We start from the raw sequence: 72,089 nt of genomic DNA, 5'->3' as shown, positions 1-72,089 counted from the left end.
AAACTTACTAGTTTATGTTCTACATATGTTGTTTCAAAGATTGTAAGTTCATGGTTGTAAAGCATACTTGTGATTCATGAAGTAAACTTCAAGTTTACTTTCTTAAAGATCAAACTTTGATTTGAATCTTTAAAGTATGCACAACCATGACTTATTAGCTTGTTTATTTAGTTTACTACTTCATTGCTTGCACTTTAATTTTATGATTTTGGTTGTTGTTGGTCAAGTACTATAAGTTAGTCTTGATCTCATTTCTCTTGAACTAAAAGTTAACTTTACTAGTTCAAGAACATGTAAATGAAACTTTTTAATTATAACTTTGTACACTTATGTTTGATCTAGACTTTTGGGTCTAAGATCTTCAAGATCTAACTAAGAACTATGTTCTACAACTCAAGATCTTGTTTACATAAGTCTACTTTCAAGTTCATAACTTAATATTACTTTTATAACTCATGTAGGTGCTAAATCTAAGACTTTGATGCAACTTTGGTTCATTAAACTTCATACAACTCTTAAGTGAGTTGTGATATACATCTTAGACTTACACTAGTGTCTTGATAAGTCAAACTTGCTTAATATTACTTTATAGTTCATGTATGTGACAAGCCTAAGACTTTGATGTAACTTTGGTTCATCAAACTACATACAACTCTTAAGTGAGTTGTGCTTCATGTCTTAGACTTACACAAGTGTTATGATGGTCAAAACTTGGTCAAGATGAGGTAAACACATCAATGAGTTGTACACTTGAAGCTATATGCATCAAGGATGAGAACCATGATGAACATCAAGCACCAAGACCACCGGAACCCACTATTTTTCTGTTTTCTGTCTTCTACCTACTGTTTTCTGGTTTCTGTAACAGAACAATACACCTGGGCTACTGTAACCTGATTTTCAGATTGCTCTGTTTGATTAGATAACTTTTCATATAGGACTCGTCTTAATCCGAGTTACGGTTTAGGATTTATGGCCCTCCGATCGTCACTATGTCCATTTAACGTTGTGCTGAAAATTCTGACCTACTCGCACTTAGTCCGTCGCCACGGTCAAACGAAGACGAGTTTGCTTTTGTAATTTTTACCAAAACTAAAGGACTCATATATGGAGCCATGGCCACTGGTCTCACCTTATTTCAGTAGGTATTGAGGCCTTGGTGACTGACCGAACTCAGCCTTTGTTTTAAACTACTTTCATAAACGAAACTTACTTTACGCCTTTTGTTTGATGATGAATGATGATGACCTTTAAGACCTTATTTACATACTTTTAAACCTTTTGGGACAATTTACTGACTTAGTATTATTTGACTTAGGTTGAGGACCCGTTTGGACGACCTTCATTACTTGCTTACTTTCCGAGTCATACTTTACCGCTACTTTATCATTGTGAGTTATAGCATTCCCTTTTTACTTTAACTTATTTTGGGAACTGAGAATACATGCGGATTTTATGTTTTACATACTAGGCACGAGTACTTAAACTTATATATGTGTGGGTTATATAACAGCAGAAACATTCCCTTTAGCTCGGTAACGTTTAGTCATTGGTTTTTGAACCGGTGAACGCGAATCTTAGCTATGGATCCATAGGGTTTGACATCCCCACTCGGGCTAGTCGCGCTAGCATTTAACGAGTGTTTAATACTTTGTAGACATACGCACTTGCCAAGTGTACTTTCAGGGGGTGATATTTTATTAAACGTTAAGTTAGTTACCGAGTGCCCACGGTTGAGCATATACTTAAACATACTGATTTGGATGACTGTTTTGAAACGCTCTTTGTAGCACTGAAATCTCGTGGCCTACCTTACATTACTGTTATACTTAAACTATAGCTCACCAACATTCGTGTTGACGTTTTTAAGCATGTTTTTCTCAGGTGCTTAAGGTTACTTGCTTCCGTTGTTGTACTAGTCTTGCTGTAGACACCCGCTGCTTTAGAGATGTCACTGCATGAACGTTTGTTTGCATTCAAACATTATTACTTTTGAAACAATGATTTGTAACGACCTATGGGGTCACGTACTATTATTCATGTTTGCTATTCGTAGGAGCATACTTTTGATGTAAAACATTCGACGTTGGTTATGACGTCACTTTTATTATGAATGCAAACTCTTTTTGAAATCGCATATAGTACTTAACCTTGTAATGATCCTGTTGTTGATGGTCCGTACATGATGATTTAGTACGGGGCATCACATTTGGTATCAGAGCCTTGATTGTAGGGAATTAGGTTGCATTAGTGAGTCTAAGACTGACCCGAGTAGGATTCACTAATAGGACTAATCTACAACTTGCTAGTTTACTTGTTTCCGTTGAACTTACTGCATGCTGCTGCTTACTTTTTACTGCTATATGCCGTATGCTACTACATGTTTCACTACTGCATGCCATTATTCGCCTTCGATTGCATGCTACTGTGTTATATTACTGCATGCCACTATCTGCCTTTAGCATGTTACCTAGGTATGATACTGTTACTTGCCATGCTACGTACTGCTGTAAACAAACTAGGCTGCTGTAGTTGTTATGCCTGATTACGCTCTTGCTACCTACCTACCATCCGCTATACCGACTTGGAGAACTTATCTTTCTCGGTTCAGATGTTTTCCTGAACTACTTTTCCACTCGTCTGACCCTAAGAACTAGTAGTGTTATCCACCTGTTACTACTGCTCCACCGTTCCAGAGATCGAAACATTACTTCACGCAATCTAGAAGATTGTTCAGTTGACACGTACCCTGTATGCTTTCATGACTGTCACTCATCTCTTTCATCCTTCACCACTACTCGATGACCTAACGACACTTCTATACTTAGGCATTGGAGAAGTCGGAAAGGCACCTCCTTTCACAAACTCATATTGTCTTCCACTGATGTTCAGCCATACCCAAAGACTTGCGAGTCACCTCGAGGCATATCGTATCACTACTTGCTACACGTACAACCCGACGCGAGACCCGGAATGACTATCTAGAAGGAACCTAACAACGTTACCTGAATCCGAACCTTTGAAGAAACTTCGGGACACTTAGGCATTAATACATGATCTACGGAACCCACGCACCCACATCGAGAAACCGTGAGATTAATTATGTAGATTTTATTTTGAGACAACACAGATAAAGCACCGTTAGATGAAATTGAGTAGGACTTGAAGCGATCACGTTACATTGACCATATGAAGTGATATTGGAATGAGCGTATGATTTAGTACAATATAATGATGCTAGGCCAGCGTGATTATATTGAAGTAAATCATGCAGAAGTTCCAATGTCACTACATGAGGAATATGGGGTGATCCAGGGAAAATTTTGGCAGGGATCATTTGAGCATACGCATTATAGTCTGTTAAAGGTAGGGAAGGGATAACCACGTAGCCCAGATACTGTACAAGAAGGGCTTTGATTGCAGAATTGATAAACCGAAAATTTGTTATAGAGATCGACACCCGGGACATTTAAGGAAAAAGTTCTCAGATAGGAAAAACTTTGTACTAACTTGCGATAGAGCAATCGTTATCTCAGTTATGGAAACCCGCATGGATCCTGATTTTGGTTAGGGTACGTTTCATCACAACGTTTTATTGTTTCGGAATTGTTTAATACTAGAACGAAAGAAACCTTATATCTAAGCACCTTAGCGTTATGAATAATAAGCCATTAACAACCATGAGGGTTAAGTATTCTATAGGACAAGCAAATGGTAAACTGAGGAGGATAGAGGAATAATTTAAGGTAGTACTTTAAGATTAACAGGTGGGTCATTTGGAGATGACCTCATATTAACTAAACTTGGGAGTCTTAATGTAGTAGTTGAAAAGGATTAGTTACCTACGTACAGGCATATGTAATTTGAGAAGATTGATAGAAATTTTCACAGTAGTATAGTAAGATTTGATTTGGGATGAACTTTAAGATTAACCTAATACTCATCGAGCTAGGAAGCTTTGATAAAATAGTTGGAACAAACTGACTTTCAAGGATGAAAGCGGAATTTATTTATAATGGGGAAAATTTATTCATATACCTCGCAAGAATGGTGAAACTATTATGGGAAGAGATGTAGCCCGAAAACTGAACCTTATTAGTTACATGACCACAACCCTAAATCCCACAATGGAAATGGGAAGAAATTCATCACTAAACTACCAAAGATGGTAAGGAGATTAGGACATCATCTGGGTTATTATTGACCATCTCACCAAGACTGCTCACTTTTTAGCCATGAGAGAAATCGATACAATGAACAAACTCGCACAACGATACTTAAAGGAAATTGTATTCCGTCACTTCAGCAATTCAAACTCTATATTAAAGATTACCCAAGAACCTCATTTGATACTCATTCTTATGCAACTCTAAACCCTCACTTATTCCGAGAGGTTCCTTATTCGATGATAATCATACTATCATCCTTCTTACTTCGACATTAGTCATAACAGTTCGAAATTTTCCCAAAATCAGTGGGTGGTTCATTCTCATCCTCATACTCTCCCATTCGTATCTCACTTATAGGCAACAGCTTCACACGTAAGCATTTTTGGTTAAAAGACTTATGCCCTACTAATAGTCGTCAATCACATATAAATTCAATGGTTTTTATTACCTCGAATATCACTCGAAATTTTCAAAAGTCTTTTACTCGATTCTCATCAATCTTTTCCAACTTGTAACTTTCGAAATATGAAAATTTTGTTTGCCAAAATTTTACACACATTATTTTTACTGTGCTATTCTCTCAAAGCTTTATAAAAAAAAATTTATTTTATTCGTCACTCGCGCAAATTTTAAAATCATATACGTTATATAAAATAAAGTAAATAATTTCTTATTTTTGACAAACACATATAGAATTTTACTTTCACTCTTACAAATCAAACCTTTTGTTCAAGATATATTTTACTTTGAATGGCATGGGTTTTACGTACCCTAGTTTACTAGAACTTCGTTTCTTTCCATACATTGTCACCTTAAACAATTTCTACAAAAATTTTCGTTGCTTGCTATATAAAATGCTTCGTTGCTCATTCGTACCCAAGTCATCGTAAAGACTTTACAACCGTCGAAATCGAGAGATTCATGTGTGTATGTGTTGAAGACACTTTTGCCACGTCATTCAGAGCCTTTGGGCATCCACTGACACTTAAAACATTTAAAAATTATTACGTTGCCCAAGAATCTTATTTGCCACGCCTGTTGGAACAATGCTCTTTCTTACATAACTCTAAGTCTTGACTTATTTCAAGGGATCCTCATTTAGTGGTATTAATACCATCATTATTCCGACTTTAATACTAGTCATAACCTATTTGGCACTTTGCAAATTCAAGAAAGCGATTAACTTCTCATCCTCGTGCTATATCCTTCGTACCCCACTTTTAGCAATGGCTTCGCACGTAAATATTTTTGGCCCAAAGACTTGTGTCCTGATAATTACCAAAACTGGATTTATGTCATTAGTTTTCATTACCCAGTAACTGGTCACCCGATGATTCAAAGTTTTTCCACTTAATCTTTTTCAACTCGTAACCTTTGAAATACGAAAAACTATGCTTGTCAAAAATTTTACACGTTGTTTAATTGTGCGGTCCTCACAAGATTTACAGACAATGAAAGTACTAAAAACTTTTCTGTCCCTTATACGAATTATAAAATCATATATGTATAAATTTATACTTATTTATTTTGATACCAAGTTATATCTTCAAATTATTTAAAGACCGCTCCTTTACCGAGTTATTCAACTTAAGTCAAATAGTTTTGTGCAAAATGGTACACGTTGTACCTACTTCTAAATTTACTAGGAACTTCGTTCCGTTTATGTTGTTACAACAAACGTTCAAAGGTTTTGTTTTTCAAAACTCCGTTAGTTGATTTTAATAAAGGCTTTCGTATTAGACTACACCATGTATGGATCACACTTTTTCTCACCCTCTGTTGGAGATGAAACTTACTATTAAGATCTTTGTTAAAAACTCTTGAGCCACTTTGGATGGCGGTTTTATAAAATTTGTTAGAAAATATTTGCACCCATAAAATGTTCTTTTTAAAGTTAGACATGATAAAAATGCGGGCCGATAAATCATCTTTCCAGAGTACACTCAGTGGTCACCCCATTGTAGGAAAAGCACTAGGTGAGTTTCAGCCCTCAAAATTTCACGGCTAAATGCAACACCCTCGTAAACCTCATCTCTACGAATCATTATGTTGAGACACAAGAATCATTTTGGAGATCCTTTTCACTCGGAGCAAACCATTCGTTAGGACCAGGAGTTCACGTATCTTCTCATCCGCACACCCCCCCCCCCTTTAGGTACACGGATAAATTCAGAACGAACCACTCGAAGAGTTCACTCTCGTTCAAAGACCACACCCTTCGTGCGACTTTCTTTCGAAAATGTAATATAAGATACTTTGAGAACCTATGAATCTTGTTATCCCTTGGGAGGGGACTGCTTAAAACATTTATTACACTGATGTGGATACTCTATATGTCCTTTTCTTCATTGGTTGCAACTGTATGTTGCTCTAGTTAACGTTAACCCTACTTCAACATGTAACTAAAAGGATGAAGTTACATTACGGAACTGTGTTTTCATTTCATCCAAGGGTAGGTTCACCTACAGTATGGTAAACTAGGCGATATTCCTCATTGTTCATTCAGACCGTTCTGAAGACACTATGAATAATTATGGCTTGCAAGTCCGATTGATCACTTTTAGCTAAAAATTTCAATTCACTTATTCAAATGAAACGTTCATAAATATCGGGTTCCTTATGCCTATGGCCTCCTTCCAAAATCAAGGGGATTTGTAAAATTTGTGGCTAACACTATCCAGACATCAAATCGCATGGTTGTGATCACCATGCTTTCCATCTTACCTGTCAGCTTTGTATTACGACCTAAGCGCTCGATGTTTTAGAGGAGCTTAGAAACATTCATGATGCATTTCACGCATCCAGCTTGCTGAAGGTGCCTGTAAGGCTAAACACACCATCTTTCCTTTTGTGGATATACATCCAGATGACATACTCACGTTAATCAGAAACGAAATCAATTTGTTGATCTCTTAGGACAAGAGACTTAATTAATGGCATATACCTATTCTTACTTTCATACGTCGAAGCACCTTTCAAGGTAAATAACTCACTTCTGAGCCACGAGTCTCACGGAACTTTGATACGCTCCTTCTTATTTAAATGCGGTACCATTGTTGATCACTCCTTAAAATTTCGGGACGAAATTTTCTTTAATAGGTGGGTAACGTAACGACCCTGGTTTTTCCATCCTTAATTAATAATGGTTTATTATTAATACTTGTGATTAAACGAATGCATGTTATTACATTTACATGTTGCCATGATTGCCCGTACTTGACTTTAATTGCCCGAAACGTCTTTGTGACACACGAAACTTACACGAATAATATTTTTAGATATTATTTACATTCATGATTAAGTTTTATTAATCATTTTAATTAACTATGGTTATTAGTTAATTACTTGGGCTTTTATTGGATTTACTTGTTAACTAATGGAACTTGGGCTTGACTAATGTTAATGGACTCTTGAACTTGAACTTATAAGCCCACCCTACATCTTAATGGACTAACTAGCCCATTCTTACATGTAAGTATCACATTAGAACTTAACTAGTTAGTTTAAGTTAGTAAGGAATCTAGTTCCACCATAATCCCCATGAAACCCCCCATTTATCCAACTTTTGTAAGCTTTACATGCTAGTGACTTGTGGATTTTTGCCTTCCCCTTTCCCCCATCCAAACCGTCAACTTTGAGTAGTATGGGAGGGTTCTTTTTTTTTCATTTTACTTGTTACTTCTACTCACATTTCTCTCATTCAAACACACACACAAAAACACTTCCAACTTTCTCTCTTTTCTTTTTAGTTCTTGTAAGTAACTTGAAGTTTTTCTTCCTTTCTTTTTCCTTGAAAAACCGTAGCAAGCTACACATGAATCATCATCATCTTTTGTTACTTGTTGTTGTTTACTTGATTATTGTTTAATTACTTACTAGTTGATAATGTTGTTATTATTCTTTACTAATTACAAGAATCAGACTCTTTAGTTTCATTCTTCATTTTATCTTGTAATTACAAGAACACACAAGAACTAAACTTACTAATTTATGTTCTACATATGTTGTTTCAAAGATTGTAAGTTCATGGTTGTAAAGCATACTTGTGATTCATGAAGTAAACTTCAAGTTTACTTTTTTAAAGATCAAACTTTGGTTTGAATCTTTAAAGTATGCACAACCATGACTTATTAGCTTGTTTATTTAGTTTACTACTTCATTACTTGCACTTTAATATTATGATTTTGGTTGTTGTTGGTCAAGTACTACAAGTTAGTCTTGATCTCATTTCTCTTGAACTAAAAGTTAACTTTACTAGTTCAAGAACATGTAAATGAAACTTTTTAATTATAACTTTGTACACTTATGTTTGATCTAGACTTTTGGTTCTAAGATCTTCAAGATCTAACTAAGAACTATGTTCTACAACTCAAGATCTTGTTTACATAAGTCTACGTTCAAGTTCATAACTTAATATTACTTTTATAACTCATGTAGGTGCTAAATCTAAGACTTTGATGCAACTTTGGTTCATCAAACTTCATACAACTCTTAAGTGAGTTGTGATATATATCTTAGACTTACACTAGTGTCTTGATAAGTCAAACTTGCTTAATATTACTTTATAGTTCATGTATGTGACAAGCCTAAGACTTTGATGTAACTTTGGTTCATCAAACTACATACAACTCTTAAGTGAGTTGTGCTTCATGTCTTAGACTTACACAAGTGTTATGATGGTCAAAACTTGGTCAAGATAAGGTAAACACATCAATGAGTTGTACACTTGAAGCTATATGCAGCAAGGATGAGAACCATGATGAACATCAAGCACCAAGACCACCGGAACCCACTATTTTTCTGTTTTCTGTCTTCTGCCTAATATTTTCTGGCTTCTGTAACAGACCAGTACACCTGGGCTACTGTAACCTTGATTTTCAGATATCTCTATTCGAGTAGATAACTTTTCATATAGGACTCATCTTAATCCGAGTTACGGTTTAGGATTTATGGCCCTCCGATCGTCACTATGTCCATTTAATGTTGTGCTGAAAATTCTGACCTACTCGCACTTAGTCCGTCGCCACGGTCAAACGAAGACGAGTTTGCTTCTGTAATTTTTACCACAACTAAAGGACTCATATACGGAGTCATGGACACTGGTCTCACCTTATTTCAGTAGGTATTGAGGCCGTGGTGACTGACCGAACTCAGCCTTTGTTTTAAACTACTTTCATAAACGAAACTTACTTTACGCCTTTTGTTTGATGATGAATGATGATGACCTTTAAGACCTTATTTACATAATTTTAAACCTTTTGGGACGATTTACTGACTTAGTATTATTTGACTTAGGTTGAGGACCCGTTTGGACGACCTTCATTACTTGCTTACTTTCCGAGTCATACTTTACCGCTACTTTATCATTGTGAGTTATAGCATTCCCTTTTACTTTAACTTATTTTGGGAACTGAGAATACATGCGGATTTTATGTTTTACATACTAGGCACAAGTACTTAAACTTATATATGTGTGGGTTATATAACGGCAGAAACATTCCCTTTAGCTCGGTAACGTTTAGTCATTGGTTTTTGAACCGGTGAACGCGAATCTTAGATATGGATCCATAGGGTTTGACATCCCCACTCGGGCTAGTCGCGCTAGCATTTAACGAGTGTTTAATACTTCGTAGACATACGCACTTGCCAAGTGTACTTTCAGGGGGTGATATTTTATTAAACGTTAAGTTAGTTACCGAGTGCCCACGGTTGAGCATATACTTAAACATACTGATTTGGATTACTGTTTTGAAACGCTCTTTGTAGCACTGAAATCTCGTGGCCTACCTTACATTAATGTTATACTTAAACTATAGCTCACCAACATTCGTGTTGACGTTTTTAAGCATGTTTTTCTCAGGTGCTTAAGGTTACTTGCTTCCGCTGTTGTACGAGTCTTGCTGTAGACACCCGCTGCTTTAGAGATGTCACTGCATGAACGTTTGTTTGCATTCAAACATTATTACTTTTGAAACAATGATTTGTAACGACCTATGGGGTCACGTACTATTATTCATGTTTGCTATTCGTAGGAGCATACTTTTGATGTAAAACATTCGACGTTGGTTATGACGTCACTTTTATTATGAATGCAAACTCTTTTTGAAATCGCATATAGTACTTAACCTTGTAATGATCCTGTTGTTGATGGTCCGTACATGATGATTTAGTACGGGGCATCACACCTGCAACCGTACGGATGCACCCTGCAACCGCACGGATGCACCCAAAATGTCCCGGATACACCCCGTAACCGTACGGATGCATCCTGCAACCGTACGGGAGCTTTTCATCTGTATCTGGTCGCTGTTTTCGTGATTTTTAACCCCAAATCTCGTTTTTGCACTATTTTGACACTACAAATCACTTAGGAAACATATATAACTCATATACAAACGTTTTCTAACATCAATTTGACATAAACAACACATTCAAATCACTTTTTGATTCAAAACTCACTTTTACCAAAACCTAAACAAAAACCCATTTTGCAAACTGATTTGGCTATGAAAATCTGATTATTTTACCTTGTTAGATTCGTGAAATCACAAGGAATGATTTCCCAACTTCAATATAACACAAAAACGAGAATTAAAGGTTAGGGTTTTTGAGATTTAGGAGCGTATGTGTGTGTGTATAGAAATTTCCAAAAATGGAAATAAAAGAAGCAGATGCATATAAGGCACAAAAGGGGTTTCTTCATGAGGAGGAAACCTCTTCCGTGATACACACGGGTATTTACCAGTTATCTGAAATACGAAACACCACATTAAGTGGTCCAAACGAGGTCCAAATTCAATAAACAAACCTGTTCTGTGACCTTTGCCACAAACTGGTCTCAACTATATAACTAAATAATCATAAACATATAATTATTAAAATAACATATGATAACACACAAGGGCAATTAGGACAATTACCACTAGGTCCAATGTGAGGTTGTTATACATACACACCTAACTTATAAGTATACCCTTACTTATACTTAGAATAATAATATAAGTTCAACTTCCTAGATTAATCAAGGGGTATACTTGTGAGTTTATGATACAAAAGTGTGTATGGATAAAAAATTGGTGTGTGAGAATCACATCCATTTTTATAAGATAAATTTCTTCCCTTTTTCTACTAGAATTAGAATTATAATTATAACGGAAAGAAAGTCAAGACTAATCTCCTAATTCGTGAAAGTATGTGTATGTTTGAAGGATTATTTGGACGGTGTAAATATGATATTAAATATAACACCATTGAAAGTCCAATATTGAAAGACGTTGAAGAAACTATACAAAGAGAAGAAGTTGAATTAGGGATATCAGATTCAAATACCGAATTAGATGAATGTGAATTTGAACACCTTGAAGTTGAAGTCGTAGATGAAGATGAAGTTTGGGACGAGGTTCCTTAGTATAACGTGTGATGGTCATGGCAAAGATCATTTTAGTTCACTAATACACAAGGTTGTAAAAGACGCGAGTCGGGGACGCATCGACCATGCCTAAAAAACAATGCGTCGGACGCAACGGTGACGCAACGAGCGTTGACTAACGTTGACTTTTTAAATAGTTTTATTAACTATATATTTATATATAATATTTATATATAATATTATATTATACTGTATACTAAATGGTGGAATTGAAATTCAATAGGGATCCGCCACATACCCCACTTTCACTCTGTGTAGCGTTTCCCTTTTTTTTTTTTCAACAAGCAGGTGGCCAACCACGCGTTGCGGCGGCCACTGCTCCGAAATGTAGATAAAGATTCTTGTAATGAAAATATTTTAACGTTAATAAACGTAACATAATTTAAGGCGTAATAATTTGTTTCAACATACCAAACATCTCTTATAGTTGTAAATTAAAACGTACAATAGTTTAATTTTTTTCTTTTGATTATAAACTAACTAATTATATATTTGATATTGTATGGGTGAAGAAATTAGAAAATATATATTAGTTGAAAAAACGTTGTAAAAACAACTCATATACTTTTATGGTTGATAAAGTTGATATAAAGTTACTTAATCGATTGTGTAATCAATAATCTATAAGAGAGCTATTTGGAAAAAATGTTCACTAAAAATGTAATATGATCATTTGTAGATTTTAGATTTTAGATGTTACAATATATGGAGAAATAAATAATTTTGATTCAATTTCAAAATAGAAAACATAAAAGGATGAAAAAGTTACTATTCATGAATAGTAACTAAAATTTGCTATTTTGTATATAGTAGTAAAGTAACTGTGTTTGGCATGAAGCTTGTTGGAGTTTATTGGAGCCTATTGGAGCTTGAGTTTATGATTTTAATAAGGTTCAAGTCATAAGTTTTGTTTGGTAGACATAAAAAAGTGGAGCTTATGAAAATCATAAGCTCTTAAAAAATAAGCTACTTCTAGTAGCTTATGGGTGTGTTTGGGTGACGAACTTGTTGGAGCTTATAGGAGCTCGAGCTTATGATTTTAATAAGCTCCAGGTCATAAGCTTCGTTTGGTAGAGAAAAAAAGTAGAGCTTATGAAAATCATAAGCTCTAAAAAAATAAGCTACTTTTAGTAGCTTATGAAAAAAAGTAGAGCTTATGAACTAGAAAATAAGCTCCAGCTAGTTTACTAAATACTTATAAAAAATAATAAGCTCCAGCTACCAGCTTAAAAAATAAGCTCCAACTTCAGCGCTCCAGCTCCAACTACATGCTTCAGCTCCAGCTACTTTCATCCAAACACACCCTATAAAAAAAAGTAGAGCTTATGAACTAAAAAATAAGCTACAGCTAGTTTACTAAACACTTATAAAAAATAATAAGCTACCATCTTCTCACTGGTTACATGAGCTCCAGCTCCACTATCAGTTTCATCCGAACACACCCTAATCTTCTCTAACCCTAATTTTCTATCCCCAATTTCCATTTCTTAGTTCTGGCTTCAATCCATCCAAAAAGCTTTTAGTTATCAGTGTCAATAATCTTCTCAAATTGTTTCTATATCTGTTCTTCTTTTCTGATTACAAAAACACTTTTTTGTTCCTGTACCTTTTCTTCCTTTTTGCTCCCATACCATAAATAAATTAGGGTTTTGTCTACCATTATTGATGTTATCCATTTCAACTGACAGAATTCTAGGATGATTGTTAGCAATAATTCGAGACGTGTTATCGATGTCGGCTCAAAAGATGGATGCGACGACGACGATGGAGGTTGCGTAGGGATGATGTTAGCGAAGAAAAGGGGAAACAGCCGGATATTAATCGATTGAAAAAAGCTGAGATTAACAAAGATTTGATTTATTCTCCGTAAACACGTATTGAATTCGCAGGTATAACTTTCTTTATCCGTACTCATTATTTTGCAATTTTTTTAAACGGAATGAAATATGTATATATAGATATATAAAGATATATATATATATATATTTTTTTTTTTTGAAAAGCAGAACATGTTATTAATATAACTCGAGCAGCAAGATGGTGACTGCACAATTGGCAGCCTACCATTACAGTATAATCGCAATACAAGCAGGGTGGTGACTGCACAATTCGCAGACTACCCCCACGGTTTACAGTCGCACAAGGTCTCGGAATCTAAATGGAATGATCTGGAATCGAAATTGTTGTTATGAAGGTTAAGTTTCATTTTTTTCCATTTGGTTCGATTAACCATTGGTAGATATCAATTTATTATATATATCGATGATGTTCCGACTCCCTTTCTTTCTATATTGTTGGTTGAGGGTTTGTGGTAACTTAAGATTAAAGCTTCCACTGCGTTTTCTTACTATTGTGAATGTTTTTATGGGTGGTTTTTCATTTTATTGTTACAATTTGAGTTCTTTCCTATATTTTTTTTTGTGTTGTTTGCAATTAATTCAATACAATATTAGGCGGATGGAATCATTGATTCAAGTCAGATGTTGATGAAAAAAAATGACCATAGCCTTGATGACAGTTAACGGTATTGTATGATTGCGGGGAAAAAGGCTTTTGAAGATGCTGCTGTTAATGCCCATGAACTCTCAAAAGTATGTATCCATTTTCTATTTTCAATTCTTTTGCTAATTGTATTAAGTATATAATTTTGTGATATATGATGACTGATTTAGTTTTAAGTTTGTTGGTTTTATAAACGTAGTAGAGTGTTTCTGAGTCAAACAAGGTCGTGAGATGTTACATTAGAAGGATTTGAACCTGTGCTAATTTACTAAACATCACACTGTTAATTATGAAGACATATTTAAAAAAGAAAGTAAAAAAAAAAAATAGCAAACAAACCAAAACAATGTTCTTAAGGTATGCAGCTCCAAAACTGTGCAGGAACATATTTGACTTCCTATAAGCTTTCTTCAGTGTTGTTTTCTATTAATGACATTTAATTGAATTTTGTTCATTAAATGGTTCCTAATGTGGTTACTTCTATATTATGCACAGCAACACTTTGTGGAATGACCAAGCCACATACTTTGATGTTGCAACATATGAAGAAATATAGACTCCTTACATTATTTTACGTACTTGCAAGTCTGTTTACGTGGACAATCAGATAAATAAAAGGCAAACGACTGATGATGCTCTTATCAATAAACACGCTTTTGCACCTTTATATGACTGTGATTCTGAGTTTGCCATAATGTCATGCCACGAGCTTGCTAACAAAGAAAGGTAAATGTTACATAGCTTATGTATCTTGATGACCTCAGTTGTGCGATTTATGATGCGAACGATGTTTGAAGTGTTGAAGGTATGTTTGTAAACTTGCATGTTCTTTTTGTTCTATTTCTTTAAAAACTCAACGTTTCTTTGAACATGAATTATTGCAGTAGAAGGATCAAAATTAGATCAGTTTCATTCAGTTTGATTATTTCTGGGATCATTTATGTTTCTTGCATTATAGGGAGTATATTGTATGTTTGATCAGTTGGAAAGATAGGACAATGCACATGTTTTCCGCATAGCTTCTGAATGTTGAAACCTCAGTTGTACAATCTTATGTTTGCTTATTATAAATGGATGGGTTCTTTATATAGCAGTAAATTTCCCGCTAAAATGTTTTCTGAAGTTCATTCTGCTCACAAACCCGCAGCGAAGCGAAGGCTACCAACCTAGTTATATAGATCAAATCTTTAAATATAAACTATATTTACAATAAACATGAACAATTAACAATTATTAATAATATTACAAAAAAATTAAAAAATTTGACTGACTTTGACTTTGACCGACTCTGACCGACTTTGACCGATTTTTTCCGAATTAGACCGACTTTTTCCGACTTTGACCGAATTTTTACCTTTGACCAACTTTTTAGCGACGACGCGTCGGTCATGCCTAAAAAACGACGCGTCGGCCGACTCGGCCGACTTTTGCAACACTGCTAATACATAGTCGGGTGATGGTCATGCCGAAGCTTGAAAAGTATTTGTATTTATATTTTTAGGTGTATAATTGTATTGTTTAAATAAAAGTTACAACTGTATTAAGTTGTAACGAGCATTTGTATTTTAAATTTTATAGTATTATTGTTTAAATAAAAGATATGCTTCTATCGAATAATTTGTATTAGTTAACTTTTATTTTTAGCTGCATTTTATCGAATAATTCGGTTACACACTTATGCCAATATCGAATCTGGAAAAATTCGAAAAAACCCAAACCGGTATAAAACCCGTCCAATACCAATAAAAGTCGATTCCGAACATTTAAAACGAAAAAACCGACCTCGAAAATAAAACTGAACCGGAACCGACGTCATAGGCGTAGGAGAGATCGGAGCAACAGGTCGCCTAGACAACGTTTTTCTTCCTGTGCTGCAGTAAGTAGATCGAGAGGTCGTTTCGCCCCTTGTCCCTGAATATTTTTAATATGTTCTGATACAATGTCGCTCCAACTGACCTATTTAAAATAAACCCGACTTTTTTAAAGTTGAAAGAAGTTTTAACCGAAAGCAGTTTTAAGTTTTAACCCGACGTATTTGAATCCTAAGCTAAATAGACTCCGAAAATAACTTATGGGTGAAAATCCCACAATGAACTTAAAACCATTTATATATAGACATGACCCAAACTTAAACCCAGAAGTAAAAGAACTAGGCCCAATAGTATTATCTTAATCATCATAATCATAATCATAATCATATCACTTTACCCCACGTGAACCTACTGAAAACGCGATTACATGAAAAAATTTAGGCGTTAATTAATTACTCGTAATTGGTTGATGATCAAAGTGAACATTGCTACTCAATTCCTTGCCCGCATTGATAATAAAAGAGGGTGTTTCAACCTACTCACTTCACTTGAGCACTTTAGGTATATCTCTGACCTTTTCTATATCTGTTTTTTTTCCTGCAATACAAATTCGTTTTTAGGGTTATTGCTTCTGATTTGAGCGATTAATCAGTGATCACTGCTATCGTTGTTTCCGCTGATTGTTAAATAGATACTTGTAATTGCTACTATATCATTTCATTGTTCAAAAACAAAATAGTTTAGGGTATTAGCACAATTTTGTTCATCAATGAGTGGATCTATGCCGCTGAGTTCATATGATTAATTATATGTTGTATATTGTATTGTATCTAAGAAAACGGGTATGAAAACAGATAATTGGATTGGTTCCTGAATCGTGAAACACTTTCCTAATTTAGTATTTCGCCCCTCACAAGCCTTGGGTTAACACGAAATCCTAATTGGGATAAGAAGAGAATGATTTTGTTTCCAGGCAAGAAGAAATCAAAATCACGTATTGAGAGAATCTGTGTGTTTCTGTTGTTGTTGATATGAATGCAAAGAAAAAACCAAAACGTTTTTATCAAACAGTTTTATTGGCAGTTGTGGTTTGAAATTCATTTGGGCGGGAATTTCTGTTATACCAAAAGGTACAGCAGTTGGCTGACAATCTGTTGCCACACACTTTTCAGCAAGGGGGCGCAGCCCCCTTAACCCCCGCAATTTGCGCGACAGTTAGTAATCAATTCTTACGAGCGTGTACTCCACACTCTCCGAACCCGTTGTTAATTATAACTAGTTAACTCTTGCATTCAGGTAAATTCCAATTCACTAAAATGTATATATGATGACACTAAAATCACCAACATCGTATACATTGGTGTTTTTGAATTTTTTTTTTTTTTTTTTTTGGTTTGACACGTCATGTTTGATATGTATTGAGTACACTATTCTATAGTGTATACACATTTATTCTTGTTGTGTATTGAAAACGTTTTTTCTTATTATAGTGTTTTATTTTGCTATTTATTTATTTATTTATTTATTATATTTCTGAAAAATAACCCTCAAAGTTGTAGCCTGGGGACTAAATATGGTTTTATTATGATTTGTTATTTTAGTTTCTTTTAAGGAATGAAGGGCTAGGAAATGATTAATTATGAGAAATTGGTAGTGGATGAATTAGTTAGTTATGACAACTTAGTTGGCAAATCATTTTGGGCGATATTCGTACACCACCACTTTTTAGCCATACACCACCAACTGTGCTTTAAAGTATTGTACTGTACAACACAACAAAGCACAGTTGGTGGTGTATGATTAAAAATAATGGTGTACGAATCAATCACCTCTTAATCATTTTATTATGTTTGTGCCAATAATATGAACAAATTATATTTTTCTTTAAACAGAGATTTGATTTGATATACTTTGGTCGCCCATCCAACTTTTAGGTCAACTGAATTTTTTTTCCCGAGTCGGTTAACAATATATAAATGTGATGCAATTTGTTAGTTTTTGGTTCTGTTTCATCCTTCAATTTGAGTTATGCTTGGAACAAAATGAGCTTATTCAATTCCATTTAGAATAGAAAGTAGGTTAGGACCATCAATTATATTTTTATGTTTATGTGTTAAATGTTAAATTTTGGCTTACTTTAGAGTGTAAATCTAACAATAACAACAACAACAACAACAACAAAACCCAATACCACATGAGTGGTGTATGGGGGAGGTGAGATGTAGACAATCCTTCCCCTATCCGAGAATAAAGACAAGTCGTTTCTCCACCCAGAGTGACACACTCTCAAGAGTAGAGAAAGTCGTCCCTCTCTTTATTCGACGGATAAAGAGATTGCTTCTGAGAGGACCTCCGGCCTTTAAGTACAGAAAAGTTTAAAAAAAAAAAAATTATTAAAATAAAAATAATAATAGACGCCATGAAAATCGTAGAATCAAATTTTCATGGATTTTAAATCCTGATTGAAATCTAAGGATTAGTAATTTACTCATAGATAAATGCTTTTGGGGGAATGTAAATTAGTTCTTTACAATTATAAAGGTATCGTACATTTTGTATTGTTCAAAGTTAAAAGGGTAAAACAAAAAAGGCAAACGAGTAATAGTTATTACTTTGTTTGATTGCTTGCATCATCAATCCTGTTATTTGTCATCATATTTTCTTAATGAATTGTTAATCATAAATTTTTTACCAATGTCTTATTGAAAATTACCGGGCTCTAATTTGTGGGCATTGATCTTTGATGTAGTGGAGATAACGGGCAAGGTAACAGGTAATCACTACCACTGCCAAAATGAAGGTAATTAAAATTACTAATAACTCATTAATTGGTAATCAGAAACCTTTTAGGAGGTAAAATTTCCTCACTTTTTAATGTTGGTTACCTTATTTGTGCACACATACAGTTTGTTCCTCTATTGCTGTTTTGATTCTTCTGGGTAGAAATGATTTAAATTGTATCTACGAGTAACATTTTTTCAATTTTAAAGTTTCCTTTGAAGTCTTCGGTTATTATCTGATTTTTGTTCTTATGTTTAATCAAAACAAGTCATCTTAGATAGTCTTTGGATTAGCTTAAGAGCTTATAGTGGTTAAATGGACAATATGACAACACCTTTAATAGGTGAAGTACAAAAAAATAATATAGAGGGTAGAGTTGTAAATAAGTCAAATAACTAACTGAAACATAACTGAAAGTTTTAGTTAATTATAACTGATTAGTTAATTTTGATAAATGGTTCTGTAATCAGTTTTTTATACAGAGATGGTAATGCGGAATAAAGGATCAATGGCTAAATAGAAAGAACAAAAGAAAACCTTCTCGGTTTCTTAGAACAGGCTACGGCCTTTTTTTTTATTAACTTTATTAAAACATAACTGCCTAGAAAAAATCTGCTGGAAGATTTAAATAATAGAAACAAGATAGATTTAAAAAGGAAACAAATAATAAGCAAGCTATAATTGTAAATAAAATCTTCCAGAATATTCTTTTTTGCTTCCTGCCCAAGTCAGCAGCTTTTTACCCTATTCCCTCACGAACCAGGAGCCCACGATCAGGAGCTTTGATGTGCTCCTGCAGCCCAACTTTGACTGGCCCAATTCGATCCAGCTTGAGCAACCCATCATTTATCAGTCAAGGTGCAAAGCACCTTTGATAAACCTGACCCAATCTTTGATTTCTTCTTGCGTATGCATCATCCTCCCCTTCTTCAAGAAGACTAGTCCTCGAGTCTATAAAGTCAAGTATTGACACATCTAAATGATTCTCAATAACTACTTTCAACTGCTCGAGATAAGATTCAACCGTAATGTCTTCATTTTCCACATTGTTTTTTACACCAGAAACATAAATGCTATTGTCAACATCATTGATGGCAGTATCGCATACATCATTGATGAAAGTATTGCATATATCTACCAACTTTGATATGACCGACTTATGTAACCCTTTGCTCTCATCCCCTTCTTCAGGAAGACTCGATCTCGAGTCTGTCTCGTCTTCCTCACCACCCGTATCATAAATAGGGACGGAATATTCATCCACGGAAGGTTCAGGAACATACTCTAAGTTAAAATTTTGCTCAACCGTCATACCAACGGTCGGTAATGGATCGGGATGGTACCGTCTGAATCCTCTCGGCGCATCAGCGAACAGATTCATACAGTCCCACTTGTCCTCCATTTGATTCGAAGCATAGCGTTCATCATATTTATGATGTCGATCATGTTCTAATTTTGCTATTCTTCGTTGCAAACGCTCGATTTCAGCATCTCTTGGATCAATATAACTGCCTCGTCCGGCGCATCTGCTATAGTCACCTCGGTAGCTGTTGTTAGCCATGCCTGGAATCTGATACCACATAATGCGGAATAAAGGATCGATGGCTAAATAGAAAGAACAAAAGAAAACCTTCTCGGTTTCTAAGAACAGGCTACGGCCTTTTTTTATTAACTTTATTAAAACATAACTGCCTAGAAACAATCTGCTGGAAGATTTAAATAATAGAAACAAGATAGATTTAGAAAGGAAACAAATAATAAGCAAGCTATAATTGTAAATAAAATCTTCCAGAATATTCTTCTTTGCTTCCTGCCCAAGTCAGCAGCTTTTTACCCTATTCCCTCACGAACCAGGAGCCCACGATCAGGAGCTTTGATGTGATCCTGCAGCCCAACTTTGACTGGCCCAATTCGATCCAGCTTGAGCAGCCCATCATTCATCAGTCCAGGTGCAAAGCACCTTTGATAAACCTAACCCAATCTTTGATTTCTTCTTGCGTATGCATCATCCTCCCCTTCTTCAAGAAGACTCGTCCTCGAGTCTATAAAGTCAAGTATTGACACATCTAAATGATTCTCAATAACTACTTTCAACTGCTCGAGATAAGATTCAACCGTAATGTCTTCATTTTCCACATTGGTTTTTACACCAGAAACATAGATGCCATTGTCAACATCATTGATGGCAGTATCGCATACATCATTGATGAAAGTATTGCATATATCTACCAACTTTGATATGACCGACTTATGTAACCCTTTGCTCTCATCCCCTTCTTCAGGAAGACTCGACCTCGAGTCTGTCTCGTCTTCCTCACCACCCGTATCATAAATAGGGACGGAATATTCATCCACGGAAGGTTCAGGAACATACTCTAAGTTAAAAATTTGCTCAACCGTCATACCAACGGTCGGTAATGGATCGGGATGGTACCGTCTGAATCCTCTCGGCGCATCAGCGAACAGATTCATACAGTCCCACTTGTACTCCGTTTGATTCGAAGCATAGCGTTCATCATATTTATGATGTTGGTCATGTTCTAATTTTGCTATTCTTCGTTGCAAACGCTCGATTTCAGCATCTCTTGGATCAATATAACTGCCTCGTCCGGCGTATCTGCTATAGTCACCTCGGTAGCTGTTGTTAGCCATGCCTGGAATCTGATACCACATAATGCGGAATAAAGGATCGATGGCTAAATAGAAAGAACAAAAGAAAACCTTCTCGGTTTCTTAGAACAGGCTACGGCCTTTTTTATTAACTTTATGAAAACATAACTGCCTAGAAATAATCTGATGGAAGATTTAAATAATAGAAACAAGATAGATTTAAAAAGGAAACAAATAATAAGCAAGCTATAATTGTAAATAAAATCTTCCAGAATATTCTTCTTTGCTTCCTGCCCAAGTCAGCAGCTTTTTACCCTATTCCCTCACGAACCAGGAGCCCACGATCAGGAGCTTTGATGTGCTCCTGCAGCCCAACTTTGACTGGCCCAATTCGATCCAGCTTGAGCAGCCCATCATTCATCAGTCCAGGTGCAAAGCACCTTTGATAAACCTGACCCAATCTTTGATTTCTTCTTGCGTATGCATCATCCTCCCCTTCTTCAAGAAGACTCGTCCTCGAGTCTATAAAGTCAAGTATTGACACATCTAAATGATTCTCAATAACTACTTTCAACTGCTCGAGATAAGATTCAACCGTAATGTCTTCATTTTCCACATTGTTTTTTACACCAGAAACATAGATGCCATTGTCAACATCATTGATGGCAGTATCGCATACATCATTGGTGAAAGTATTGCATATATCTACCAACTTTGACATCCATAAGGTGCGTGGATGACAACTTCATGTTTCCGATGATCTCATCAGATCCTGAGTCAATTTCGAGCATGGAGACAGCATGTGATACTGGAATGATGAAGGTGATGGTAACTTTTAATAACAGTGTGATGAAGTTTCGATTTTCTATTTCGATGAAACTGTCGGATCTGAAAAGTAAAGTGGCAAATAGATTCAAGTTACAAGGTAAAGAGTTTAAACTAAAATTCTTGGACGAAGATAATGAATGGAAAAGCATTTGTATTGATGAAGACTTGGAGATGGCTCTGAAGACTTCAGTCAATAACAACACCATCAACTTAATCTGCGAATACTGTTAACATATCATGGTTAATGACTATGGTTCTTGGATCTTAATCAATCAAGACTTAATTAGCACTTGGATAATATTTTTGGAATTTTGCGTGTAAAACTTGCAGTTACGTCGCGTATATATGTCACCCTGAACGATTTTGTTTTAGCCAAGAATATATGTTAATTGCATATCGGAAATAGCAACTCTGGTTAAAATGTGGGGGGTATGTAAAAATTGCCAATAAAGGCAATGACATTCCCAAAAAGGTATTGTGTTTTCTAATTCTTGCCAAAAATGATTACAACAACAACAACAATACCCAATCCCACACATGTAGGGTATGGGGGAGGTGGGACTTAGACAATCATTCCTGTACCCTAGGACAAAGAGAGGTCATTTCACCACCCCGAGTGAAACACTCACAAGGGTAGAGAAGGTCCTCCCTCTCTATGTTCGACGGATAAAGAGATTGCTTCTAACGGACCTCCGGCCACAAGGATGAAAAAAAAAATTGATAAATAAATAAATAACTCGTAAAAAGGAAAAGTCGACGCCATGAAAATGGTGGAACAAATTTCCATGGGCTTTAAGTGTTGCCCGAGATTCGATTTAGGCTCTAAGCTACAGTCAAGTCGCCAATAAGTAGATGCATGCTGATGGCTCCCGAAACAGAGCCGTAATAGGGTTATAATATGAAAATGTGGGAACTTAGGGTAGTATTCTCAAGGTGACACCATGTACAACACGTAGATGCCACATCATCATCATTATCATCATCGTCATCTTTTTCTTGACAATTATAAAAACTACATTACCTTTATCGATTATATAACAGGTTTGTCAGCTTCAAACTTTAGCCACCAAATTATATATATAACAAGATCATACAAGAAATATTATAACAACACAAGTAATTTACCAAACTTACCACCATTTCATGATTGGATTACATAATATCCTCAACAGATACCTTTACTACAACCTTATACATTTTACAGGACATACCAAATTTTCCACCAAAAAACACGAAACAGCTCCACCGTCGATGAACTAGCATAGGAGCTCAAGATTAATCAGCGACCAACTGGGCGTGTAATCTGATCGTTGACTTAACATCCAAAAATTCGGGAAGAGCGTGCAGATCAGCATCACAAGTAATACACACCAAATCATTGTCTTCAGCCTTGTATCGTATACTAAGCCGTTTACCATGTAAATTTACCCTTTGAGCCACTTCGTTTTTCAGTTCCAATAAACCCGATGGAACAGGAAATCGGAACTTTAACATATCATTATCAAAAGTTACTTTCACCATCACCATCCCCATTTCACAAACATTTCTGACTCTTTGCTTTGAGGATGCATCAACAAGACTACAATCTGATAGTTTCTGTTCAACATTTGAACAATCGTTTACAATATTTGTCGTACGTTCCGATTTTCCTGTGCTCGTAATCAAAGCGGAATCTCCTATTCGTGACAGCTTTGGGTCGGTAACACAACTTGCTTTTTTGCTCCTTTTAGGCACTGGCCAACTGGATATACCTTGTTCCCGACAAAAACGCTTCAATGTCGATCTACTAACTGGAAATTTTAACAGTACAAAATATATAAATAAATACATAAATAAATAATGAAGAGAAACAATCATATGAAACAAAATAATAAATACGCAAGAATAAACAAGAGTGAGTACTTGCCGCCAAGGCTCTCAGCGGCTTGACCTATTGGTTTTTCAATATGCTGCTCAAGTGACTTCATTGTCAGTAATTTTTTTTTACACTTTTTACCCTGTTTCAAAGGATGATTTGTAACATCCCGCCTTTTTCCGTCAATTTTCCGTGTAACTATTTAAGTTCCGTTATATGTTTATAACACATCTCGTTAATACGCGTTTTAAATTATCATGTTTAGGTAATTTAACGCACCCGCAACCGAACTCGAGGGACTAGTTTCGCCAAAACACCAAAGTGGTGACTAGCTTTTGACTAAGTCAACCACCTCCTCACCATTATCCATTCATTTCTCTTTTTCTAAAATACTTCCATATTTTTCTCTAATTTCATCAAAAGGAAATCATCATCCAAATTCGTTCAAGAAGGATTCAATCAAAACAAATTACATATTTGAACTCCTCGTGATCTCCTCTTCGATTCCATACCGATTTCATCAATTTTGGGTAACTTTCTAAAATCACTAATTTTATGTGTTCTTGAGATTTTTGAGTTATAAAGTTGTTAATTAGTGTCTATGGCTCAAGTCTAGTATGATTATGTGTTTTGTATGCTTGTTCTTGCTATTTTGATGTAACTAGTTCATATTGAAAGTTCACATGCTTAATCTTGAATTTTGAGTGTTCATATGTTGTTTGATGCTAAGAGTTCATGTTTTAATCTTATTCCTAGTGTTACTAGCTTCGTTATGATGTATGGTTTGGTTAAAGAAACCTTCTAAACTTGATTATGAAATTTGGTGAATTTGAGTTAGGGTTTCATGAACCAGAAATGGACTTTTGATGCTTTAAATGACACGAAATGCTAATTGTAAGTGTTAGGTTGTGTTGTATGCTCAATTACCTACAAAATGGCATGTCATATGTATGCATTGAATGCCCGAATCATTAAATGTGCATTGGTGAGTTTGAATCATTAATGTGTGCATTGAATGATCACTTGGTTTGAAAACTCGGTTGTTACAAATGAGGTTTTTGATTGATGAATTGTGTTTAGTTGCATTCTACATCAGAAGAGCTTTCCAACGATATAAGGTGCGAGTCCTAAGTGTTAGCGGTTTGTGTTTTATGCACAAAAAGGTTTTGGATTGAGACTTGAACATTTGGGACTGGCCAGGCACCAGCACCCGGCCTTTGCCGCGGCGCGGCCCCTTCCTGTCGCGGCGCGACATATAAGGGGGCCAGGTTCTGACCTCCTTGTCCCAAATGTGAAAAATGTTTGGCACGTTCTAGACCTCCAATTCACATGCAATTTGTTCTAACATGCTTATATATGAATAATTAGCATAGAAAATTTGTTCGGGACCCGACCCGAACATGTTGACTTTTTCGTTGACTTTGACCGACCAAGTTTGACTTTTTGTCAAACTTAACCAATTAATTATGCAATCTTTCTAACATGCTTTTATACTTGTGTCTTGCATAAAACTTGATGATTTGATTCACATGCTATATTAATCGAGTCGTATTGAGCCATAGGACTAATTGAACATCTTTGACCCTTCGTGACTATCGTTATTGATACAACCTATTTGTTTAGGTCAAGACTAGCATTGTTCTTTGCACACATTACTTGTCGAAGTACTTTTTGATTCGTGCATACAAGGTGAGATCATAGTCCCACTTTTACTCTTTTTGAACTTACTTTTGGGATGAGAAAACATAAACGTTCTTTTAAACTACGTGAACACAAGTACAGGGAAAACAAACATTCTACATACGAGTTTGAACACAAATCCTCAATTCGATTATCATTAGTTACATCAGATGGTGTAAGCGAGAACTTATGTTATATGGCCATATGGGTTTGACAAACCCTCACTTCGGACGGTTCGCTACCGTCTACGGGTGAAATATGTTTTCGGGAAACAGTGTATGTTCTAACACTATTATTACGGGGTTCAACGGACGGAATGTTAAGCTTTGATAATTGAGTGCTCGTGAATATTAACTTTTAGAATGTACTATGACTTTATCGATGTTGCAAATCTTGTGGTTCAACTTACTATTACTCACTTACTTATTTAAACCTATGATTTCACCAACGTTTTCGTTGACAGATTCTCTATGTTTTTCTCAGGTCCTTGAACTTAGGTGATACATGCTTCCGCTCATACTTTTTGATACTTGCATTGGATGTCGAGTATACTTGCATACGTGGAGCGTCTTTTTGACTACTTTTAATTGTGTCGCACGTGTTTCATACAAACTTTAAACATTGTTATGTACTTGTTATGGAAACTACTTTTGTAAACTTTGAAACATCCTTATTTATGAAATGAATGCGACATATTTTTCGATCAAACTTCGTTATAAAGACTTACGACCATGTAATGGGACCATACGTAGATGACGCCGTCATTTGACGATTTGTCGGGGTCGCTACAAGTGGTATCAGAGCCTTGGTTGTAGGGATTTAGAGTTCATTGGTGTCAACCCCGAGTCATAGGGTACATTGGTGGGTCTAGACTACAACCGGCATATAGACTTGACATAGGAATTACTTGACTACATGTGCATTTATACTCGAGCTCTCTTACTCATATCTACTCTTATTCTATCTAAAATCTTGCGTTGTATAATTTAATTGACACGCCACCTTGACTATATGATGTAATGTCGAATGCACATATGAATTAGGGTAATATAATTTCCGGAAATTATATTACGGTGACTCATATGAACATACCGACATTATGACATAAAGAATTTAAGGCGAGTCAAGGATAATTTTCTCTTTATCTTTATTCCATATCACGGTTAGTATTATTTAGAATACTAACCAACGGTATTCTTTTGTTTTGAAGGAACAATGCCTCCTCGCCGTGTACGACGCAATGAAACTCCCGAACAAGCTTTGCAACGCATGATAGCCACCGCCGTGGATGCGGCCATGGCCGATCACTTGTCCAACAACAACAATAATAATAACAACAACAACAACCAAGGAGCCGGTAACTCTAGCGAAGGGTGCTCCTACAAAGCTTTCATGGGGTGCAAACCTCACACTTATGATGGAACCGGGGGACCGGTTGTGCTTACTCGTTGGTTTGAACAAACCGAGGCCGTCTTTAGCATAAGCGGTTGTCGGGATCAAGACAAGGTCAAATACTCAACCCACACTTTCTCCGGAATTGCTCTAACATGGTGGAACACCTATGTTCAATCGGTGGGTACCGATGAAGCTCATGCCCTCTCTTGGGCCGATCTAAGGGAAAAGATGATTGTTGAATATTTTCCGCGCGAAGAAACCCGAAAGCTTGAGGAAGAACTAAGAGCTTTGAAAGCGGTCGGAAATGATCTTAAAGCTTATAATCAACGCTTCGCCGAACTATCCTTGATGTGTCCTAATCTTGTTAACCCCGAATCTCAAAGGATTGAGCTCTACATGCTCGGCCTTCCAAAAAGCATCAAACAAGGGGTGATGTCATCCAAACCCGCTACTCATCAAGCCGCTATGAACATGGCCCGCCAATTAATCGAAACGGTTGACGAAATCGTAGTGCCAGCTCCTAAGGCCGAGGACAAGTCGGGTGGCAACAAAAGGAAATGGGAAGCCACTCCATCAACCAACTACAACAACAACACCTTCACCAAAAAGCCTTTCAACAACGACGGAAAGAAGGGTTATGTCGGAAACTTACCTTTTTGCAACAAATGTCACAAGCATCATCACGGCGAATGTAACAAGCTAGTTTGTCACCGTTGCCAAGGTGTTGGTCATAGGGCCAACAATTGCACAAGCGCCGCCCCCGTTGCTCGAAAGGGGCCCAATCCTCCAAAAACGGTCACTTGTTACGAATGTGGCCAAACGGGCCATTATAAGAACGAATGCCCGAAAAAGAAGCCAACCCCAACAACCGAGGCCGAGCCTTTAACATCAACACCGAGGAAGCCCGAGATGACAATGAACTAGTCACGGATACGTTTCTTCTCAACAACTCTTATGTTACTTGCTTATTCGATTCGGGTGCCGATAAATGTTTTGTGTCTAAGACTTTGGCTCCTACCCTTTGCACTCCACCACACCCTTTAGATACTACTTATTCCATCGAAGTGGCCGACGGAAAACTCTTAAGTGCCGACACATATTACCGGGGGTGTACTTTGAACATTTTGGGTAAGGAATTTGAAATTGACTTGATACCCATGGAATTAGGGAGTTTTGATGTAATAATCGGTATGAATTGGATGGTCAAAAATAAATCTCACATTCTTTACGATCTTCACGCAATCCGAATTCCTATCGAGAATGGTGAACCATTGATTGTCTACGGCGACAAAAATTGCACCGGACTCAATCTCGTTTCGTGCCTTAAAGTTCGAAAGCTACTTCGCAAGGGTTGTTTCGCGATTCTTGCTCACGTTAAGAAAGTCGAGGCCGACGAAAAGCGCATCGAAGATGTGCCAATTATTAGTGACTTTTCCGATGTATTTCCCGACGAATTACCGGGTCTTCCACCTCATCGACCGGTTGAATTTCAAATCGATCTTATTCCAGGAGCCGCACCCGTAGCGTGTGCACCGTATAGACTCGCTCCATCCGAATTACAAGAATTGCAAAGTCAAATCCAAGAGCTACTTGACCGTGGTTTCATTCAACCTAGCCATTCACCATGGGGCGCTCCGATTTTGTTCGTCAAGAAGAAAGATGGATCCCTACGAATGTGCATTGATTATCGTGAACTAAACAAATTGACGGTTAAGAACCGATATCCTCTTCCTCGCATTGATGACCTCTTTGATCAACTACAAGGTTCTCGTGTATACTCAAAAATCGATCTCCGTTCGGGTTATCATCAACTAAGGGTTAAAGGGGAAGATGTCTCCAAAACCGCCTTCCGGACTCGTTATGGTAGTTATGAGTTCCTTGTCATTCCTTTCGGTCTCACTAACGCACCGGCGGTGTTCATGGATCTCATGAACCGCGTGTGCAAACCTTACCTCGACAAATTCGTTATCGTGTTCATCGATGATATTTTGATCTATTCTAAAAACGAAGAGGAACACAAAGAACATCTCCGACTCGTGCTTGAACTCTTGAGAAAAGAACAACTCTATGTCAAGTTCTCCAAGTGTGAATTTTGGTTGAAGGAAGTTCAATTCCTCGGTCACGTTGTAAGTGATCAAGGCATTAAAGTCGATCCCGCAAAAATCGAAGCCATTAGTAAATGGGAGACTCCTACTACTCCTACTCAAATTCGTCAATTCTTAGGTCTCGCCGGATACTATCGTAAATTCATCAAGGATTTCTCCTTAATCGCTCGCCCTCTAACCGCGTTAACTCACAAGGAACGAAAGTTCATTTGGTCATCCGAACAAGAAACCGCTTTTCAAATCTTGAAAACTAAGCTAACCACCGCTCCTATCTTGTCACTTCCCGAAGGCAATGATGATTTTGTTGTATATTGTGATGCCTCGAAAAACGGTTATGGATGCGTATTAATGCAACGAAAGAAAGTCTTTGCTTATGCCTCTCGACAACTCAAAGTCCACGAACGAAACTACACGACACATGATCTTGAACTCGGTGCCGTCATCTTTGCACTTAAGTTATGGAGACATCATCTTCTTGGTACCAAAAGTACCATCTTTACCGATCACAAAAGTCTCCAACATATCTTCGATCAAAAGCAACTAAACATGAGACAACGAAGGTGGATTGAGACCTTGAACGATTATAATTGCGAGCTTTGTTACCACCCCGGGAAGGCAAATGTAGTGGCCGATGCCTTAAGTCGAAAGGAAAGAGCGGTGCCTCTTCGTGTCCGAGCTTTGAATATCACCATCCACTCCAACCTTAATAGCCAAATTCGGGTAGCCCAAGATGAAGCTCTTAAGGACAACAACATCGCACGCGAACTTTTAAACATTCTCGTCTCCCGATTCGAAGTTAAGGAGACCGGACTTCGATATTACGCCGGAAAAATTTGGGTGCCTAGATATGGCGATCTACGAAACCTCATCCTAGACGAAGCCCACAAATCGCGATACTCGATTCATCCCGGCGCCAATAAGATGTACCATGACCTTAAAGAACAATATTGGTGGCCGAACATCAAAAAGGAGGTTGCTAGATACGTCGCCAAATGTTTGACTTGCGCTAAAGTCAAAGCCGAACACCAAAGACCGTCCGAGTTACTTCAACAACCCGAGATCCCGCAATGGAAGTGGGAAAGGATCACGATGGATTTTATCACCAAACTACCGAAAACGTCGGGCGGTTATGATACAATTTGGGTCATTGTTGACCGTCTCACCAAATCCGCGCACTTTCTCGCCATGAAAGAAACCGACAAAATGGAGAAACTTGCACGACTTTACATTAAAGAGATTGTAGCCCGACACGGAGTACCGTTATCGATTATCTCCGACCGAGATGGTCGTTTCGTTTCTAGATTTTGGCGTACGTTACAAGAAGCGTTGGGAACGCGTTTGGACATGAGCACCGCATATCATCCCCAAACCGATGGGCAAAGTGAACGTACAATACAAACCTTAGAGGATATGTTACGAGCCTGCGTTGTTGATTTTGGAAAAGCTTGGGACAATCACTTACCTCTCGCCGAATTCTCTTACAACAATAGTTATCACGCGAGTATTAAGGCCGCACCTTTTGAAGCGTTATATGGTCGAAAATGTCGCTCTCCTCTTTGTTGGGCCGAAGTGGGTGACGTGCAAATTTCCGGGCCCGAACTCATTCACGAAACCACCGAGAAGATTCTTCAAATCCGAGATAGGCTTCGGACGGCCCGGAGTCGCCAAAAATGCTATACCGACAAAAGACGCAAAGACCTCGAATTTCAAGTCGGTGACCGCGTCATGTTAAAAGTCACACCTTGGAAAGGTGTCATCCGTTTTGGGAAACGTGGGAAACTAAATCCGCGGTACGTTGGTCCTTTCGAAATCTTAGAGCGTGTTGGAACCGTTGCGTATCGTTTGGATCTTCCGCCTCAACTAAGCTCCGTCCACCCTACATTTCATGTATCTAACTTGAAGAAATGTCTTGCCGAGCCCGATATCGTCGTCCCTCTTGAGGAACTTACTATTAATGACAAACTCCATTTTGTGGAGGAACCGGTTGAAATTGTGGACTACGTCGAGAAGGAATTAAAACAAAGCCGGATCCCGATTGTTAAGGTCCGTTGGAACGCCAAAAGGGGACCCGAGTTTACTTGGGAAAGAGAAGATCAAATGCGAAAGAAACACCCTCATCTATTCCCGGTTCCGGAAACGTCAGATTCCGAGGAAGAAACAACGACCACTACGCCTACCTAAATTTCGGGACGAAATTTCTTTTAAGGTGTAGGTAATGTAACATCCCGCCTTTTTCCGTCAATTTTCCGTTTAACTATTTAAGTTCCGTTATATGTTTATAACACATCTCGTTAATACGCGTTTTAAATTATCATGTTTAGGTAATTTAACGCACCCGCAACCGAACTCGAGGGACTAGTTTCGCCAAAACACCAAAGTGGTGACTAGCTTTTGACTAAGTCAACCACCTCCTCACCATTATCCATTCATTTCTCTTTTTCTAAAATACTTCCATATTTTTCTCTAATTTCATCAAAAGGAAATCATCATCCAAATTCGTTCAAGAAGGATTCAATCAAAACAAATTACATATTTGAACTCCTCGTGATCTCCTCTTCGATTCCATACCGATTTCATCAATTTTGGGTAACTTTCTAAAATCACTAATTTTATGTGTTCTTGAGATTTTTGAGTTATAAAGTTGTTAATTAGTGTCTATGGCTCAAGTCTAGTATGATTATGTGTTTTGTATGCTTGTTCTTGCTATTTTGATGTAACTAGTTCATATTGAAAGTTCACATGCTTAATCTTGAATTTTGAGTGTTCATATGTTGTTTGATGCTAAGAGTTCATGTTTTAATCTTATTCCTAGTGTTACTAGCTTCGTTATGATGTATGGTTTGGTTAAAGAAACCTTCTAAACTTGATTATGAAATTTGGTGAATTTGAGTTAGGGTTTCATGAACCAGAAATGGACTTTTGATGCTTTAAATGACACGAAATGCTAATTGTAAGTGTTAGGTTGTGTTGTATGCTCAATTACCTACAAAATGGCATGTCATATGTATGCATTGAATGCCCGAATCATTAAATGTGCATTGGTGAGTTTGAAGCATTAATGTGTGCATTGAATGATCACTTGGTTTGAAAACTCGGTTGTTACAAATGAGGTTTTTGATTGATGAATTGTGTTTAGTTGCATTCTACGTCAGAAGAGCTTTCCAACGATATAAGGTGCGAGTCCTAAGTGTTAGCGGTTTGTGTTTTATGCACAAAAAGGTTTTGGATTGAGACTTGAACATTTGGGACTGGCCAGGCACCAGCACCCGGCCTTTGCCGCGGCGCGGCCCCTTCCTGTCGCGGCGCGACATATAAGGGGGCCAGGTTCTGACCTCCTTGTCCCAAATGTGAAAAATGTTTGGCACGTTCTAGACCTCCAATTCACATGCAATTTGTTCTAACATGCTTATATATGAATAATTAGCATAGAAAATTTGTTCGGGACCCGACCCGAACATGTTGACTTTTTCGTTGACTTTGACCGACCAAGTTTGACTTTTTGTCAAACTTAACCAATTAATTATGCAATCTTTCTAACATGCTTTTATACTTGTGTCTTGCATAAAACTCGATGATTTGATTCACATGCTATATTAATCGAGTCGTATTGAGCCATAGGACTAATTGAACATCTTTGACCCTTCGTGACTATCGTTATTGATACAACCTATTTGTTTAGGTCAAGACTAGCATTGTTCTTTGCACACGTTACTTGTCGAAGTACTTTTTGATTCGTGCATACAAGGTGAGATCATAGTCCCACTTTTACTCTTTTTGAACTTACTTTTGGGATGAGAAAACATAAACGTTCTTTTAAACTACGTGAACACAAGTACAGGGAAAACAAACATTCTACATACGAGTTTGAACACAAATCCTCAATTCGATTATCATTAGTTACATCAGATGGTGTAAGCGAGAACTTATGTTATATGGCCATATGGGTTTGACAAACCCTCACTTCGGACGGTTCGCTACCGTCTACGGGTGAAATATATTTTCGGGAAACAGTGTATGTTCTAACACTATTATTACGGGGTTCAACGGACGGAATGTTAAGCTTTGATAATTGAGTGCTCGTGAATATTAACTTTTAGAATGTACTATGACTTTATCGATGTTGCAAATCTTGTGGTTCAACTTACTATTACTCACTTACTTATTTAAACCTATGATTTCACCAACGTTTTCGTTGACAGATTCTCTATGTTTTTCTCAGGTCCTTGAACTTAGGTGATACATGCTTCCGCTCATACTTTTTGATACTTGCATTGGATGTCGAGTATACTTGCATACGTGGAGCGTCTTTTTGACTACTTTTAATTGTGTCACACGTGTTTCATACAAACTTTAAACATTGTTATGTACTTGTTATGGAAACTACTTTTGTAAACTTTGAAACATCCTTATTTATGAAATGAATGCGACATATTTTTCGGTCAAACTTCGTTATAAAGACTTACGACCATGTAATGGGACCATACGTAGATGACGCCGTCATTTGACGATTTGTCGGGGTCGCTACATGATTCAGTGTTCCCACATTAGTGATACCATTCATTTTCGATTTACTCCCCCTATTAGGATAAGAACTACTATTATCAGTTTTACATAAGCCAACCTCATTAATGTTACACTTTATAAGACCAGCTTTAGAAACATCAGCCAAAAATTTGTCTGAATCTGATGTTCCTTTATTAAATGTGACGGTGCTAGCCATTGTGGTTGACGATAATATGATAACACGAGGATTTATAATCGAAGACAAATAATCGACATCCCTAGGTGGTCCAATAATTTCTATAGTTGTGAGTTCACCCAATTCAAATCCGGAAACGACATCAACTTTCTGCTTCAACGTTTGCACCAAACTCATTATACGTCCTCTATCTTTGTTGTCCAACTTTAGGAAAAATTCCAACACGTAGTCTTGATAATCATCATCACCTTCTTCAACAGTACGCAAGAAGATTGTAAAACATGTTGCTAAGCCACTCATACGTGCATAGTGGACCAAAGGATACTCTTGTTCACTTAATTCAGTTACATTCTTACAGTAACCTGAACCACGGGCTAACAATGCCTGACCAACAAAGCTACGAGACTTATCTAAGTGTTGAACTCTACACGCTTCCCTAAACTGCCACATGTGCAAGTCTCGAACATGAAATGGTAGAGAGGTTGTATACATGCATTCTTTACCAATGCATCTAATGTCGAAACTACTACAACTCTTCTCTATAACATTTTCATGAGAAACATAACTACTGGTTGGGGACATAGACCATGTCTGAGCAAGCGGAATATTGTGGATGTCACTCACTTCTTTTATTATACTAAAGATTTTGTCGCACTCGTTTATGTTGCGTTCATTAGGAACCTGTTAAAAGCCAACAACCCACATAAGAAATCCTAAAAATAAAATTAAAGTAATATAAAATAAAGAAAGAAAACCGAGTAGTATATAAGTTTAAACCATCAACAAGACCCAACTCACCGTTGATGTAGGACGATCAAATACTTTTGGGCTTGTAAGATTTTCCATCTGCAAGGGCCAAGGTGACAAGATGGAAACCAGAAATCAATAAAGTATGAATAAATGATATTGTGTTACATAAGAAAATATTATTCTTGGAACAGGGTAGTACTAGTACTAATACTAATACTAATACTAATACTAATACTGATTTTATTTAAAAGAAATTGTTTAACAAGAAAGTGTGTCATCATTAAGAGGTAAGAAGTAGACCTTTAGCGCGTTGTGAACTTGTTGAATTTCAAAAGCATAACTCGTATACCTAGAAGACATATATATTTCAAGGACACCAACACATAACCCTGTAGTAGAATGAACCACTGGTAAAGCTAGATATCCATGAAGATTGCAACTAATTGCGGATTTAAGTTGTGGAAAATCTTTAGGGTTGTAATTAGTTATATCAGAAGTCCACTCTGGCAATCCTCGCTTAAACACTCGAGCAAGGGGACTATGATCGTCTTCTTCATGACGTGCGTCCACAAAATATGAATATTTCTCAGATTCCTTTCTATACATACAAAGATTCTCAGTAACTGCACTAAGACCAAATGGTTGATCTATTGTTGTAAGTAGTTGGTGCTTTCCAACAACATGAGGTGACCAAAACTGAACAAGAACATGTTGCTCGCGGAATATTAAGAGCTTTAGTGCAGCTTTTAGTTTATACGTTATTTCTTGATGAAGTGTGGAAATTTTTACTGGCGTCAGCTCGAAACCTATATACGAACTACATCAGAATTGCCCACAAAAAACTCATACTAATACTACAAGTTATCTTATCAGACACACTAGTTGGGGAGCGCCTAGAAAACTAGAGGAATTAATAAAAAGAGGTAGAAGTATGTGTAGGACCTCTAATTCATAATTCACTATGAGATTGTGATTGTTTATATGAGATTGATCAAGTGTAAAATGTGGAAGATGTATTAAGATATGCAAATGGTTACAAAATGTATTAGGGAGAATAAGGTTCCACAACTTCCTTCATCATCAACAATGAAATGGCTAAAGTGTCATTTTTGGGAACATGTTTAATATTTTCATCTCCAGTTTAAAAACCAGAAACACTTATTATTCTGTGGTAACTAAATGTGTTGAAAGCTAAAAAAAAATTGGATTTTTCAAAAGTCTACCTATTTTATATAAATGGGTCTTTCAAAACGGAGGAAGTTTTCGTTTATCAGGTTATTCGGCGAGAGTGAGTATTTTTATAAGATGTACCCGGCCTAATTCCGTTATCCACGACTGTTACGTATTTACATGTAGAACTTCATAAACTTTTATGGCTTCCTTTTTAACTACAAGGGTGGGTAGAATCAGGGGTGCAGCTTGAAGTTTTTTTAGGGAGTGCAGAGGATAGCATAACCTATAGATCTAATTTTGGGGACGACTAATGTGTGTCTATGTATATATATAGCTTAACTATTAACTATCATAATTAAATATCAGTAATAATCTAAACGTTTGGGGCAACTGCCCCCTTTTGTAGCCAGAAAAATCCACCCTGGCTAGAAATGAATTTTACTAGAATAATAAAATATACATACCTGTAGCGACGGATTGGGGTGACGTAGATTTATGAAGTTCCTCGCGTGGCTCATCACTTCCAGAAACCCAAAGTGGTACGAGGAAACTCGACTCACCAGAAAATGAAACTGTCGATTGTTCTAAACAGATATTGTTCCACAACACTTCTGTTGTTTTCTGATCACTAGATAAACTACAAGTGTACGTTTCATCTCCATTTAAAGGCTTGTTTATGCTCGCAATCTTGTTCGAGCTCGACATAAGAAGCTCGAGTTCGTTTACTACTAATCGATCTTTAAAATACGTTCAAGCTCGAGTTTGAACTCAAATCAAATCGGGTTTTTAAATTATAAAAGGTTCGAGCTCATTTATGTTATTAATGAGTTCAAATTAAAATTGACCAAAAACTTAAGTCAATTATAATAGGGAACAAAAACAGAGTAATTTGAAGGTGGCTGCAAAACAAGTCAGAGTAGCAAATCAATAGCTGTATGATTATTTGAATCCAGTCAGGAGAAAGATGTGGAGGTGAATGTATGCTAAAGAAATAAACCTAACGCTACATATACATATACATATACATATACATATACATATACATAACAATGATATTGTGTGTTTATATACACAAACAAATTTATATGTATATTCCAAGAAACTGCTCGGCCTGAATTTATTTGGACTAATAATTTACCTTTTGAATCGTGAATCAATTCAATCGTTACGAGGAAGTTACAAGGTAATGTTAGAAAAGGTGTTAGTATATGATCTGATGAGTCAAAAGTGTTTTACAGAAGTTTAGAGTCTGGCGATCAGAGTCTGGAGTTGCAGAATTTGTTTGAAGTATGACGTTTCTTGGTGATTAAGCTACAGAGGATTTTGGAGATATGTTTTTAGTTTAAGAAGATTTGATCTTATCTCTGTAAGGATAAACATTAGTTAATACCGAATATTTGATATGTTTAGTTTATCTTTTCCTTTATTGTAGCTAGTTTGTTTTGGAAACCAAATCATAAAGATTTGGTTTATCATGTATAAATAGGGATCGATGGTTTTGAACTTGGTATCACTTTTAATCACGAATATTGTGTCTTTCATATCTCTTAATTCATAATTCGTGTTCTCTCAATTTTGTTCATATAATTCGTATCTATTGTTCATTGAGAGTATTGTGTTCATAATCAAGCTATTGTGATCTAATAACTGGTATCAGAGCGGGTTTGGTGTAAATCCAATTCGGTAATCTTAAAACGATCCATATATTGTTAAAAGATGTCCTCCAGTACCATCCCAACTCCAGTTATGGCTGGTAAAGGAGTGCCAATTTTCGATGGCACAGACTTTGCAACCTGGAAACTAAAAGTTCTATGGTTTCTTGGTTCGATTCATGAAGATGCCGAACAAGTCCTTACAGTAGGACCTATTATACCTGGTACAATGGTTGAAGCTGTTCCTGCTACAAGTACTGCTTCTGCTCAACCTGCTTATCTTCGTGAAAAACCAAGAGATAAGTGGACAGAAGCAGAAGCCATAAAGTTCAAGCTTGATAGCAAGATAAGAAGTATTATAGGTAATGGTGTTACTGTTCCAATTCTCAGGAAGATCAGTCATGCTAAAACTGCAAAAGCTATGTGGGATCTCTTGCTTAATGACTATGAAGGTGTCACAGTTGTTAAGACTCAGAAGAAAAAGAATCTGATAAGGTGTTATGAAAATTTTGCTGCTCAGCCTAAAGAATCATTGAGTGATCTTCATTCAAGATTCCAGGTTCTGATTAATGATCTTGAAAGTGTTGGTGTAGAGAAAACACAACAAGTGTTGTGTCAAAAGTTCATTGAACTGTTACCTTCAAACTTTGAATCTGTGATTACATCAATGGTAATCAGTGAAAAGATAGACACTTATGAACTAAGTGAGTTGTTTGGCATATTGTCAAACTTTGAAGAATCACAGTTGAAGAACAAGATCAATGCTAAGAGAGTTGTTAAAGATCCAGAAGCTGCATTGATAGCTACTACTAAGAAGAACAAACAATTGTTCTCTAGTTACTCTAGTAGGGTTGATTCTGAAAGTGATGAGACCTCTGATGATAGTGATTCTGATGTAGATGAGGAGATTCAGGATCTGGAAAGTCAAGTGGCTCTTTTGACTCAAAGGATTGAGCAGAAGAAGTTTGGTTTTAAGAAGGGTAAAGGCAAGAGTTCTTTTGATCCAAAGAAAGCTAAATGTTTCAAGTGTGGCAAGGTAGGTCATATAGCTACTGATTGCTGGTCCAAGAGTGAAGGAGGTTCAAGTTTCAACAAACCTGTTGACAAAGCAAGAAAGTATAAACTCAAGTACAAGAAGATGAAAGGTGAAGCAGAAAAGTTGAAGAATAAAGAACAGGAGAAAGCATTGTACACAGAAGCATGGGAAGATGAAGATTCATCATCTGATGATGAAGAGGATAAGTGTCTGATGGCTATAATTGAAAAGGATAGTGAGTCTAGCAAGTTTGAGGAAGATTTGAAAGCTATTGAGAAGATGGATAAAGACTCTACTTGTAACAAAGGTTCTGCCTATAAGGTACAAAACTTTGTAAACTATCTTAATAATGAAAAAGTGAGAATGTTTCAGTATTTGTTGCTTGATTTCAATTGGTGCTTAGAAGATAGTGACAGGTTAAGAACACAGATCATTGAGCTTAAGAACACCATCAAAGATAAAGATGCTGAAATTAAAGTATTAAAAGAATGTGAGGTAGAACTTGACACATACAAAATGGCATATTCAGAAGAAACTAAACGGTTAAATACTGAATTAGGAAGATCAATTAAAAAGGCAAACCATTATGAAAATATTTGCAAATCTTGGTGTGTTTCTTCCAAAAAGAATTCTGATGCTATTGCTAAGCAAGTACCAAATGATGTCAAAGCTATACTTGGTGAAAACTACACATTAGATAATAATGTGGAAGTTGATCCTATTATATTTAAGCCTGACATTTTACCAAATACTTTTATAAAATTTGATGGTGAGAGAAAAATTTTAACTAATGCTTTTGTAAGATCAACTGAGTTTGTAAAATCATTAGAACCTGTTAAACCTTCAGAGACTATAATTTTAGACTGTAGAAATCCATCAGAGTCTGAACTATTGAAACCTTCAGACTCTAACAGTTTAGTCTCTAAAAGTGAAAGTGTATGTTCTGACCTAGAATCTGACACCCAAGAATCAAGTAGCATAAGTGATACTGAATCATCTTCTGATAGTGTCACTTGTCCAGATCCTAAATGGTCAACTAAAAGAAAGTCAAAGTCAAAACAGGCTAAGACTATTAAAAAACTGAAAAGGAGAATTTCAAAGCTTAGTGAAAGATTAAAGGGTCAAGAAAAATTCTCAAAATCATCTTGTTTTCCTGAAAATTTCAAAAAGGTATGGAAACCTAAAGTTTGTGAAAATAAAGGTGTTTTGAAAACAGTGATGGATAAGTTGATCTGGATTGGTAACAAAGCTTTTGTATGGAGAGTTAAATACACTCCATCTGAACCCACTGCAAAGTGGGTTCCCCCTAAGATTTAATCATTTTTCTTTTGCTTGTGTCTTGTGTAGCAGGGTAATAAGTGGTATTTAGACAGTGGTTGCTCAAGACACATGACTGGATGCAAAGAGCATCTTGTAGGGTTTGTAGAAGAAAAGGGTCCTTCTGTGAGATATGGTGATAATTCTGTTGCAAAAACTATTGGTTATGGTACTGTTATTGCTGGAAGTGTGTCATTCAAGAAAGTTGCTTTAGTTGAAGGATTAAAGCATAATCTGCTAAGTGTGAGTCAAATTGCTGATGAAGATTGTGAGATCAGAATAAGAAAGAAAGCTGGAATTATTTATGATCCTAAAGGAAGACCAACTCTTGTTGCCTGGAGATTTCAAAATGTGTATATGCTGGATTTGGATTCTGTTGATTCTGAAATTGAAACATGCTTGTATTCTCAGTCTGTTCCAGAACTTAATTGGCTTTGGCATAAAAGGCTATCTCATCTGAATTTTAAAAATATTAATGAGCTTTCCAAAAAGAAGCTTGTTAGAGGTTTGCCTCAGCAACCTTTCAAGAAAGATAAACCTTGTTCTGCTTGCATTATGGGTAAACAAACCAAAACAAAGTTTCCCTCAAAATCCCTAGCTACTATTAGTGATCCACTTCATATGCTTCATATGGATCTTTTTGGTCCAATGAACACTAGTAGTCTAGGTGGGAAAAGATACACTTTGGTTGTTGTTGATGAGTATTCAAGGTTTACCTGGGTTATCTTTTTAGCTGCAAAGAGTGATGCTCCTGAAGAAATCATTAATTTAATCAAGAAAGAGCAGGTTCAAAAAGGTGTTCATGTTAAACAATTGAGAAGTGACCATGGCACTGAGTTCAAGAATGTTACTTTAATTGAATTTTGTGAAGAATCTGGAATTGGTCAAAATTTCTCAGCTGTTAGAACTCCACAACAGAATGGAGTTGCTGAGAGAAGAAATAGAACACTTATTGAGGCAGCCAGAACCATGTTATGTCAATCAAATGTTGCACTCAGATTCTGGGCAGAAGCTGTCAATACAGCTTGTTATACTCAAAACAGGTCATTAATTGTGAAGAGACATGGCAAAACTCCCTATGAATTGTATCATAAAAAGGTGCCTACTATTCATTACTTTCATGTATTTGGATGTAAGTGCTATATTTTGAATCAAAGGGATCAGCTTGAAAAGATGAGGCCAAAATCTGATGAAGGTGTGTTTATTGGTTATTCTTCTGTGTCTAAAGCATATAGAGTGTATAATAAGAGGAGGATGAAGATTGAAGAATCCATTAATGTTTCCTTTGATGAAAGTCCCATTGAAATGGATCAATCCTCTAGTTCTGAGCATTCTGCACTTGGTGAATTGTCAAATTTAATTTCTGGTAACAGTACTCAGACTCTAGATTCAGAGTCTGAGACAGATGAATTTAATTTGTCTGGACTGAAACATTCTGCAGATAATGCTCTCACTGAAGAAGTTCAACAAGAAGATGAGCCAATTGTTATTCATGAAGATGATCAACCCCCCAATACTACTGTGAATCCTGTTGTTCCTATTAGAAAATCTTCTAGAAATATTGTTATTCCAAAGCATCTTGAAGATTATGTTGTAGATCCTACTGGTTTACCTAAAACTGGTTCTTCATCTCAGACACCTGTGTCTGATTTTGCAATTGCTAATTATTGTTTCTTCTCAAATTTTCTTTCACTCATTGAACCCAAAGAAGTAGATGAAGCATTGTCAGATAATGATTGGGCTGAAGCTATGACTGAAGAATTGACAGAGTTTGAAAGAAATGATGTGTGGGAATTGGTTCCAAAACCTGAAGGTAAAACTGCAATTGGCACTAAGTGGGTTTATAGAAACAAGGTTGATAAAGATGGTATTGTGGTTAGAAACAAAGCAAGGTTGGTGGCTCAAGGGTATAGACAAGAAGAAGGTATAGATTATGATGAGACATTTGCTCCTGTTGCTAGAATTGAAGCAATCAGATTGTTTCTAGCTTATGCCTCAGATAAAGACTTTGTGGTGTTTCAAATGGATGTGAAGAGTGCTTTTCTGAATGGTATTTTGCAAGAAGAGGTGTATGTGAAACAACCTCCTGGTTTCAAAAATAAGAAGTTTCCAAAGCATGTTTACAGGTTGAAGAAAGCTTTGTATGGTCTGAAACAAGCTCCCAGAGCCTGGTATGATACTCTGTCAACATTTCTTCTAGAAAAGAAATTTTCTAGAGGAGCTATTGACAAGACTCTATTCATCAAAAAGGAGAAAGGTGATGTGTTACTGGTTCAAATTTATGTTGATGACATTATTTTTGGGTCTACTAATCCAACTTTGAGAAAATGGTTTTCAGATATAATGTCAAAAGAATATAGGATGAGTAATTTGTGTACTCTAAACTATTTTCTTGGGCTTCAAATTAAGCAAAGTCAAGAGGGTATCTTTATTAACCAAAGTAATTATGTTTCTGATATGCTTACTAAATTTGGTTTTAAAAATTGTTCCACTTTAAGAACCCCAATGAGTATTTCTGAAAAGCTTGATAAAGATGAATCTGGAAAACCAACTTGTCAATCAACCTATAGAGGTATGATTGGATCTTTGTTATACTTAACTGCTAGTAGACCTGATATAATGTTTGCTACATGTATGTGTGCACGTTATCAGTCAGATCCTAAAGAGTCTCATTATAAGGCTGTGAAAAGAATTTTTAGATACCTGAAAGGTACTCCTAACCTGGGTCTTTGGTATGCTAAAGACTCAGGGTTTGATCTAATTGGTTATACAGATGCAGACTATGCAGGTTGTAAGTTAGACAGAAAAAGCACATCTGGTGGTTGTCAATTGTTAGGTGGCAAATTGGTGAGCTGGTCAAGTAAAAAGCAGAATTCAGTTGCTACTTCAACAGCAGAAGCTGAATATGTAGCTGCAGGGAGTTGTTGTGCTCAATTGCTTTGGATGCAACATCAGTTATTGGATTTTGGATTATCATTAACCAAAACTCCAATCATGTGTGATAATGAAAGTGCTATTGCTATTACTGAAAATCCAGTGTTTCATTCCAGGACCAAGCACATAGAGATCAGACATCATTTTATAAGAGATTGTGTTGAGAAAGGCAAAGTGGTGTTAAAACATATTGGCACAAAAGATCAATTGGCAGATATTTTCACTAAAGCACTTCCTGAAGAAAGGCATTTTTATCTTCTTGGACAACTTGGAATGTTAAATCCATCAGCTGAAATGTTGTCCAGTAATGATATTTCTTGAGTCTGAATTATTTTCTTAGAGTCTGGGTGACGTAATATTGTTCAGAGTCTGGGAAAGTTTACTCAAGTGTATTTTTGTGTATAAATTTGTTTCCTTCTTTCGTCAAATAAAGTTTTTTTTTAATTTCGTTTTTAGGCTAATTTTTTTTTATTCTATTTCTTAAAATAAAAGGGTCAAATTTGGTATTAATAAAGGGAGTTAATGGTAATTTTTTTTTTAAAATTTTTTTTTGTCAGGAGTATTAATTTGATAATGATTGTGTCAATCTTTTTGATAACTTTCTGTTATGATGCATTGGGTCAATCTTGGCCGTGCAGACCAACCTGCAGATTCTGAGCAATCAGAGTCAAAGTTGTTACCCAAGAATTGAATTGAATTGAATTGTACAAATTGCCATTCTCGAGTATCTTTTCCGCCCTACACCGACACCGGGTTTAGTTGGCTCGGTAATTTTACTCGACGTGTGGTTGTTTCGAAACAGGGAACAACTTTGAATACACAAGCTTGTAACCCGCGGATGAACCGCACACTAGAGCCTTATTGGGGCTAAAACCAATAACGAGAGCCTTTTTGGTATCATTGGAATTAACGGTATACTCCACCCCATGATGTTACACAAACAGAGCAGGCAGAAGGGATGGATGAGGAAATCCCACTCAATTCAAACCCACCTTCTCCCACTGCTCAAGAACAAAATTCTTCATTAAACAACCTTGTGAGCTCACCAGCTCATACTGAGAATATTCACATGTCTGCAAACCTAGTTGTTCCAGCACCCATAGATGCACATCAAACATCTATTAGGAAAGGTGCTGCAAGTACAACTCCACCACCTCTGCTAGAGGTTGGTGAGGGGAATACTTTAACCCAGCCTAAACCATCTAGGATAGTGAGCTTGGATAACCTCATTACAGTTACTGAATTAACCCCCTCAGATAACTTAAATCAAGTCCCAATCCTGGACTTATCAAACCAAACTCAAGACCAATCTATGACTAAACCTACCTCAGACATCAGTCTGCCACTCCACTCTCCAAATGTCCAATCCTTACACATTCTTGCACAGGCTGCCAATGCTTCATTCAGATCACAGGATGAAGTACAAGTCTCAATAACTTCTTTGTCCAAGGATCACTCTACTTCACAACAGGTAAGTGTTGAGGACATACAACCTTTATTAATCCCAACTGGTTCTACATTGCAGGCTGAGGCACCAGTCACAGAGGTTGGCTTTTCTCAAGCTTTGACTTCTATGGCTCAGGAGTTTGATGACAAGCTTCAGGGTGTGCAGTCACAAATTAATAAACTTCATTCTAACTTTAATAATAATTTGGTTTCAAATAATGAGGTGTTGGAGGTTAGGAGGTTGGTTGGGATTGTACAGGGTTCTGGTGATATTGCAGGTTTTGGTGATCGATTGAGCAGTTTGGAGGCTAAGATGCAGGGTGTTGAAGAAATTAAAGAGTGTTTTGCTGGTTTTGCCTCAGATATCAAGTCTATTAAGGATGATCAAGCTGAAATTTGGAGATTCTTATCTGCTCTCTCTCAAGATGATGTCAAAAAGGGGGAGAAACGAAAGAGGTTAGCTGCAGGTGGTGATGGTGAGTCTTCTAAACGGGCTCACATTGAGGGGGAGATACAGGTTGAGGGGGAGTGTAATGATAATGGTAATGATAATGGTGATGATAATGATAATGGTAATGGTAATGGTGATGAAAGAACTGAAACTGTTGATGAGGTTGTTGTTAGAGATAATTCTGAGGTTGTTAGAAATGAAATTGTTCAAGCAGGTGATCAAGCAGTTTCTCAAGAAAATGCTCAAATTGTGGTTGCAAATGTAAGTCAAATTGGTACAGGTGGTGGTGTTGACACAGGTGATGATGCACAGGTGAATGTTGAAGAGGGTGGTGCTAATGTTGAACAATCTGGTGTTCAAACTGATTTTGGTGAAAGTGGTAATCAAATCATAGTTGGTGGTCAAGAAAGTGTTCTTGATATTGCTGCTGCTCAAGAGAGGCTGAGGTCTTTGATGAATAAAAGGTTTAGGTTTAAAAGGTATGAAGGAGATGTTGTCAGTGTTGAGATTGTGAAGATTGAAACTGAGGTGAATTTGTTATTAACCATGACCCATTTGTCTGATAGAAGAATAAAGGTGAAAGTGAGTCATATTTTGAGACTTGGTTTTTGTGAATGGAGAGGGTTGGCTGTTTGTATTCAAAGATGTGAGGGAGATAAGGAAATTGTTGATGAAGTGTTTAAGAAAGTGTGCAATTTAGTTCATCTTGTGTTTGAAGAAGGTTTTATCAGCTCAAAGGACTATGAAGTTTTTTGTGGAATGTTCAATTTGGAAATGAAAGAAAGGAGGGTCAAAGGTCACGTTGAGAAATATTCTGTTCCTGAGCATCTTCAATTTATTGATGATTATTATGTTGAATATTTGGATGCATTGATGATCAAAACGTCTGGGAATCAAAGGATGTTGATTAGGGTGGATCAATTTGAAGGAACAGATATTCATTTGTTACTTAGTTTGTTAACCAGGTGTGTGACTGTGCAGACTCATCCTTTTAGGGTCAAATTGTTGAAGCACTTGGAGACTAAATTGCCTATGTTGAAGAATTTGAGGTACATGAAGAAAAATTGTAATTTGATTGTGAAGGAGCTGGCAAAACTGAGGAAGTAGAAGATGAGGTTGTTTTGACATCATCAGATAGGGGGAGATTGTTAGTATATGATCTGATGAGTCAAAAGTGTTTTACAGAAGTTTAGAGTCTGGCGATCAGAGTCTGGAGTTGCAGAATTTGTTTGAAGTATGACGTTTCTTGGTGATTAAGCTACAGAGGATTTTGGAGATATGTTTTTAGTTTAAGAAGATTTGATCTTATCTCTGTAAGGATAAACATTAGTTAATACCGAATATTTGATATGTTTAGTTTATCTTTTCCTTTATTGTAGCTAGTTTGTTTTGGAAACCAAATCATAAAGATTTGGTTTATCATGTATAAATAGGGATCGATGGTTTTGAACTTGGTATCACTTTTAATCACGAATATTGTGTCTTTCATATCTCTTAATTCATAATTCGTGTTCTCTCAATTTTGTTCATATAATTCGTATCTATTGTTCATTGAGAGTATTGTGTTCATAATCAAGCTATTGTGATCTAATAAAAGGGTTCACAAATATGTGGCCTCTGTCTGTGCTGGACTCTGACCTCACTAATTCATCGTTTTGGTAGATGTCAGGAACCTTCCGCGTAATTACAAGGTCCGTCCATTCGGTGGAGAATCACCACATCACTCTATCAGGGTCCACACTTTACATTAAAAGGAGCTGTTGATATTATTATTATTATTATTATTATTATTATTATTATTATTATTATTACAGAGACAAATTAAGTATTGGATTGCCCATCAATAGCTTTTTATATAGTACTATTTGTTAGTGTGTTTACAAACCAAAACAACCGCGTAAGTAATGTTGAAATAATGATAATAAACTAAAAAACCTCGAAAAAATCAAATAACATAAAGTTAAAAACCATAATACTGCAAAAAATCTTGAGTTTGTATTTAACTTTTTTTAGTCGAGTTTCTCACATATTCTTAATTACCTGAACATATGGCTGTTTGCAGCAAATTAAAAGATCTGAAAGCGTACAACAAAGAAGCATTTCAAGATCATCAAGGAACACAACTAAATATTCACGAGAAAAAAATATTTTGAAGCTCAACTACTACAACCAACCCCAATGAACCACAAAAGAATTCATCTACAGTTTTGACTATCCCATAGTAATAGCATAAACTCAATACTAAAATACTACCGTCCCTTTCATTAGTAAATTCAAAGAAATAAAAAGACAAATAATTTAGCCCAACACTAAAATACTATTACGGAGTAATATTTAATATGCTATCTGAAAATAATATGTAAATGTGCAGGAAAATGCGGTCAACTATGCAACACCCAACAAAAACACAAGAACTTCGGAATCACCTAGGGAATAGAACTCCAAACGACAAGGAAAGACAAAATCCTTGAAATATAATTCGGTTGTGACGTCTTTAACACGAAGACATGATAACCGTATTGCATACCCCAATTCATTGTCCATTTAATTGCATTTAGCTGCAGATTACACAAATACGTAAATGCATTGTCATTAAGCCTGTTATAACATAAAAAGTTTTTCCCAGTGATGTTAAATATTAATAATTATATAGATACACTTTCAATATAGCGCATTTATATATAAAAAAAATTGATGTTTTACACCATAAATTGATACAAACGTGCTTAGAGATATCATTATTTATATACATGATTGTTTACAAAAATTGATACATACATGAGAGTTTATATTAATATTAAGACTTTTGCTAACGACAACCTCATTAAATTGCTTTAAAATGTTGTAAACTTGATAACTACCAATTAGAAAGTAAAAGATAACTGCCATGTACAAGTATCTATTGAAAGTTAACGATAGTCCTAAGGGCTCTAGTTAGAAAAATCCTAATATTAATGCACTTCTTTCATTCACAACTTTTGCTCTAACAACAACACAACTGACTGCAATGATCCTTCAACAATCGTTCAAAATCGAGTAACGTCTTAAATCCATGTGAGTCACACACTTTTTGTGATCGATTTATGATATTTTGACAATATGGGCTGTTGATTCAAATCTTGAACGGGTCACCCTTAAGATCAGCAATGTCGGCTAAATTATCACTATTTTAAGAACTGATTGACAATTAAATTTACAAAGTATATGTTATTACACGTGTACCTCACTTCTTATGTTCTTAGACTACCTCACTTCTTATTTAACTTAGACTACATGTCAATCTCTAATTCTCTATCATGAATTCTACATATCCACAATCTCACACAACTCTAGAAATGTCCTTAGAGATGGTCATGAAGTCAAGATGACAGTAGGCTAAGAAAATATATATGAAGATAAATAAACGAAACACACGAAAAATACCATTGCGAGTAGCTTAACACAATTATAAGATTCACATATTCATAAATCGGCGTTGGACCCTAGCCCTAAATTTTCATCATCAGTTTCATATACTATAAAACCATCTAGGTACCCTTTAAAATGGGCACCATACTTCTATCTATAATAAAGTCAAGTATCTTTCTTGCAATCTGGACTTAAACACACAAAAACTAATCAAGCTTAGGTTATTTCCATCTAAGTCCACTACTAATATATTTAGAGTATCTTTAACCCTGAATCCAACTGCATGTAATTGAATTAGACTTACCTTCAGATGCTTTATTTTTTGAAGTAGTCAAAGACTCTATCTTACTTTCTTTGACTTTCAGCTAAGTCAGCATCTCCTAATAAACACAAACTGGTTGTTTAGCAGTAGCAATCAGATAATTATCATATCCCTCACCCGATTTAAAAGTAAAAAATAAAACATTGTGTATATTACCTTGTCTAGTTCCTCTTCAAATTGTGCTAACTGAGCACATTTGCCCATTACATCTTTCCTCATAACGAATTGAGTTTGCAATATTGTGTACCCCTATTGTTGTGAAATCAAGACCAAAATATATGAGAGCTTGATTGAGACACACACCATCTCCTTTCAGCTAGTATCCTTTACCTCCAGCAACATTGACACCTGAAGATTTTAAAAGTACATAATGATTTAGCCATGAATTTAGTTGAGCATTGATGACACTCGGTTACATGAACATATAAAACTTCATTAAAAGTGCTAAAAATGAAGTTTAACCATGTCACATCTGCCTTTCTTACATGGACATCTCATTAAATTAGGGTGACATATAGAACTGTCAACTGGAGGTGTTCATCGGTTCGGTTTCGTTTTCCTTTGTTCGGTTTCTATGGTCCTGAAATTTTAAGAGAAAACCGAATCCAAATTACAAAAGCTAAATCAAACCAAAAACCAAACTTGCATTTGATTTGGGTCAAAACCAGAAGACAAAAAAAAATCATAACTTAATCAAAATAACCGTGGAAAATTAAATTCAAGTTCATATAGTATATAAATTATAACTTAGCAACACAATACCTTTGTTGAGCTCAGCAATTCCAAGAAGTTCCACAAGCTCGACATGATTTGTTAATCTTGTTTGATCTCATCGCTCCCCAAGTCCGAACAACAACATTGTTCGACTAATGTTAACATTGATAACGCGCAAAGGCTAGAAGATAATCATTTAACCATCATGTAGATACTGCTCAATGAAAAGATGATCAGTTTATCAGGTTATGATCTAAACACATATTTGAAAATATAAAAAAAAAAAAAAAAAAAAAAAAAAAAAAAAAAAAAACACCATGTCCAACCTCATCATTACTTATAGGAACTGAGTTACGCACGAGATTCACAATGGTCTCCAACTTTGCAAATAATGTTGCTCGGGACACTAACGGTTTAAACTGAAAACCATTTAACAAATTTCTAAACCACAAGATCAGTGTTACATATTTAATTAGATCTGACAGCCGATTAAAAAAGATCAAAACTTTGAAAAAAACTCATCCAAACCTTTGATTCTACATCCGGATACGTATTTCAAATCAACAATTGTAGTAGAGTTAAATACAGAACAGATAAATTCGTTAAAACAAAACACCTGATCAAAACCATTAGTCTGTCCTTTTGACCCTCCCATCTTGCAACCATCCAAGTTGCCACATGTATGAAAAATATCAATTTCGGTTACATAAAACATTTGTCATTTCAAGGTGAATTCACCATACTGAATTTTGAGTCATCAAGTTGATATAAGAAAGAAGAAACAAATTACCTCATGAACATGGATGTAAACCACCGTATCTTTGTTGCATCTACTTCCGTTCGTTAGATGTTTTGTCAACTGCATCACCTCCCTTTAAGTACTCAAAATCTCATATTCAACTGTTTAACAACTCTATGCATAAATAACTGTTTAACAATTCTACAAAATGATCTGATGTTCATACTTCATCAATTCTAGAGATTTATGTCATTTCAAACTTAAACAATTATAAGCTTGATTGAAACCTATAAAATTATATAGAAATACGATTATTTTTTTTTAAAACCTAGAGACTTCATAATATAACAATTCTATCCCGTGTTTCCTTAGTACATATCAAAACTGGCCACACTCATTTCATCTTCAAACCCATTTCATCTTTAATCTCATTCCAGGCATGACTTAGATTAGTCAAACCTACACAAAAGCACCATCAAATACCAGCCCATCTAACGATATTAAACAAAATTAGTTACAAAAATCATTGCTGATCAATTAAAATTAATACTTTGTTATAATTCAGTAGGCTTATAACTACCTTTAGTGGTTTGATTCTTGATGTTATAATTCAGTAGGCTTATAACTACCTTTAGTGGTTATAACTACCTTTAGTGGTTTGATTCTTGATGTTATAATTCAGTAGGCTTATAACTACCTTTAGTGGTTTGATTCTTGATGTTATAATTCAGTAGGCTTATAACTACCTTTAGTGGTTTGATTCTTGATGTTATAATTCAGTAGGCTTATAACTACCTTTAGTGATTTGATTCTTGATTTAGAATACTAATAATGAAGTGTAAGAACAAAGATGATAATGGAGAGAAAGAAAGAAACACTTTGTAAGTGTGAGAAATGGTGCAAGTTTAATGCTTGCATTCATGAGTATTTATAGCCTAAAATCTCAATATAAAAATACATACTTTGTGTACCAAAATTGACTATATGTATACACCAAAATTGACTATCCATATCTATATTATTATTATTATTATAACACTCCCCCTTGGATAGCAATTTTATTTTGTTGAAGATCAACTATAAATTACTGCCTCGTTAAAAACCTTGCTAAAGAAAACCCAGTGGGAAAAAACTTTAGCTAAGGGAAAAAGAGTGCAGCATGGAGTTGACTCCCCCTCAAGTAGACATCGCTTCAGCTGTTACATCTTTTGAACATGTCTCATGCCAATGTTATGAACGTGTGTTCTGAAAATAGCAGTTGGAAGTGCTTTCGTGAAAAGATCAGCAGAGTTTTTGCTAGATTGCACATATCTCATTTCAATCTGGTTGTCCTTAATGAGATTTTGAGTGTATGAGAAGAATCTAGGTGGTATGTGTTTTGTTCGGTCACTTTTGATATACCCTTCTTTCATCTGTGCTATGCAAGCTGCATTATCTTCATAGATAGTTGTTGGACTTTTATCGCGTTCTAGTCCACAAGAATCAGTAATGAGTTGTGTCATTGATCTCAACCAAAAACATTCTCGAGTAGCTTCATGTAATGCAATCACTTCGGCATGATTTGACGATGTAGCAACAAGTGTTTGTTTTTGAGAACGCCATGATATTGCAGTACCTCCATTTAGGAATACATATCCAGTTTGAGATTTAGCTTTATGTGGATCAGATAAATAACCTGCATCTGCATAACCAACCAAATCTTGTTTTGATTCGTTAGAATAAAATAATCCTAAATCAGTAGTTCCTCGAAGGTATCGAAATATGTGTTTGATCCCATTCCAGTGTCTTTTGGTAGGAGCAGAGCTGAACCTTGCCAACAAATTAACTGCAAAAGAAATGTCAGGTCTTGTACAATTTGTAAGATACATAAGAGCTCCAATTGCACTAAGATATGGTACTTCTGGTCCAAGAATGTCTTCTTGATCTTCACATGGACGAAATGGATCAGCTTCAACATTGAGTGATCTAACAACCATAGGAGTACTTAATGGTTTTGCCTTGTCCATATTGAAACGTTTCAAAATCTTTTCAGTATATGTTGTTTGATGTACAAGTAAACCATTAGGCATATGCTCAATTTGTAAACCAAGGCAATACTTGGTTTTTCCGAGATCTTTCATTTCAAATTCTTTCTTTAGAAGTTGAATGGCTTCATAGATCTCTTTATTTGTACCTATGATGTTAAGATCATCAACATAAACAGCTATGATCACATATCCGGATGTTGTTTTCTTAATGAAAACACAAGGGCAAGTAAGGTTATTTGTATACCCTTTGCTTATCAAGTAATCACTTAATCGGTTATACCACATACGTCCCGATTGTTTTAACCCATATAAAGATCTTTGTAATTTAATCGAATACATTTCTTTGGGTTTTGCATTTGATGCTTCTGGTACCTTAAATCCTTCAGGTAACTTCATATATATATCACTATCAAGTGATCCATATAGATAAGCAGTCACAACATCCATGAGATGCATTTCTAAATTTTTAGAAACTGCCAGACTGATTAAGTACCTAAAAGTAATTGCATCCATAACAGGAGAATAAGTTTCTTCATAATCAATTCCCGGTCTTTGAGAAAAACCTTGAGCTACAAGTCTAGCTTTATACCTTGTAACTTCATTTTTCTCATTTCTTTTTCGGACAAAAATCCATCTGTATCCTACAGGTTTCACATCTTTAGGAGTGAGAATGATGGATCCGAAAACTTTTCTTTTATTGAGTGATTCTAATTCAGCTCGTATTGCTTCTTTCCATTGAGCCCAATCATGTCTATTTTGACATTCAACCATAGATGTTGGTTCTGGATCATCATCATTATTCATGATGTCATATGCAACATTAAATGAAAATTTCTCATCAAGATTTTTCATTTCATTTCGGTTCCATAATATTTTTGAATATGCATAATTGATTGCAATTTCTGTATTGACATCATCAATCTCCTCTGCAGTAGGAGTACTGATTTGTGGTTCTTCTTGAACACTTTCTTTTACTTCATTATCAGCTGATTTTCTTTTTCGAGGATTTTTATCCTTTGAACCGATTGGTCTTCCACGTTTCTGACGTGGCAAAGATTCATGAGTGACGTTATTGCCAGCTTTTGGAATTTCAATTCGAGCTGGAGTATTTACTGCTGGTATATATGATTTTGTCACCGTTTTTGTATCTGTAAATGCATCAGGCAATTGATTTGCAAGTTCTTGTATATGCATTATCTTTTGAACTTCTGTCTCGCATTCTTTTGTGCGAGGATCAAGATACTTTAATTGAGGTTCACACCATGAAACATCATTTTCTTTATTTTTCATTTCTCCCCCTAATCTAGGGAACAATGTTTCATTAAAATGACAATCAGCAAAACGTGCTGTAAAAACGTCACCTGTCATAGGTTCAATATACCTTAATATTGAAGATGTTTCATATCCAACATATATTCCCAACCTCCTTTGAGGACCCATTTTTGTACGTTGTGGTGTCGCAATTGGAACATACACTGCACAACCAAATGTTCTAAGATGGGAAATATTTGGCTCTTGACCAAAAGCAAGTTGTAGGGGGGAATATTTATGACTTGCACTTGGTCTGATGCGAATCAATGCAGCAGCATGTAAAATTGCATGACCCCATATAGATACAGGGAGTTTTGTTCTCATTATCAATGGTCTAGCGATTAACTGTAAACGTTTAATCAATGACTCGGCTAAACCATTTTGTGTATGCACATGAGCAACAGAATGTTCAACAACAATTCCTATAGACATGCAATAGTCATTAAATGCTTGAGATGTAAATTCACCAGCATTATCAAGTCTCACCCTTTTAATGGTGTAATCAGGAAAATGAGCTCTCAATTTAATAATTTGGGCAAGAAATTTTGCAAATGCCACATTACGGCTTGATAACAGACAAACATGAGACCATCTGCTAGATGCGTCTATTAGAACCATGAAATATCTAAATGGTCCACATGGTGGATGAATTGGTCCACATATATCACCTTGAATTCTTTCAAGAAACATTGGTGATTCTTTCTCAACCTTAAGTGGTGAGGGTCTAGTTATCAATTTTCCAAGAGAGCAAGATGTACATGGAACCATTGTATCATGATGGATTTTTCTATCCTTTAGTGGATGTCCATGAGTACATTCAATAATCCTTTTCATCATTGTTGATCCTGGATGGCCTAATCTGTTATGCCATAAACTGAATACACCAGGATCAATATATTTTTCGTTAACTACCATATGTATTTCTGGTACATTTATATGTGTATAATGTAATCCAGAACTAAGTCTTGGCAGTTTTTCAACCACATGACTCTTGTCAGTGATACTTAAATATTTCTCATTTTCTGTTGTCACTGACTGATAATCATACCCGTTAAGGTATATGTCGGAGAAACTCAATAAATTTCTGCTTGACTTGGGAGAAAATAAGGCATCATTTATTAAAAATTTTGTACCATTTGGTAGTATGAAATTTGCCTTTCCTATCCCTTTTATCAAGTTAGCAGGTCCTGATATTGTATGTATAGTTCCTTCCGTTGGTTTTAGATCAATAAAATATTTCTCGGATTTAAGTATAGTGTGTGTAGTTCCACTGTCTGCTATACAGAGATCTCCACCACTTGATTGATGTTGTATTCCAGCAAAATTCATATTGAACTTCATATATAAGAAATAAATAGTGAGTACATTAATATTACACAATATTTTAAACGCAAATAGATAGTACTGAAACATTTAGCAAACATAATGACAAAGACAGACGATATTAAATCGTTTATTTTTCAAAAGACACACAACTTAAACATTCAAGAAATCTTCATATAAATCAGATGGTTTCTCAGTGACTGTTGGATCAATATTATCCACAAAATTTACTTCCTTTTCTTTACCTTTCAGCGAATCCTGATACATCTTAACAAGATGTTTAGATGTTCGGCAAGTATTAGTCCAGTGGCCCATTCTACCACATCTGTAGCAAGATTCTTCAGAATTTTTAGAAGAATTTTCTTCAACATCTTGTTTAATGGGCTTGTTTTGTGGTTGATATTTATATTTTCGTGGATTACTATTTCTTTGACCACCACGGCCACGACCACGACCACGTCCACGCCCATTACCATTACCATAAGGATGGTTTCTACCATAGTTATGGCTTTTGGCATGATGATGGTGATGGTTATTATAACCACGACCTTGCCCGCGTCCTTGTCCCTGTTTATAATTATTTGCAGTATTTGCTTCAGGGATTGCAAGTGTACCAGTAGGACGGGATTGCTGATTTTTCATTAATAGCTCATCATTTTGCTCTGCAACTAAGAGATATGAATTAAGTTCAGGATATGTTTTGAACTTTAGCATTCTCAAATTTCTTTGCACTGTGATGTTTGCAGCATTCATTGTGGAGAAAGTTTTCTCCATCATGTCTGCATCACTAATTTCATGTCCACAGAATTTAAGTTGTGAACATGTATTATACAGAGCTGAGCTGTATTCATTTACTTTCTTAAAGTCTTGGAACCTTAATGTTCTCCATTGTTCCATTGCAGCTGGAAGTAAAATTTCTCTTTGATTATTGAATCTGCTTTTGAGACCTTCCCATAAAACATGGGGATCTTCTACATTCACATAATTATTTTGTAAGCATTCATCAATATGTTGATGAATAAAGCAACATGCCGTAGCTTGTTCTTTTTCAGAACAAGTGTTGTTTTCATTTATGGTTTCAAGAATGCCCATTGATTTAAGATGCATTTTTACTTTTATAACCCATGGCATGTAGTTGTTTCCAGTTGATTCTAAAGGAGTAAATTTAAGCTTTTCCAGATTCGACATTTTCTATTATCAAAAATTAAAACAAACATCATGATAAATTAGAGTCAATTTATATTCATAAGTATATAAACATTAAACATAAATTTAATATAACATAAATGATAAGTAGGTGACAGTGTCGACCATGTGTAAGCAATCATAAATAAATGTTATATAACAAAAATATAAATATTAGTAAACATAAATGAAAATTTGGCGACAGTGTCGACCATATATTTTTTCAGGTGGTATAACCGACCTATATCATTCTGGTGGTATAACCGACCATATATCATTCTGGTGGTATAACCGACCATATATCATTTTGGTGGTATAACCGATCATATATCATTTTGGTGGCAGAGCCAACCATATTTAGTATTAAGATTATCGTGCTGATAACGTGTTATAATTCAGTAGGCTTATAACTACCTTTAGTGGTTTGATTCTTGATGTTATAATTCAGTAGGCTTATAACTACCTTTAGTGGTTTGATTCTTGATGTTATAATTCAGTAGGCTTATAACTACCTTTAGTGGTTTGATTCTTGATGTTATAATTCAGTAGGCTTATAACTACCTTTAGTGGTTTGATTCTTGATGTTATAATTCAGTAGGCTTATAACTACCTTTAGTGATTTGATTCTTGATTTAGAATACTAATAATGAAGTGTAAGAACAAAGATGATAATGGAGAGAAAGAAAGAAACACTTTGTAAGTGTGAGAAATGGTGCAAGTTTAATGCTTGCATTCATGAGTATTTATAGCCTAAAATCTCAATATAAAAATACATACTTTGTGTACCAAAATTGACTATATGTATACACCAAAATTGACTATCCATATCTATATTATTATTATTATTATAACATACTTTAATTAAAATATACTTCCCCCGACTCCTCCAAATAAATTCAGCTCATGGTTTCTCTAAGAACTCTTGGTTAGCAATATATAAAAATGGCCCAGTTCATCGCAAATACATAAACACCTGTGCTGCATCAAATAATGGTGAATATACTATTAAAAGCATATATGCAGAGCAAACACATGAAAAATGGATCTCGTATATGTACCTGGTGAACTGTGAGAAGACTAATTCAGTGCACACATGACATTAAAGAAGTTTATACAATGCTTGAAAGGATTTGATGTTTTCCCAAATTTCAAAATTATGGTGGCGACGATGGTTATAAAGGCGACCAAAGTGATGCCGACGGATGGAGTTTTATCGCCTCAAACCCTAATATTTAGACCCGATATCAACAATCGATTACAAATTTGGAACGGAACTTTTAGATCAATATAAACAGATACTAACCTCTGAATTCGATGGTTGCTCTAAATTCTGATTTTGGTAACTGAAAACTGGCCCTATTTTGGTAACTGAACCCTATCTTTTGAAATTCGTCCGAGTTAGGAGGAAGAGGGGTAATTTGTTAATCAAACAAATCAAGGCTAAGATTACGAGGGCATAATCAAGATTAGACAAAAATTAATGGTCTAGATTAGTGGTTACTAATTAAATGGATGGCTAAGATTAGATTTAGCTTTTTAAAATGACCTATTTTTAGTTTTGTTATTATATATAAAAGAGATTATTATTATTATTATTATTATTATTATTATTATTATTATTATTATTATTATTATTATTATATTATTATTATTATTATTATTATTATTATGGGGCACGATCCGTAGCTAAGCTTAAAATGAGTACAAGCTAGATAAGCAAATATGGACCACAAAATATCATAAAATTTCAATTTACCTTAAAATGCATAGAAAGGTAAAAAAGTCATTTAATAATTATAATTAATAAAATTTAATTATACAAAAGTTAACATATTATCAACCACCTTCATCACCACCCACCACCACCAACCACCACCAACCACCAACACCCACCACCACCACCACCCCCCACCCCAACCACCACCACCACCAACCACCCCCCACCACCCACCCACAACCACCACCCCCCACCACCCACAACTACCACCCACCACCACCAACCACCACCCACCAACACCACCACCACCCACCACCACCACCACCACCAACCACCACCACCCACCACCATCACCTACCACCCACCACCACCCACCACCAACCACCACCACCACCCACCACTAACCACCCACTACCACCAACCACCACCACCACTACCCACCACCACCCACCACCAATCACCACCACCACCAACAACAACTACCACCATCAACCACCACCACCACCACCCACCACCACCACCACCACCAACACACACCACCCCCCACCACCCACCACCACCAACCACCACCCTCCACCACCAACCACCCACCACTACCAACCACCACCACCAACCACCACCACCATCAACCCACCACCACCACCACCCACCACCACCACCACCACCAACACACACCACCCCCCACCACCCACCACCACCAACCACCACCCTCCACCACCAACCACCCACCACCACCAACCACCACCACCATCAACCCACCACCATCAACCACCACCACCACTACCACCCATCACCTCCAACCACCACCACCAGCAACCACCACCATCACCAACTAGCACTATCAATCAACACCACCACCCACCAACACCAACCAACACCAACCACCACCCCCCACCACCAATCACCACCACCACCACCACCACCAACCACCACCATCAACCACCACCATCACCCACCACCACCACCACCCACCACCCACCACCCACCACCAACCACCACCACCCACCACCACTAACCACCACAACCAACCACCACCACCAACTACCCCAACCGCCACCAACCATCAGAAAAAGATCTATCATTTATCGAAAAATGTTTATCATTCATCAAAAAACAATTATAATCAGACAAATATCATTCATCGAAAAATATTTATCATTCATCAAACATTTATCATTAATCGAAAAACGTTTATCATTCATCGAAAAACATTTATCATTCATCGAAAAATAATTATCATTCATTGAAAAATAATTATCATTCATCGAAAAACATTTAACCTTCATCGGAAAACAATTAGCATTCATCAAATAGTTATCATTTCATCAGACAATTATCATTCATCAAACATTTATCATTCATTAGAAAAAATTATCATTCATCTAAATTATTTTTCGTCAAATAGTTATCATTTTTAAATATCGGTTATTATTCATAAGAAAACAATAATCATTCATCACAAAATGATTATCTTGCATTAAAATATTTTATATCATCAAACATTTTAACATAATTACGAAAGTAGGGGAATTTCAAATAGATGATATAATATGATTAGTTTTATAAAAAAGAAAAAGGCATTCCGAGAATCGAACTCGGGACCTCTCGCACTGAAAGCGAGAATCATACCACTAGACCAAATGCCCAATTATCAAACAATTATCATTTATCTAATTGTTGTCATTCATATAAAAAACACTTATCTTTTATCAGAATACGTTATATCATTCATCATAATGTTATCATTAATCAAACACTTCTCATTCATCAAATAGTATAATTCATCAAGCATTTATCATTCATCAAAATACCCGATAATTGATAAAAATACCAAATGAATGATAAAAGTAGCTGATGAATGATAAATGATGAATGATAAAAGAACGTGATGAATGATAAAAAGTACCCGATGAATGATAAAAATATTCGATGAATGATAAAAATACCAGTGAATGATAAAGATAGCTGATGAATGATAAGCGAAGAATGACAAAATAATGTGATGAATGATAAAAAAAAAAGAAAAAAAGAAGATGAATGATAAAAAGGAGGTGATGAATGATAAAAAGGAAGTGATGAATGATAAAAATTAGGTGATGCATGATAAAAAAAAGGGGTCAATGATAAAAAAAATTAATAAAGGATAAAAAAGGATATAATGAATGATAAAAGATTTGCTAAAAAATGAGGTGAATAATGTTAAAAAAAAAACTAGATGAATGACAAAAATGAGCAGTGAACGATAGTATATAGTGAAATATCATTAACAACATAAAAAATAAAAATAGAAACCTAAAGTCCTAATAAAAGTAATTAATTTGATAGTTAAAACTTAATGAAAGGATGAAGGTCCTGAGTCTACATAGTAAAATATTATGGATTAGTCTACATAATAGCAGTCAATCATAAAAACCCCTAAGAAAAATACAGTAGGAACATGGTAATATAAACTATAAACAATTATATATATTTGACCCAAACAATATTTTAATTGATATTAGAAAGAATCTAACACAACTACGCATACAAATAAAAATGAAAAAAATATATTTATATAGTGAAGAAATCGAACCATATCAGTGTTGAGCGCATTGAGAGATGAAGGTCTGTTAAGAACTGCAGTTATGGAATATGCATGTCCTTCCACTAATAGGGCATTTCGAGAATCGAACTCGGGACCTCCCGCACCGAAAGCGAGAATCATACCACTAGACCAAATGCCCAATTATCAAACAATTATCATTCATCTAATTATTTTCATTCATATAAAAAACACTTATCTTTTATCAAAATACGGTTATCATTCATCATAATGCTATCATTCATCAAACACTTCTCATTTATCAAAAAACAGTATCATTCATTAAGCATTTATCATTCATCAAAATACCCGATAATTGATAAAAATATCAAATGAATGATAAAAGTAGATGATGAATGATAAAGCTTTAGATTAAAGGTGAAAAATGAATAACAGGTCATACAGTTCTTTTAAGTGCTTGTAAATATGGGTTGAGTCCATTGACTGACATTCAAACACTAAAAGACAGCCCAAAGCAAATTTTCTGTGTTCTTTTACAAATTTGATTACATTTCGAATGAAAATTAACGCATTGATTGACCTGTTATATTAGCTTAACCCATCGAACCATTTAGACATAAAACACAGTCCAAAGTGGCTCAGTTAAAAGTGAACGGGTCAAAATTGTCACCTTAACTTTAAACATGGATTGATATGCATACCAGATATAATGACGTTGTTTATATTCACAGACTTTCTACCAGCATGATGTGCAAACAGTTCAAGATCCTTTGCCAACTGTTATGGGGTACATAAACAGTAATAGTTAATTTTACCGAGCAACGATGAAGACAAAATTTAAGATAATCTCCATGAAATGGTAAAAGATAAAGAAAGCCACATATTTATCCAAGACTCCAACAGATCTAACATTCATCAAGTGTCATACAAGCCAACCATGTTATTCATATAGTTACCAGAACAAATTATCAATCAAAGGTGGCCATTTTGACCCATTTATCCAACATCAATGTTCACAAACCATCAACTTATGGAGAAAAAGGATTGTATGAAATTCGATTAGTAGTTGTTGGACACAAAAATATGTAACCTGGTAAAAAAAATTACATTGTAGCAGACATCACTTAACAAGCAGAACAAAATGACGATTTATTCATAATTAACAGTTCTTACTTTTGATATGGAACTGAAACTGTATTTTCTTAAAATATGAGGACTACAACAACAGAAGAAAGGCATCTTAGTCACTTTTATAAAACTACTTTGGATGGATAAATGGATATTTCAAAATATATTATTTAACATTTTAATTCTAAAAAACAAACTTCCTAGCACAATGAGCCAATTAAACTTCTTATATTGCTCTCTTCTATAGAATTAATGCCATCTTTTAATATAGTGCAAATTAGATGGTATTTATCAAACACGATAACTTAAAATGTGGTTGTTCATTATAATCATAACACTTTTTTGCCTAACCTGAAGTCCATGTCATGATACTTAAATTTAGTAAATACTCCGTATCAATTATTTAGAGACAAATAACACCATAAAATATACTAGCAGAAATTCTTACGTGCTCCAAATCATTAGCTACAGCAGGGAACTCATTCAATATGTATTTCACAACATCAATAGAATCGTTTTTATTCAAATCAACTTCATCGTCAGACGTTTGATACTCCGAATCTGATCCCGAAACCCTAACTTTACCATCTCGATTTGATCTCCGGCGACTTTTGACTTGGAATCTGCAATTTCCATGACTTCAATCTGAATCGATGAATCACGAAGTACAAACAAGTGATAATGAATCCAGATCTATGCTCATTTCATACTGAGATTCCTCGATTTGTGAAGTTTTCGCATGAAACATGAACTCGAGATCAAACTCTTTAAATTTGTTGATGTAAATCGAAATTGACGATGAACGTAGTTTAGGATTAGTGTTAAGATCATGAATGTAACTTCAATTTGTTATAGGAATCATCTTTTGAAAGTATGAATTTTGATAAATGACAATGATGAACGTGATAGTGATAGTGTATGAATGGAGTCTTTTATTTTCATTTCTTTTATTACAGTGAAAAAAGCTATGGAAAAATAAATTATAAAAATGACCAAAATACCCTTTCGAGTTTTTTAATATAAAATTAGGATTTCTAAAATGTGAGGCCCATATTCACTTATCCAGTTTGTACCCCATTTAGTGCTTATCCATGAATTGGTTCACATATTATTATTATTTTTATTATTATTAATTATTATTATTATTATTATTATTATTATTATTATTATTATTATTATTATTATTATTATTATTACTATTATTATTATTATTATTATTATTATTATTATCATGAATTTATGGAGTGTTTGAGAAATATATATTATATCCTACCTTTTTTAGAAAATTAGAAATAAAATTATTATAGATTTATCTTAGTTACATATTGATTTGATCCGACATATAATGGGTATGTTCGGTAAAATTAGCTGGTAGCTGATAACTTTTAGCTTTTAGCTGATAGTTGGTAGCTATTAACTTTTTAAATATATTTGGTGTTTGACAGAGTATCTGAATCTGTTAAATAAAGAGTAAAATGACAAAAAGCTAAAAGCTAAACGTTACTTCTAGCAGCTTTTAGCTTTTAACCTTTTCTCTCTATATAAAAGCTTTAAGCTCCTTTAACCAAACAGAGCTTTTTATTAGAGTGCTCCCAACGCATGCGCCCAGGCTCCGCCCAAGTTTTAGTCCAGGAGGACACTGATGGCACCATTTAGCCCAGCTCTAGTCCAAGGGTCTAGCCCAGCTCTTCCTCCCAGGTTCTTGTCCATTTACAACATATTTGAGGACGGCTGGACGTATATATTGCTTGTACCATGAGCATTAAAGCTTGTAACATCTTTAATTAAATAATTTAAGTGGATCCCAATTTATTTGAGGAGGTATGTCATTGTTGGGAGTGTTTAGTCCAGGTTTAGTCCTGGGAAGAAAGTGTGATAGAGGGGCTGATGTGGCGCTGAATGGTTGGTTAGTCCTGGAAGAAACTCTGTCATGGTTGGGAACGCTCTTAAAATATGAGTTTTTTTATAAAAGTTAAAAGCTCTAAAAAAACTACGCGCCAAACATAACCAATATCATGCTATTCCGTCCATTCAATTTTAATTTCCTTAGATAAAAATCTTACATTTTATAAAATATGATTTATTGCTCATTCGTTTGTGTAAATATCATTATTACACATGAATTCTCTATTACTTTAATTTTTATATATGTATGTACAGGGCCGGCCCGATGATTTTAGTGGCCCTGTGCCAAATTAAATTATGAGCCCCAAACACAAGATTTTGTTTTTTAAAAGCCTTGGATATTGATAAGTACTCCGTATTTGTTTATATAAGAACCTGGAACCTATGTTATCAAAAATAACACCTCTACCGTTCATATAAGAAACTTGGATATTTTGGGCCCCCAAAAAAGTTGGGCCCTGTGCTGTTGCACAGGTTTGCACACCCAATGGGCCGACCATGTGTATGTAAATGAACAATTAATTTGTGAGAATATTGGATATTTAATATATTTGAATATAAATTGTTATAATGAAGTAATGAGATGGCTATTGATACGTACACAACCTTTTTTTTTTTTCTGCCGTACACACCAAATTAATATTCTAGACCATTTTACCCTTTCACAATTATACACAACCATTTTACTCATATGAGAAAGAGAGCAAAATGGTCCAAAATATTAATATAGTTGTGTATGAAAAAAAAGAGATTGTGTATGAATAAAATATTCATTATCATTATTGGGTCATTGCTTTGACAGACAAGATGCAATATAGTCCACATAAATCACCTAGAAATATTCAATTACTTTAAAGTTACGTTCATCTGGTCTCGAAAATTGACAACCACATACATACATACAGGTTATAACTTCAAAGAAAGCTAAAAGTCAATTACTGAGTAAATGAAGTACAATTGTCTTAGTATAATTTGACCGTTTGTACATCTCTAGACCTTAGAAAAATGAATTGAACTAATTTATAGGTCACTGCTAAGGTCATGATACAGGAAAAGCTCTGGAGATGAAGTTGAACAAATCTCACTGTTATTAAGATTGCTTTTGTGATGACTGTTTATTTAGCTCGATGATTTAAATCCCGATGTATAACCCAAAAATTGTGACATGATTCCCGCACACAATTTTTAAACTATTACTAAAAATTATATCCATCACAGATTGTCTATGTTCATCGTATATATTGAACATCAAATGCATCCACGATTCCACGAGTGTAAGCACGTACAATTTTTAAAAATACCAACAAAGACCGTACTAAGGTTTAAATAAGGATGATCGAGTGCTTCAGGGTTATCAGTCCATGATTGACCCACCTTCATCAATTCATCAATAACCACAGGACCAAAAGGTTCATTAAACTGTTGTATGTAACTGATGCTTCCCAACTACACGATGCGACCAAAACTGAACAAGCACATGTTGCTCGGAAAACATGAAAGTTTTAGTGAAGCTTTTAACCTCTACTGTAACTTTTGAGAAGGTAGGTCAATTGTGTTACCTTTTGGGTCCAAACCTATAGTTCAAAAGAAGCACACTAGAATCATTGAATGAAAATCTAATAGCATATCGCCACAGACCATTTTATTTCAAACTATTCAAAATTTTGACACAAATTACCAATGGCGAGTCTACATGCATCCATGTGAGGTCCTATGACCCCACTACCTAGAAAGTTCTTTTTAGCATGTACTCATCAAATTGTATAAGACATCGCTAAAATTTAACTATAGAATCACATATATTTTTGGGATTTATGGTTTTTTTTTTAAGTAATCAACCAATAAAGTATCTTTCATATATAATCAGTTTTGAAAAAAAAAAAAAAAAAAAAATTGGGACACCAGTGATATTTCATCTTAGATTCGCCACTACAAATTAGAGTGGGCGAGTCCTATTTAAACAAAAGTATTCATAAATATTTAAAGAACATAATAAGTTTACAACATTTTAAAGCTACCAATCTATTATACTTTGTTTCTAAACAAATTAAGAGTATTATTAGCTGAGGGAAAAAAAATTATTAGCTGAGGAAACACAGACCTTTTACATCAGAAACATGAGGTTAGGCCAGAAAAAATAAACAGTAGATTTGAAATCAGGAAGAACGTACCGAAGTTTGTTGATTAAGAGGGATTACATGGATTAATTTGCTGACGTGGCTCACCGTTGTCAAACACCTAAAGATACGTCATGTATCTTGACTCACCGGAAAATGCAACAGTCGGTGGTTCATAAGATATCTTCTTCCTCAACTTTTTGGCTATTTGGTCCACATCTGAAGCAAAACCATTCGATGATGGTTTGTTTCCATCGGAGTTCATGAACAAGTCCATAAGATCTAGTTATCTTTCTATCTTCAGTCTTCAATATTGCACTCTGAACTCCTGTATTACTTTCTCAATGGACCCACCAGCATGTTTTCTCTCTTACTCCCATTCAACGGTTCACAATGTATCAATGTCAATCAACGGTTCACGATGGAGATCTATAATACAAATGGTTCACTCACCAACCATATCAATGTAAATTGATCGATAATTTGTTTGAAATGTCAAAAACAAAACTGTGTACCATGGGTAAGGTAATTATATCCAATAATATAACAGACCATAATTTTAGGGTAATAATATAACAGACCATAATTTTAAGGTGTCAGTTTCAAAAGGTGATTTGTACTATTGTACATATAATAATTTTGTTGAATGGCATACGGAAGGACGAGACCTTGTGCAAACTTTTATTGTACATATAGCATTAACGTTTGTATTATGTATTAATAAATTATTTTAGTGATCTTAATCTATGTGAAGAAGTATGTCATATTTGAGAGTAAAATGTTTTGGGTTAATGATGAGAAGAAAATGTTGAAATTACGCTAATGTGATAGTGTGTTAATTAAAAAATCGATTGACGTGTACACAATCATTTTTCATATATACATAACCAAACATGCTTTGAATGTTGTACTGTACAATATTGTAAAACATTTTTGGTTGTGTACATATAAAAAATGGTTGTGATCACTCAATTAAAAAAAGGGAGATTCATGGTTCAGACTGTCTTATATGTTGTTTATTGTGATGTGACTTGTTAGAATAGTTGTAGATTTAGTTTAATTAGAAAGTGTTGATTAGTATAGTGAAAGGTGTTAATTTGTATGTTATGATATTGATGAGGGGTATTTGTTGTAATTAGAATATGGAAGACTTTCTTGTTTTAGAAAGTAAACTTTATTAATGAAAATGTTGTTTGTTGCGGGTACATCATATTGAAAGACTCGTTGCCTATTTATAGGCTCACAAAGTCAGTTAACATATTTTTAGCATCTTCTGATATTTACCAAGTATGCTTCTATTCCTAAATATCTAATATTACTAACTAACTAGTCCGGACTGGCCCGCGCGTTGTGGTAGGGGCTTTCGGGCTGTGTATTCATATTTAACGTAGCATTGTGTATTTACAGAGGGAAACACGGCCCATATGTTAAGCGCCGTTTTAGATGTCGTTGTGTTAAGCATTTTTTAAAAGGTATCCGTTTCGAATGTAGTTAGTTTTGTTTTGTTCAATAAATTTTTTCAAGTGCAACGGTGATGTCGGAAAAATTTAACTCGCGGCGAGCAGAAAGATACGTGTTGTCGTTGTATTTAGCGTTTTTTAAAAAGTGTCCGTTTCGAGTGTGGTTAGTTTCGTTTTGTTCATAAAATTATTTCGAGTCTGACGCTGCCGTCGAAAAAGTTTAACTCGTGGCGAGCGGGAAGATACGGGTTGTCGTTGTGTTTAGCGTTTTTTAAAAAATTGTCCGTTTCGCGTATAGTTAGTCCCGTTGGGTTCGTAAGATTTTTCATAATTGAACGGTGGTCTCGAAAAAATTTAGCTCGCACCGAGCGAGAAGATAGGGCCCGTTATAAATTCGGGTGCAATTAGTTTCTTTTATTTTAATAAAATTATATACTTACATTTTTAACCCTGAGAAAGTGTAAACTTGAGGGGTTGTTGTGTAAATATAATCGAAATTTAGGGACCTTTTGTAATGTGAACGCAAACGCAAATCTACAATCCGATATAACTGAAACTACAAACATTCCCTATACTAAACATTCCCAATGCATTTAGTATATAAGGGTTAATTCTAGCTTCTTCTAATTAAATATCTACTAATTACAATTAGTTACTAGAATATTCAAGAAATACATTAATATTTCAACGCAAATCATAAAAATGAATTCTAGCTATTGTCATTATGCACCCAGGGGCGATTTATTCAAGATTTTCATGAAAGTTTATGTGATCATGACTTGATCTTTTCTATTATAAAGTCGAACTCCATTTTCATGTTTCATCTTATCTTATCTTAAAATAAAATCCATCCATTATATATTTCACACTTCTCTTCCTTCTATTATTACTGTGTAATCTATAACAATGGCTATTAATGTAGAGCTTGTAAATAAATCTTCACCAACTAGTAAATATAGATACGATGTATTTTTAAACTTTAGAGGCGTAGACACTCGTCTTAATTTCATCGATCATCTCGACAGTGCTCTTGTTGAGAAGAATGTCAATACATTTTTGGATGATAGAGGTATTCAAAATGGTGAAAAACTAGCACCAGAATTAGAGGATGCAATAAAAGCATCTAGGGTTTCTATTGTCGTGTTGTCTACAAATTTTGCGGCTTCAACTTGGTGTCTTGATGAACTTGTACTGATCCTTGAGCAACGTAGGACCCATCAACAAACTGTGATTCCCATCTTCTACGGTGTCCAACCCTCCGATGTTAGAAATCATCAAAACACATTTGGAGAAGCATTCAAGAAGCATGAAAGTGCGATTGAAGCAGAAACGGATACCGTTAAGAAGATCGAACGAGCTCATAAGTTGGAAAAATGGAAGGAAGCACTTACACATGTTTCTTTATTAAGAGGGATGAACTCGTCTGGGTGGTAATTAAACGCACACTAATATTTTTAAACGTACATAGCTATATTCAGTGACGAATTCAGAATTCAAACTCAATGGGTCCCAATTTTTTTCTTCCAAACTAATTATATTTGAAAAGTAGTTTTATACATGTTTACCTTCAAAAAATGGCAAATCTTAAAATTATTTAAAATTATATGAGGTCTCGTAGTTATATTTAGTGGCGTCCTATATAATTTAAAAAGTACTTTGTAAAATAAATTTCAAACTGGTGGTGCACGGGTCGTAGCTTGAGCCTTAGGCTCGTCCCTGGCTATATTGTTTTGTTTGTTTAATTGGAATTGCAATTTTCAGGCGAGAGACGCTTCTTATTGATGAAATCGTTAAAGAAATCATCACAGTCTTGGACCAACTCAAAGAAATTGAATTAGTGCGGCTAAATTGGTGGGACTCTATGATTAGATCTGTTACTAAGCTTAAAACATATGCACCGAATATTACTTTAAGATCGTTAATATTGTTGGTACTTGGCGGATCATTTTTTCTTTTCATTGTTTTGGGAAACAAATTTTGGATATTTGGAAGCGTTGTGAAATTTCTGGCCACGAGAATGATTGAATTCATGGAGTTAATTGTCGCCAGCTGGACAACTTCAGGAAGTCCCTTAATGCAGAGTCAACAACAAGATACGTATCCGCCGCTAACACCGATTCCAACTATGCAACAAAAACCGTTTCCGCGGCTAACACCATTTCCAACTATGCAACGGGCTAATGGCGGTTACATTATTGTATAGCATGGTACTAACGTAAAAGAGTAATGATAAGATAGTTCATGTATCTTAGCAATCTATAATTATATTGGATGTGTTTTGTTTAAAATGTATGTTTATGCGGTGATGATTCACGTAACTTATAAATCAATGGAGTTGAACATCGAGTTGTATGATAATGGTTATTAGCCATATGACTATATGAGGTTCAATTTATATGTTCAGTTTGATATGAAAATTAAGTTTGATGTATTTTAACTTATTTTGATTCAAACGGTTCAAGTTCACCCAAAATCCGATAATTCATTATACTTGAAATAGACCTCGCTTTCGCTGAAAACATGAGTGTTGTGGTACTAAACTCATGGTTCCGCCGGAAAAAGCCAAAATCGCAAGAACCCGCTGTAGGATTAATGTGCAAGGTACAACATATAACTATATGGCCAACTTCATTTGAGCCTTCGGAGTCACACACATATACACCGAGACGTCAAATAAAATATATATATGATGTATATATATTACTCAAGTAACAAAATAGTAAATCGAAATTAATTCATTTACTATTCATATGAATAGTAAATGAATCGAAATTAATTAATTTACTATTCACATGAAAGCGACATGATAGAAATTATTAATTATAAGTTACATAACATACCCCTGAAGTATTTGAGAAATACGACTTTATGATATATATTCCTTCTAATTTGATTCACGGATTTTTCAAAAAGGTTCACGGGTGTTTTGAAAAAATATCTTTATATATCGCACCAAATTAATTCATATCGTATCCTTTCAAAAAAACTAAAACACATATTACATATTTTGATTTCATAATATTAACCAAAGGTTGATTAATATTACTTGGGTTTGGACTAGCATCCATTGATGGTAGTTTGAAGTGTAGTGTGGACTATCCAAACAGACGGTCATACTTTTGATCGTAAGTTTCTCTCCGTCTCATCAATTCTCCAAGAAAGGTATATCGTTAACTCCTCTTTTGTTTTATATTCATGACAATTATTATGGTGTAACTGGATCATTGGGAAAGATTAATCGTGTGCATGTTTCATTAAATAAGTAAAAATTTAATCTTGTTAAATTTTGTTCATAAAATAATAAAAGATTATTATTTTAACTATCTGCTGCGTTAATCTGTTTTGGTAAAAGTACACACAATTTTCCAACAGTGGTATCCGAGCCGCTTTTACACCATCTTAATTGTCGTGTGACTATTCTTTAGATTTAGCTTTGTGGTATATTGGTGAAAGTCGAAACTTTTTTGGTTTTTAAAGTCAACTCAGTTGATCTAGACTTAACCTCATGACGCACACATATGATTGAAAGAATATCACTATTTTAAATTGTAGATTTAATTGTTATGGCTTGAATATTTATTATAATTGTTGATTGTTTTATTCCATGGTTATATACATGCATTGTAACCATGGACAAGCCATATTTAAGTTTTAATAATGTAGTTATTAAAATTGTGATTGCACACATAGCCCATAATGCCCCGACCTATGTATGATTGTTGTGATTGTTGATTACGGCAATATTATGTCATGTTGATTATTTATTAGAAAGGCCATTTTGAAGCCAAAGTTGTATTATATTTATTTTTCATTTTCATAGTATTGTATTTAAGTTTATGCTAAACTGTAAAAGTATTAGATTAGTTGTATTTTTCAATTTTAAATAAATGTAACAAGATGAAGATTGAAGATAAAATACAACATACTTTTGGCTTAGAAGATGGCGAACAGGTCAAGTAGACAACGATGGCGTTTGTCAAGTTTTCACTTGATTCTTGAATCAAGTGGGAGCTACGATATTATCCTTAGTTTGACCTCTTGATCCCATGTCGGCTCATGAGATCAAGCATAGGATTTTTGGGCTAGGCTATGTGTGTGTGATGCATGGTATGGTTGTGTTTTATTTTTCCGCATTTATATTTAATTGTTGATTATAATATATGCTAAATGTTTTTGATGAAAACATCAAATAAAACTAGTAATGAGTTTCAAAGGTTAAAATTGATGATTTTAAAAAGTTAAACTCTAACGAGTTTAAAGTTAAATATTTTTTTGAAACTCAAATAATATATATGAGCGACATCTTTTAAAAATGTTTTAAAATGATACACAATGTGTATTTGTTATTTTTTATATAAAATAAAATAACAAACTAGACGCATAAACACGATCGACATATATAAAATTGGTTAAAATGATTTTTAACAAATAGTGTAGCGAATCTTGTGTGCATGCATTATTCGTTAACACAAACATTTTCAAAATACCCGTCAAATTTAAGTCATGCCATCCAATGAGCTTGCAAACACTCCTCGTTATTTTTTTATTACGGTGAGACCTAATCGAATTATAGCCACGAGGTGGATTTTCAGTTACGAGTGAGACTATGCTGAATTTTCACTGTTTCCAAATTGGACGACTTAATCGTATTCACGGTGAGACCTGAGTTCGAGGCAAGGATGGGACAAACATGCCAATAGATAATAGTGGTTTGTTAGACTACATATCTCAAGGTCCCATAAAGATCTAAGAGTTGCACATGTGATGCAATTGGTACTCGCTACCTACCAGTAGACTCTATAACTGCTAGCTGATCAACAGATGTAGTTATGGAACCTCTATGTGGATCTTAAGCTTTCGTAAATTAATTATTTTTAAATATATTAAAACTTGGGTAATTAATTTATTAAAGTATTATATCGAAAATACTAAAATTGAACCTTGTTCTTTTGTAGATGTCAAACAATCAAAACGTAAACCAAAACACCCTCCGTTCTTTGTTGGATAAGGAGAAACTCAATGGTTCAAACTTCCTCGATTGGTACCGCAACCTGAGAATTGTTCTCAAATATGAAGGGAAGTTGAACAAAATTGAAGAACCCTTACCCGAAGCTCCTCCTGAGACAGCTACTGCTGCTCAAAAGAATGCTTATCATAAGTTGTTTAATGAGCAAGAGAAGATAGCTTTAATCATGCTTGCTAGTATGACTTCTGACCTCCAAAAGGAAATGGAAGATCGTACAGCATATGATATGATGACTGAGCTGAAAAATATGTTTCAAAAACAGGCTAGTCAAGAGTTATATGAAACTTATAATGTAGAGACCCGTCCTAATCCATCCGGACGAAGTCCACATCGATTATAAACGATTCACAACAGTTGATTACATCGCGAGGTTCTTGACCTCTATATGATACATTTTACAAACATTGCATTCGTTTTTAAAAGACAAACTTTCATTTACATTGAAAGTTGACGACATGCATACCATTTCATAATATATCTAAACTATAAATGACTTAATAATAATCTTGATGAACTCAACGACTCGAATGCAACGTCTTTTG

At 35.3% G+C, this 72,089-nt stretch overlaps 1 protein-coding gene and 1 long non-coding RNA gene across 3 annotated transcripts; both read right to left on the bottom strand.

The window, feature by feature from the left end:
- Positions 1-23,256: 23,256 nt before the first annotated feature.
- LOC139860366 (protein NLP7-like) lies at positions 23,257-36,492 on the bottom strand. The gene is made up of 6 exons (XM_071849131.1): positions 36,252-36,492; positions 34,915-35,420; positions 34,663-34,710; positions 33,787-34,545; positions 24,033-24,127; positions 23,257-23,920 (listed from the first exon to the last, which is right to left on the bottom strand). The coding sequence occupies exons 1-6, from the start codon at positions 36,490-36,492 to the stop codon at positions 23,917-23,919; spliced, it is 1,653 nt and encodes a 550-aa protein (XP_071705232.1). The 3' UTR covers positions 23,257-23,916.
- A 10,294-nt stretch (positions 36,493-46,786) lies between these two features.
- On the bottom strand, positions 46,787-50,354 carry LOC139858340 (uncharacterized). Of its 2 annotated transcripts, none has more exons than XR_011762903.1 (6): positions 49,858-50,354; positions 49,116-49,281; positions 48,839-48,933; positions 48,510-48,701; positions 48,336-48,411; positions 46,787-47,181 (listed from the first exon to the last, which is right to left on the bottom strand). It is a non-coding gene; the product is annotated as an uncharacterized lncRNA (long non-coding RNA). The 2 variants fall into 2 exon arrangements; XR_011762902.1 differs by lacking the exon at positions 49,858-50,354 and adding an exon at positions 49,394-49,715.
- Positions 50,355-72,089: the final 21,735 nt, after the last annotated feature.

This window comes from Rutidosis leptorrhynchoides, chromosome 7 (genome assembly GCF_046630445.1).
Source record: "Rutidosis leptorrhynchoides isolate AG116_Rl617_1_P2 chromosome 7, CSIRO_AGI_Rlap_v1, whole genome shotgun sequence".
Classification (NCBI taxonomy): domain Eukaryota; kingdom Viridiplantae; phylum Streptophyta; class Magnoliopsida; order Asterales; family Asteraceae; genus Rutidosis; species Rutidosis leptorrhynchoides.
This window is presented reverse-complemented; position numbering and strand designations above follow the sequence as displayed.

Excerpts from the sequence above, each read along its gene's own strand:
- LOC139860366 (XM_071849131.1), bottom strand. The coding sequence starts at position 36,492 with ATGTCGAGCTCGAACAAGATTGCGAGCATAAACAAGCCTTTAAATGGA. Across the intron at positions 34,711-34,914 it reads AAGTTCACAACGCGCTAAAG|ATGGAAAATCTTACAAGCCC; the intron begins GTCTACTTCTTA and ends TGGCCCTTGCAG. Across the intron at positions 34,546-34,662 it reads TTGATCGTCCTACATCAACG|GTTCCTAATGAACGCAACAT; the intron begins GTGAGTTGGGTC and ends GGCTTTTAACAG.